The following is a 62,290-nucleotide window of genomic DNA, read 5'->3' as shown; positions in this document are numbered from 1 at the left end:
CCACTTGCAAACACACAGCTTCACTCGGTTTCCTGTAATCATTACTCCCTCCCAGAAAAAAATATCAAATTATTTTCTTCTGTATCTGTAAAACCTATCATCTGGGTAGAAATAAAGAAGATTGTATCACAAAATAATATTATTGCCTGACGTCACGGCGTCAGGCTGTATAAGGGTTGATAATTGCTTGATCCGAAACTAATAGATCATACACCTAGAGCTAGATTTTGTGCAAGCTGATTTACATTGGAAATCTTTTACCTGCATTTTAAAAGAAACATTTTTCAGGGAAACAATGATTTTACTGATGCAAAATAATGCAGTGTTTACTTTGATTACTCTGTTTGAATGAAACAGATTATCCCATGTGATTTACCGTTTCAGCGTGTCCGTGTATCTTTTTTTCTGCATTTCTATACTACTGGATCAGTCCATTTATATTCTACGAAAGGGGTGAATCGCTCTTTTTGCGCCAAATGTCACGAGTAAGCGATCTTCGCGCCTTTTCTTGGATTGTTCTATTGTATGAATGGGGGTGCTAACTTCCATGGAATTAGATAAAGTTTGTTATTGTAACTTCCATCTTCTTATGATTCAGAAATTCTGTCTACAAATTTTATCTTACTCCTTAAAACAACATATAAATCGTATGTATCAGAATATGGACATGCAAAACAAAAGAAATGATTTCTCTAATTTGTTTCCCCTCTGTTGGTTTATTCCATATTTTTATGGACTAGTCCAATTACCACAAACGATCGTCGCAGTTCAACCTGATTCCAGACGATTTGACGAAAGAAATTACCTGTGCGAAATCTTGGATTTCTTTTCCACAAAGACCTAAATGTTGGTTTTACCTATTTCGTTCTCAAAAAATTATAGTACCCACCTTTCAGAAAAAAGATCAATGAACACAAACTACTACTGTTTACTTCATTGGAGAAAATGCTTTCTTACAACATTTATTTATTATGTATTTAGTTATATCCATTCTCTAAAATGTTCACAATGAATGATTTGACAACAGATTTCAGAATAGGTGTAGCTTTAAATTTAGATCCAGGGGTAGATCAATCTACGTGCAGAAAAGTCAATCACATCATCTCGGGTCTTTTCGTCAGAGGTCGAAAAACAAACTCGAATGTATCGACATCATCAGATGTTAAAAATTTATACATTTCCTGTTCATAGTAAAAACGGAGTTAGAAGTCCCTTCTAAAGCATATTTTAGATAATACCATTACATTTAATAGAGTTAACTCCATATTCCACAGATAATAGGTCTATATACACCATCCATGCTTTTATTTTAAAGTTTGTGAAAAGGGGGGGGTGTCTTGGTGTATAAATTAACGATACATTTGTAGTCTTCATCCCTAGATAAGACACGAGGAGTGGAACCGATGAGTTGCGATTGGCAGGAAACCCACATTCATTAACCATTCTGTTAACAACTCCTCAGAATGCAGCAAAGGCATCGTTCTTCTTCATTTAACTAATTATTTTTTTTTACAAGGTTCTCAAATAAAAAAGACAAATTTCAAACACAGAAAGTATTGTTTATCAATTCTCTTACAGATAGTGATTGATTAAGTCAGGCAAGCTTTTTTGAAAAGCTGTTACTTGTCATCTTTATACTACTTTACCTGCTGGGTTATCACTGATAAATAGCAAACGAAGTTCCGAATAACATCCAAGTAAATGATGAGGAAATGAACTTGTTTCCAGTCCTTTCTTTTCAGTAAAGAATAATTTTATTCCAAAAAATAGACAAATTATTTTGACAGTGTTCACAGTGACTATTATTTTCTGATAAAAATTGTGTATTGAATATTTTTGTTATGTCATATTTCATTGTTATTGGTGACTGCCTTTGTACATATATTTTCAATTTCTGAGACATTAGATAGGTAATAGAGTGGCTATTACACTAGAATTTTTAAAAAAAAAAAAAATCTCCAAACATTTATTGTTACATTGTTTATTTGACTGTTTAGAAGACAATCAATTGTAAATACATGTATATCTGTTATGTAAATTTGTTGATTATTTACTATTGTGTTACATATTATACAAAACTGTTATTATGTACAAAATGTTGTTTGTAAATAAAATTAAGTGCAATATTCAATGAAATGGAGTATAAGTCTGATTGAGACAAAAATATTAATTCCAGAAAATAAAATTTTCAAAGTCCACATTTCATTGAATAAACATATGAATATAACGAACAGTTTTCAAGCTTAAAAGTCCATTAAACAATACAAAATTTGGAGCAGAACAAATAACACGGACCTCTAATACACCATGCAGATGTGGGATCAGGTGTCATGGAGGAGTGAGCGTCTCCTGTCGATCGGTCACGCCCGCCGTGTGCTCCTTGTCATGATCGGGGAGTAACGGGGAAATTTGTCGACCATTCAGTGTGTATATAATGACCTAGCAATTTTAATAACAGATAGTATTTGCTGACAAGATCATTATATGGACCATAGAACGTACGAAATGATGACTTTAAACGGGACTGCTGATATTCTTGTTTCAGCAACTTCTTTTTCAATAATTTACCTAGTTTTAAAAATTGTTCATACGTGTAGCATGCTCTTGCGTATCGAATCAACAGATAGATATAAACCCTGTATGCGGGTGATGAAGGTGCATTGCTGCATAAGTAAAGGAAGTTGGCGATAGTTGTTAGATTACTATAAGCGTCTTTTTCTAGTAAAATATACAAATATAAAACAAGTGTCAGACTCTGAGGTATCTTTTATTTCAAACTCAACAGGATATCTTCGAAATAAGAATGGAAATAACCAATGCTTATTTACAATTCATCGTCGATAATCTCAATGTCGAGTTGAAGGCCACGGCAATTTAAGAGTTTTCTTCAGTTCACGTATAAAATTTTGAACAAATATTGGTTCATATTTTAAAATACAAAAATTGGTCTGCTTAAAACGGGGCGCAATTGATACCCATAGGAATTCCAATAGATTGTTGGAAGACCTGATCTCCAAAAACCGTATCGATAAATGTCAATCAGATCATGATGTTTGAAGTAAGAACGCAAATGAGACAACGAGATGACATCGGAATTATACGCCCTTCACACTCTCCATACGCATCCATGTGCTGTGAGCTCATTATAGACAACTAAACCAGTTGACCAAGAAGGGCAGTTAAGCACTTTCGAGACTCGAGGATCTTTCAGACTGTGTGGAAAGCGCAGCATTGTTTTGTAGGACATATTAGGATATATTATACTATTATGTATATTGGTTGACTCTGATTCGTCGAGAAACATTTGTTAAAAACACCATTACCCGCTGAATATTGCAACCTCGCCCTCCAGCGTGGCAACATTCAACACTGCTTGACGACGGGCGATATTCAAAAAATTGTTTACTGCGCAGAATTTTTGCGCACAAGGTTCCTTGTAATATGTATTTGTATAAAACATTCAGTATAATGCAATAAATATTGCATGAAGTTGAGTGTAAGATTGAACTTTTTCAACCCAAGAAAACCAGTGTCAACCAATGCAATATTTATATAATGCTGATAGCACCTTACGAGTTGCATTTTGCTACAAATCTGGACAATATTGCACTGGTAATCAATTCAAATCGAATGTTATCTCACGAGTGTAACATTCTCTGGGTAAGGAATCACTATACACCAAAAAAAAAAAAAAAAGAAAAAAAAAAAAAGAGAGAGGATTTATGGACTTTGCAAAAATGGTATCATACCGGTAATAAGTTGATACAACTGCGCGGTTATCTTTTACATGTAGGACTGCTAGATGTTGGCCGTAAAGATAGTGTTTGAATTTATCTCAAACTATACTCACTTCAATGCAAAAATTCTCTCTTATGTATGGTTTGTTGAGGCCACGGTTGGTATAGCTGATAACACACTTTCCGTTTTGCCCCTGATGTAAGACTGCTCCCAGGGAATCACCTGATGCATCTTCAGAGGGGTTCTTACTTAACGCTGTGACAGCGTCGCTGTCTCTTACTCCATTGGTATCTTATAGAACAGTATGAGAACTTCTGGCTTTGAGGCAACACCTTTTACAATTTTTAAGATATCTTCTCTCATCATCTTAACCATGCACCTTACTTACCCACTTAATGTACAAAGAGAGAAAAGATTTTGAAAAAAATGATGGATTATTACTTCATGTCCATAAAAGCGCCCCGCCATAACAACAGCACCCCTAATCCAGGGGCCATGGATTTCAAATTTTTGGTAGGAGGTATTGTGCCTCTTTGATGTAAAAAAAAAATGAAATGAATCCTCATGGGTTTAGCCCTCCTCCCTTTCTTGTCCACATGGACAAGAACTATGAAATTCACAAAATTTGTTTCTTATCATCCAATGATGCGAAAAGTCAAAAGGATGAAAATGTTCAAAATGTTGATAATTGACAAACAAAGAAAGAGCAATCGTGACTCAGGTGACCTGATAAAAAAAACTAAAGACCTGAAGTCAAGTCCTCATGCAAATTCAAGAAATGTATCTTCCACATTGGAGGGAGTTTTTGCATTGAAGTGAACAGTTTGTGACTAGCTATATGGCCATTTTTGCTCTAATTAAATGAAACAGTTATTGGTATACAAATGTACCTTGAATTTTAGGCATATTTTTACATTTCTATTTGTTTTCTAGGTACTGATAACTCTTTTTATGTTAAGTGAGTTGATTTCTTGATAATTCAACTGGAATGTAAATTTCGCCAAGCGAAAAGTCCGGAGCCTAGGAGACATGCGGCTGATATTGTGTCTGACGTCAGTGGGCAGGGACTATTGAAATTAAATGGCCTCGTGTATTTAAAACCTCTTCGGCAACATTATTTTTTTTTAATCTACTGTTAAATCACCGATATTCGTGTGTGTGTGTGTGTGTGTGTGTGTGTGGAGGGGGGGGGGTTAATTTGCGTCGTTTTCGTGGTATGATGAGACCCACGAATTCATGTCTACTACGAAATGAAAAATGTTACATACATAACTACCGTATATACTCGCCTATAAGTCGGTCCGCCTATAAGTCGGTTCTATTTAATAACTAATATATTAGAGGGACTGATCTCATATAATACTATTCATTTTATAGCTCGCCTATAAGTCGGACATGTAGTTTTGGACCAGAGATTAACTCCAAAAAATCCGACTTATAGGCGAGTATATACGGTACTAAAAAGATCCACGAAATCAAATCCCCATGAACCAAGAGTTTTTCCTCAAACCACGAAAATTTGATCCCACGAAAATATGTGATTTTACAGTATATTACAATTTTTTTCACAATGAAATATAAATAGAAGGAATCACTGTCTAGTTTGTTGGGTATGCCAAGTTTGCAACGATAGTTTGAAACATCGGATAATTTTCATAACGGGCGTAATTGCGAACCTCAACAATGTGACTGCGTAAAATTATTGCTCGCAAAAATGAAATAAAAGTTGAATTAACTCTTTCAAGTTTGTTACGTCTTTTACGTCTGTTTGCCATCAGACATATCTGAATATAGAATTTACTACTATGTTCTATATATATATATATATCAAACATACACAGGCACTATTTAAACATACATTTAATTATTTTAAAAATAAATAAAAATTAATAACCTCATAATATTATTTCACATGTAAGTTAAGGGTTATTTTTGTTTTTAAAGAAAAATATGTAACGTCAAGTACCCGTGTATATATTATATTATAATTTGAGAATAAGCATAATAAATATTTTATATATAACAACTCAGGTAATTGTAAGCATAATAAAGATATAAATAGTAACCTGTCAACATGAAACACTTATGATTTACAAATACAATCTTCTTGGAGTATTGATGAGATCATGAACAAAGTTCGTTTAAATTTTATACGCTTTGAAGTAAATATGTACCTTCTTGAATACTTCAATTATTGTTCTTAATAAAAGGACATTGATGTATAAAATAAAATTCATTTTTAATCAGATTCAATGAACACTATTATACACTCTGTAGTTTTCTTAGCTCATTTTCATGCCTACCAACATTTCAATTATATATGATGATGGAAAGTTTGAAGATATCAGAATATAAGAATTAGTTCTTGCTAAAATAATGATGTGTCCAAATGGGAGAACTTCGTACCATCTCAACATTATGAATACTGCCATGGTTATTTCCCTTTCGCTATATTTTTCTTTTATCTTGACAAACTTATCAATGAATAAATGATGAAGTATCTGGAGAGTTATTTTTGAAAAATTGAACAAAATTATCTACCAGGAAAGTAAAATATTTAATAAATCTTTGCGTATTTTTTTTTTATAAATAGAAAACTGTCCATTGAATAATCTGTCAACGGAGCAGATAATTTCTGATCGGTCCTCGCCAGGCAATGAATTCTTATATCGTAAAAATCTGTCGTCTTGAAATTGTCCCTCAAAAATATCTATTTTATTGTAAAACGATAAGGAGAAAATACAGGCAAGTACTATAAAAAAAAAAACAACAACTCTGCGATACACTGTAGTTACAAAAACGGTTTGAAGCTGCTTTTAAAAAACAGATATTTGATTCTTGTAAAAATTCACATACTAGCATTCTAAATACAAGTTATGTCGATTCAAACAAATGTAAGACGCTTTATTATACAGAAGAAATCTAATGGATTTGTACAATATGAGAGAGAGAGAGAGAGAGAGGGGGGGGGAGAGAATAACAATATACATGTACATGACTGTATATTGTTGAATACATATAAAAGAATTAAGAAATAAACATCATTAGGAGTAATTCAGTAGTAAAAATATCAATAAAGGTTGAGGATAACAAATGAAGCTTGCTACATACACTACAGAGAAGGTCATAGTACATATGTAAATCATCTGTTTTCCAAGGTCAAAAGCAACCTTTGAGTCGATTGTAATCATACACATCTTAACATTATATTTCATTTGACAATGACAATCTCTAAGACATTGTTTAGATGAATTTGATTCATGATACGCTCAATGATTCTATTATTCCTTGAGCGATTACATTTCTAGTACAAGGACACTTGCAATTCTATGCACCTACACCTTACATGTAGGTCAGTGGGCTTGTCTAATGATACAAAGGTCAGGATAAGCTAGGATCATTGCTTTTCGCGGACATGAATTTCGGTAAATTGGTAAACTTAAAAAATGGAATTGGAAATTTAAAAAGAAAAAAACGTCACAATAACCTGGTTTACGTCATAAAATTGATGATAATGTGTTGATCAAAGAGTTTTAGTAACGTTTTGTTAAAAATGAAAGTGAATTAGAGAGCGGTGCCGAATTTGAAAGTTTATGTTAATTTCAAAGGTTTTGCTTGTTTCGGTATAATAAACAATTCATTGCATGAATGTTCGGGAAACATGAAGACTTATTCAGCCAAGAAATATCATATTCCCCTCGGGCGAAGCCCTCGGGGAATATGATTTTTCTTGGCTGAATAAGTCTTCATATTTCCCTCACTATCATGCAATAAATGTATAATGCCATTGAATTATTGTTCATATTACACGTTAGTCTAATGTTGTTAAATAGGAGGCCGAAAATGTCAACAACTACGTCATCACTACGTCATACTTTTGGCAGACTTTTCAAAGTAACGTTGATGAAGCTTTGTTTGAGGAATGAAGAAGTAATCTGCAGGTAAGTCTCAGGAATAGTTAAAGTAATGTAAGATAGCTTAAACTTGTTATTTACTCACCAATTAGGCAAAGTACGTGCATCAGTGATTGATCAAGAGTGGGATTACGGGGGTTGCGCAATCCTATGAGGCGCCGTTTTGGTATTTACTGGCAAAAAGTGATATCACTTATTCGAATAGGTGATACCACCTATTCATTTTCAGTAGGTGATATCACCTATTCGAAAAGGTGATATCACTTTTTTGAATATGTGATATCACCTATTCGAATTGGTGATATCACCTATTGGAAATGAATCTAGGTGATATCACCTATTGGAAACGAATAGGTGATATCACTTATTCGTGCTGAATAGGTGATATCACCTATTCGTGCTGAATAGGTGATATCACCTATTCGAATTAGTGATATCACCTATTCGAATAAGTGATATCACCTTTTCGAATAGGTGATATCACCAATTCAAATCAAATAGGTGATATCACCTTTTCGAATAGGTAATATCACCTAGGCTACAGTATTCAAAATCTGAATAGGTGATATCACTTATTCCATGCGCGGATCTAGAGGGGGGTCGGGGGGGGGGGAGAGAGGACCCCCCCCCCCTGGAATTTAAGAGATTAAAAAATGTATATACTAAAACAAGAAAATAGTTACCATGGACCCCCTTGGAAAACGCAGACCCCCCTGGTAAACGCGAAGATGTGTGAAATGGGTATGAGAAGTGAAAGATTTGAGTCATCACTACCCCCCCCCCCCCCCCCCCCCCCACCCACGAAATAGGTTTTTGACGTTTGGGCGAGTTTACGTTTTTTTTTTTTTTGCTTGTCAAGAAATGTCTGGGATTGGATTTTTTTTTTTGACTGAGGTGGACCCTCCCTGGAAAAAAATCCTGGATCCGCGCCTGTATTCGAATAGGTGATATCACCAATTGAATAGGTGATATCACTTTCTGGCAGTAAAAACCAAAACGGCGCCCCATAGCATCCCCCTTTTTAGATTTGCAAAAAAGAGAGAAAGAGAAAGAAGAGAGTTCCAAATTTTTACTCAAGTCCTAGAGGGGCTTGAGTTATCTAAAACGATGCTACATGTAGGTCATCGATTTACTCAGTTTAAAAACACAAAAATATATTATTTTTGTAGACAAAAATATTTCTAGAAACAAAAATGAAGCTTATCTTGAAAACGTCTGTATATTCAAAGATATTCAGTTTTAAATATCGGATTCTGTTCTATGGCGAATGAACAATGAGTGAAGCTCCGCAGTCGCAACCAATTGGAGTTCCTCGGATGACTCGTACCTCGCACATAACCTCGGACGTCAACGGTGATCTTCCATCTTGCTGATTCAGTCATGTGATCTTATTTGAATTTCATTCAAATATTATACTTTTTAAATCCGAGTTACTTTGATGCACGCCCAACACTGTGTTCTTGCTTTCAAAGAATACTAACATTTGGTTGTAATTAACACGAGGAATTACACAAATAAAGAAACCTTTTCTAAGAACTTTAGGCAGAGCGAAATATGAAATGAGTGACAAGGCAGTTTCCGGCGGAGAAATGTAGCGATCTGATGCGTATTCCTCCACCTATCACATCCGAGGTTTGAATGGAGCGTAGCGGAGTCAGCCGAGGATGTTTGAATGGAGCGTAGCGGAGTCAGCCGAGGATTGCCGATTGAGTCGCAACAGTTTCTATACAGAGATTTCGCGCTTTTCCTTTGCGTAGGAATCTCAGGTAACTGTTTACAGTCGCCGACAAAGCATCCTTGGACGAGTCCACTGCAGACTCTGAAAGGTGACGCAGGTTAACCCATCGTTAACAAATTCTACAAAGCGTGGCCATAAAATGTATGGCTGTACCCCCCAACTGAAATTGCTTTTCACGGGCCTGCAAATGATGTGTACTTTGAGTGACAGTAAAATAATAGCACAAAATCAATGTTTAAAAATTCTCGTATTATCTTAAGCTTTGGTAACGGAACCTATATTAAAATAAGAACTTCTTTATGTTTCGTACAAGCCACGGTCCGGCCGGAGTGGAGAGGATCGTACATTTTGGCCGTGGTTTGCAACGATGGATGAACCCGTAGTCACGTGGATTTTTTTGGAGCCCGGAGCCCCCCTCCACTTCTTCCACTTTGAAAAACTTTTCTACTGGCTATAGCAAGCTATTTAGATTGATGTGTATATTGAATGTGATATTAAGTAAAAAATACAAACAAAACGTATATAGTTTGAAGTATACTAAATGTCTACATAAAAATTATTTCATTAAATTAAGAAACGGCAACGTTACTATGCTTTATAAAATATTCCTGGAAGTGTGTCACGTACATTCATCTGAAAAAGTTGTACGATTAATTATATTACTTCTAATTAAATTCAATATATGAATGTTGTTTCATGTACATGTAGTTTATTCAACAGAAGATTGAACTCAATAGCCCTCATCTTATACCATTTTAGGATACCGGACCGGCGGTATTAATGACACTTCTTATTTGACTTTCTACAGCTTGAGTTTTTCTGACGTTTTGTCAGTATATATACTTGTTGTTGTATTTTTACCCTAGAAAATGTTCAGTAAAAGGATAATGTTAATTATAGGCCTAATATATAAGAAAGAAGATGGGCGTATTTGGCGTGTAATCTGCAGGAATCATTTATACGAAACATTTATGGTTTAAATGTCCATGATTTGGTTGGCTGAACATAGCTGGTCAGATTTTACAAACACGTCCATAGGTTTTTTTTTCATTTGGTTTGAACGTGTGAGATTGTAACATTTTTGTCCGTTTTTCCTAGGGAGTACTATTACATAGTAATGTTTCACAAAAAATAAACACCTAAAATATTTAATGCATATAGATGCATGATATGTGTAAATGTACATTATATAGAATAAAATATTAGAATTGATTTCGCTTGAGATCCAAACTGAACCAAAATTCATCTAATTCAAAATTTTAATACATCAGTACATAAAACGAAACTGACAAAATATATTATTGTTTGCATGAAAAAAAAATAATGCCCCATGCCAGGCTCGAGCCAAAATCTTTTCGATTTCAGTGCACCGAACAGGTATCCCAACTTACTGAGCTATCACCGCTACACAAACTCCAGTGATTTTAAAAGAACAAAGAAGCACCACATTCACACATTTGGATTTTTTGGGGGAAAGTTCGTTTTTCGTGGTCTCTGGGTCTTCTCTCCATTTTTTTAAAAAAGTGTATTCTTTTCTTTGAATCAAAATACATACAAATAACGTTTCAAAATCATGGAGAGAAGATCCAGAGATAGAAAAAATAAAAAAAAAATTTTAAAAACGTGTTTAAAAATGTACCATTTTGTACCAAATGTCTGATCTGGCCAATTTTCAAGTTATTTTTTAGCAAATCAAACCTCAATTTCGGGAAAATATTTTCTATTCCTGTTGCACAGGAACCCAATAAATATAAAAAATGTTAAAATTTCATGTGACATGTCGATAAAATTTTCACTTTTCAAGTACGCCCAGATTCCTGCCGAATGCCAATCAAAAGCGCCCTCGTTCTTTGGTTGTGAAAACAAAATGAAACCCCACCTTCTTACAAAATAGGATTTTCGGGTTCGAAGATATATTTTTCTTCCCTTTTCAAAAAGTTTCAGGTTATTCACACACGTATTTTTTCCCAGATTGATCAACCTCCCTAAAAAACCACACTCCTTCCTGCATCCTATTGAGTTATTAATTGATGCATATATGTAAAACGTACGTTAGGCCAAAGTTTTTTTTTCTCTTGGTTTACGATTCCGCCGACCCTATTTTTCCCTATTTACAAAAATAAAAATAATGTGTCTGACTCTTGAAACTGGACTCAATCCGAAATTTTCTTGACCGATTGACTGTTTTTATAATTTACAACACATCTTAAACATTCAAATGATCTCCACAAATACAGATTGTCAAACCACATGGTGGTAGAGTCCAAGGAGCAACTTAGGGGGCGACTCACATACAGACAAATGACCAATGCATCGAATACTCCGTCGGAACTCCTCTAGATTTTACACTTCCGGGTATGAAAAAAGTCCATCGTTACAAGTAATACACCAAGACGCAAAACAGCGGACAGCTATCGATGTCATGCCAAAGGTGTTGGAGAAGATTTCAGATCTTTTTATTGTCAAATAATTAATTCATGCCGTGAATACAGACATATTTTTATTGTCAAATTCTGAAGTTGTTAACCTCCTAAGAAGTCACACATCGGATCCGATAAACATAAGTAGTTCAATCAGCATGCAGATGTGCGTCAAAACTTTTATTAGAAAAAAGAATTTTATATTGAAAACAAAGTTTGAAGAGAAATTAACAAAATTATGACTATGCCAAAAGCCTGGAAATCTAATGAGAAGAGACAATTTAGAAGTTTAAGATTGGCAGCTACTATGTAAGAAATTAAAAAAAAAAGTTTGATAAACAATTAATCTGACAATATAAGAAACTTCTACATTTTAAAAGTAGTAGTAGTAAGTTTTATTTAATGCCAATGTTGTTTTATTATTTTTTCTAGATATTTATATACCTTGTAATTGGGGGAAATATCTTAGATTCTTTCTCTCTTGTTTAATCATTTTAAATACAATGTTTATACAGAAAAATTATTGAAATGTATATGTAAGTTATAAACAACAAAATAGTTTTATAATGATTAATGTGTGCCACATACACGCACCAAGAAGTCTCCCTAAATTTCAAACTTCTCCCTGAATTTCTTTAAGGGAGAAATGTCTCCCTAAATTTTGGGTCTAGGTTGGTCCCTGGACACAAATATCTTAAGGTAAAAGTTTGTTGTGAAGTACTCGAGAAAAAAGTATGTCAAGGTTCCAAATTATTTTTATTTTTATTTTTCGACCGCCCAATGCATATTTTTGTGTCAAAAAATCGTAAACCAAAAAAAATAAAAACTTTGGCCTTATATACTCGTAATAACTTTTCCTCTTCACCCCCTAATTTTTTTTTAGATCCGCGCCTCTGTGATCTTCGCTAGCCAAGGGGAATCTGATACGGTACTCGCCTCATAATCATGAGTAGAGTAGCGTTTCAGAAACCCTTGGCTAGCGAAGATGCGCCCGTGCATTATTTCACTTGATATGACTGCCATCTTATTTGAGATATCAATCAATATTTTTACATTTTCAAACAAATTTAAAGTTTTTTTTTAAATTCTAGCATAAGTTATAAGTAAAGAAATCAAATATACACAGAAAAGTTATGTTTATTTTACAAAAATAGAATGAGATATTCTGGAGGAGACATTTAAGTTTAAGTTTTCCTTCACAGTGAATTAAGTTTTATTTTTTGAATGATGGAATGTTGGCAATGTTCTCAGGGTGTGTGTAAAACACGAAACGAGAAGCCAAAAAAAAAAAAATTGACATAGTACTTACAAAAGAGAAAAAAACGTATTTCCATGAGAGGTTTTTTGATCAATATACTCGAGTAGACGGGGCACACATTCATTGTTACAGGTTTCTGTTCTTTTGATTTTCTAGTCGGCTTAATGCAACATTAGTACATGAAGGTATAAGGGCGATTGTTGGTTAATTAATGAACTAAGAAATATAGACCTACATGTATATAATGCAATTCTACAGAAAAAGTTTAAACTCACTTCTCCATGCATACTTCCTTAACCCAAGAAAAGGAGTGAATTATACAATGAGAGAGAGAGAGAGAGAGAGAGAGAGAGAGAGAGAGAGAGAGAGAGAGAGAGATTATTAGGCATTAAAATTATGTACATATAGATAAATACCATGTGCGAAATATCTTGAAAAAAATGAATATACAAAACATAATTCGATGATTAATTGACAATATTGCTGGAAACCTAAAGCTTTACTACCTAATTAACTTTCCGTGATCAGGAAAACTGAGATCTTCGTCATAAAACCATTTTACTCTGTGATTTATACAGTTCTAAGCAAATTATCGATATCTGACACACTTCTGGCCGACCTCAACACGATGTCTGAACTGGCTTCAGTGGAGGTGAGTTAACCTCTGATAGCTATTTTTCGGTAGATATTAATTGTGATCGTATTGGTTTCTACCAATGTCTGTAACTCACTGAACACAAAATAGTTTCTGCACAGTGTAAGATCCATCCGAAGAATGGTCCATTCATGTTCACAAAGAAGATTGCTGAATCATGAACTGTGGGAGAAAGTGTGTGTAGCTGAACTGGGCTGTACTGAATGAATATGAGTATAGGAGAAATTGCTTGATTGAATGTGAGTATAGCCTATAGAAGAAATTACATGTGTTAAAGAAACTAAGAGTGTGATGCTGACACCGTTCTATTGAATTGGTCAGACATTAACAAATACTCATGCTAAAACGAGAATCTGCTTTGGACGGATAAGAATCAGTGTAACGTGTGTCAATCTGAATCCAATGGTAGCTTCACCCCACCCCACCCCGTCCATTTGCCGTTCATACAAAGTTGTCCTCTCAGCTTTCTGTTATAGATAATTGTACTTACTGAGTTGTTTCCTTTGTGTTCAGAAATTGATAATTTATTGAGAAATACATTTTTCGTTCATCATTACATCATATCAACATATTGACCATCAGTGTAATTTTCTACACGAAAAGAAATTTTATTTTTTTTATTAACGTAGCTCATGAATTGTGTATTATAGCTGTTTAGAAAAACCTGATTTTCAAAAGAAAACTAATTTAATAAATGATAAAAGCATTACGCTGTGTGTGACCATGCCAGGCTGTGTATTGATCTATCGGTCACTTCTACAAAAAACTCCCTCCGCCTATAGAATGGAGGCAATAACGTAACACGTGTGTGTGTGTTTAGAACTGATTGTTATAACCGGCAAAGGGTTCAGCTCAGTGCATTGTTTATGCCAAGCTCTTGAAAATGTTGTATAGAAAAAGTCTGGAATAAAAGAAATCCTTGTTAAAAAATTAAACTGGTTGAATTGTTTAGTTTTACGTCTTGATAAATCCTGCTGGGTAAGCTATGGGTTCCATATGCTGCAAGGAAATGACATAATAATTACATGCTATGGTGTAGTTTGTGTACGTGCTTTAAGAAGAGGAGAGGGTTTAATTTCTCATATACTTCTGTTTTGTATGATAATGTATATAAAATGATCTGTACTTAAAATTGCTTGAAAAACATCATGGGATGGGGGTGGGGGGTTATTTTGGGGCATTGCCTATAATAATAGAAACACCTTGGTATCGGTACATATTATACTTTATGTTTGTGACTCCTCAGTACTACCGTCCGATGACCTTTTTGTGTGTTTGTTTGATCGTTACCCCACTGGAAAGTTTTGTACCCCAACTGACAGTCCTTTCTAACAGCCTGAATTTAATTATATGCGCTCTAATGTTTGCATTACTACGGAGGTCAAAAGAACACAACTTCCCTTGTATGGTGAGAACCTCTGTGTAAAACTCACCTCTAATGTTATAAAAATATTGCTTTTTTATTTTAAAAAAATCTTGTATTACATTTTATGCTTCGAAGTTCAATACACTGTTCAAATAAAAAATGTAACTGCAAGACACATACATGTACACTTAAAAAGCTAAATTTAATGACGGATCTTAACTAATTTTCTAAAAAATTACACTGAAAGAAAAACCTAGTGAATTTAACTAGTGTGTTTCGTAAAGCGTTGGTCGTGTTGGTCGTGGTTAAGATAGTGAGTTGTGGAGCGGGGGTCGTATAGATACTTATACCCCATTCATACGACGGAAATTTACTTATGTGTGCAAAATTACATACAAGTAAATCTACACACGTAAGTAAAAGTTAATTTGCTATGCGTTCAGACGAGACTTATGTGCTGTAAGTAAATCCTCATATTTTCATATAAACTAAGGAGATGGACAGATTCACATTTGTGATTTTTAGAGAAAAGGGGTATTTCCTTATTGTTTGGGTATAAGACTGATTTCTTGGTACAACTTAATTAATGATTTTAAGGAAAAATAATGGTATAAGAATACAAACACGAAGAAGGAAAACTTACTAAAATTATCAATATGAGCTGCAAGATTGAAATGGCAAAATTTTGTTGCAAATTTGTAGTCACCTTTTTCAATGATAGAAAAATAGAACATTTAACATTTATAAACTACAGTTGTTCATATTTGCGATGGAAGAACTTTTTATAAGCTTTAATTGAAGCAAAATGACATGATTGTCGTCCTGTGCATTATTGATTTCTTATATAATGCTATATATTCGACTGTACAGAAACATTTCTTCTGAAATATTTTAAAACTTTTAATTTGGTTTTATCATAAGGGTTTAAATTATATACAAATTAATCATAATAACACATTTTAATAGCAAAATAATTTTCTCAAAAACACAGCTCATATATTGCTTTATTGTTGGAAAATGTTTTGGCTTCCGTCCCAAAGATTGGAGAAGAGCCATTGGGTGTAAAGAAAACGGAACTTGCCATCTACTAGTTGACGCTTTCGGCAGAAATATGACCATTTAAAAATTTGTTTGCTGTTGGGAAATCTACAGTACATCAAGTGTGTGAGGCCATTATAAAACATCTGCTTGAATATTATATAATAATAATTTTTTTTCATTATAATGAAAAGGATGAAAAAAATCTAACAATGATCGATCTCAAAAATCTTTGAACAATACAAATATGTTCAAAGGAAATTAACATGAGCCCCTGGACATTCATGATGAGATCAGGTGCCAAGGAGGTTACTTACGAATGCTTATTTTTACTAGTTAATTGAAATTCCTGAAACATTAACTTTTAAATGAGTAGCTTGCCTGAATTAAATACAGAGAAAGATAGAAGAAAGTCATCAAGAGCTACACGATAATGGGGCACGAGCGATTAATGGAATGCATGTTCCTATCATTGCTCCGGAACATTCCCAAGAAGAGAACTGGAATAGTAATGACACAACTCATTGATCCTACAGGGCACTTGTTTGCGACCACAGCTATATCTTTAGAGACATAAACATGGATTTGCCAGTAAAGGGTGCAAGATGCCCTCGTTTTTGCAAATTCGAAAATTTATCTCAGAGGGGATAATGGCTCCTTGCTTAATAGTTTTGCTTTCTAGCCACCAAGTCACCCACGTGGCGCAGTGGTTAAAGCGTCTGCTATAGTGTCGCGAAGTAAGGAGTTGATCCTTACGTCGTGGGTTCGAATCCCATTGTTGGACGTGGAGACCGGTCCTTCGGATGAGACCGTATATAAACCGAGGTCCCGTGTCGCAGTAAGTGCTGGCATGAAAAAGACCTCTCCCTGCTCAATGGCCCTGAGTGCCGAGTATAGGACAAAATTTGCAGCTCTCCACCGGCAAGTGATGAGTGAAAAATTCTCGAGAGGGACGTTAAACAATATACAATCAATCTAGCCACCATGTTTACAGACTGGTATTTTACACGCCAATGCATACACAATCGAAACAACACTTGAAATGGAAATTTATAAAATAAACAAAACAAAATACATACATAAATAAATTTGCGTGTTCATACGACACAATTTACACACATGAACTAATAATTTGCTACAAAGTGTATGCAAAAGTTAATTTGCACCTAGTCCTGACCAGGTGTAAATTTACTCAACTGTGCAGAATTTGCATATGAGTATATCAGTTCATACGACAAAAATTGCACATGTGAGTAAATTTGCTCATGTGTAAAATATACTGAGGTATGCAAATCATGTCGTATGAATGGGGTATTAGATACCTAGTGAAAGTTACTCATCAATTCTAAATTTACTAATCTTATCTAGTAAATATACCAATATCTGGTAAAACTACTATTAAGGTAGTAATTGTATGGACAGTGAATCTACTAGTTTTCTTCGTGACATTAACTTGTTATTTTTTTTTATAGTGTACTAGTACACATGTAAGGAGATGGGTGAACATGACGAGAGATACGCCCATAGCGCAACAAACATGAAGGTGAAAAATTAAATCTCAACTATACTGAAAGGAAAAAGAAACGCAGGGTAGCATAATGTTTGAAAACACTTTGACCACATGACCGAAAATTACGAAAATTGGTCAGAAGAGAAATTTAGTTACTGTGCACCAAAATCAGTATTCAGATTTACTCAACCGTAAAATTTATGACGTCACGTAGGGAAAACGCTAAAAAGCCTAAAACACGTGCAATTTTATAACGACGAGTTTGTCAGCAAATCTTGTTGCATTATTTGATGCATATGAGGTATGCACATCGTTTTTCAATATAAAGAGACATTATGAATTTCTTGCAATCTTGGCACAGTTTATGGAAGTTCAATGGGGTCTTTTTTTCGAATTGCCTAATTAATGAAAAAGGCAACAACGGTTTATTAAGCAGTTTCTTGCAAATTTTCCCCCATAAAATTTGTAACCCGTTGTCAAAGAGGGTCTGCAATGGTCTTCAATCAACCGTGACAATGACGTTAACGCGAAATAGAGCCATGTTACGAGCTGGTTATTCGTCCTGCCATCTCTTAAATCGCCACCTTACTACCACAAAAACAGCCATTTATACAGTAGACGATTATAATCATTACATTCATACGAAATTTGAAAGAAAACAATTCCGCAATTTAATTTTTTGAGCCAGTCAACTTACTGTTTTATTCCTCTCACTGGTGCATGCGCGCGCCGTTTTACTTATGTTTTTACATTGTTACCCATGCCAAATATAGCCAGGGTCTGAAAAATAAACACTCTAATGAAATTCCAAGCAAAGGAGAAATAAGGCTCTGACAGATGCACGGGAGAGACATTGAAGATAATGAGAGTTTTCGATTTTCACGTTTTGGGGGTATCGTCATTTGAGCTTCAGTAACTCATGAATTATTAGACAAAATCAAATGGGAATTTGGTTATATCTTTTTGAAAGATGATTTTAAAAGTTAGATATAAAAACTAAAACATATTTAAAGAAAAACATATCTAATTCACCTCAGAAGTTTACCCTGCGTTTCTTTTTCCTTTCAGTATATATCAAAATTTTCCTTAATATTTCATCTAACAATATTTACATTTCCAATGTCTTTGTCCGAGATAAAATTACCAATTGTAAATGTAATTGATTTCCTCATGAATGTTTTGGCACGGTTCCAAAAAAAACCACGTGCAGGGCGGGACAACACCTAAAGAGAAGCAGGCTTGGAGCCCGTGGATTGGCGGAATCAAAGCATGTAAATATAAGGAATAACTGTCAGATTTTTCGAATTCATGAAGATGATCAATGGATTGGCTTGTGTGATAATTTTATGCATAAACGCCTTCGGCGTTTATGCAAATTATCACACAAGCCAATCCATTGATCACTTCATGAATTCGAAAAATAAGACAGTTATTCCTTAACTAAAGTATACTTTATGTAAAATCTCTACAACTTGCACAAATCTCATGAAGATTGAAGTTATTTGCCTATGAAATATTATACACACACGAAAGAGGAAAAAACGAGTCATTTTTCACACAAAAACACTATTTTTCGATATGAGTGGGTCTTCTCTCCATTTTTTTGAAAGTTTATCCTCAAAGTTTTCATACAAACATACATATTTTGGTTTCCAAAATTATGGAGCAAAGACCCACTATACCTTTAAAATATAATTTTATGACATAACTTTCGTATATTTTCAAGAAATACTTGAAGTCCCTTAAGTCAATCGTCATATCACACATATGATTTAAATGCCACTCCTCATCAGGACTTGTGTTGCGTAGTGGTTAGCGTGCTAGTCTCAGTAGAGAATGCAACTCAGGATTTTTATTACCAGGGTTCGAACCCAATGGATACCATATTATTTTTTTCTTTTATAAAAGAATAAATTTAACGAAAAATTTTCCTCAAAACTTTTTGTTTATCATGATTTCATAAAAATCAATGATGAGAACTTTACTCTAAATACTTAATTCACAATTTGAATATAATTTTTATATATCTGAAGCTAGTGGGCTTTCTGCACGCTAAGTTCATCCATCTCCTTTTAAGAACTAGTAATGCAGACGTACGGAAGAAGTCCTTAAAGAAATAAGGAAGGTCAATTGAAATGCCCTTTATAATGACATTAAATTAAACCCATACAGTTTAACAATGATAAGTTTGAAGCAGATACACGGTCCAATTCCGGATTGATTTCCTGAGTCTGCGGCCTTCTATCTGGGCGGCGCTAACACTGAGTCGATAAGGCTCCCGTTATATAAGATGCTCAAGTCAGTGTGAGTACGCGGCTTCTTAAGCGAAAATTCCAACCAGCAGACGAAACAACCCGAAAATCAAAATGTGAGTATATTTGTTGATCTGCCGAAGGTTTATAAGTATCTAATTTTAATTTAGGAAGTATGATAGGCGTATAAATTTATACAGAGCTATACAGATTTAGCCGAGCGATACAGCCCTCTTCCAAGATCAGCCCAAGGAGTCTGCGACATTTCTTTGATAATCCTGGTGTGATAGTTTCTTTTAATATAAGTCATTTATATGATCGATTTTTTTCTCTTGCATTCATGAATGAAGTAAACTTTACCAGAAAATAGCTGGAGGAAGCTGCATGATATTGGAGATGATATATAGAATAGGATAAATTTTTAGTTTCGATAAGAGATTTTTACAGCAGTAGATTTTTTTTTTCAATTTCACAGGGAGGTGTATTAGGGATTTTTTAAGAGGGAGAGGCTGGCTTGAATCAAATTCCGATAAGAAAACCAATATGATGAAGTGTATATTCGTCTGTTGAAAGAGCATTTTTCTGCTACATCGCGGGTTGTGTCAACGAAAAAGAATGTCACTATGAATTACTTTTTGAATTTTATGGCAAATCATTTTTTAAACACTACTTAGGGTCACCAGATCTAAATTTTTCAAGCACTTTTAGCTTAGAGGTTTCTTAGGAATTGGAGTGTAATTCAAAGTATATCAAAAAGTCTTTGTTAAAAATCACTCTGATTCTTCACACAAATATTCTGAAGATGATATTAAAGGGATGCTGGAGTTCCTCTTGGGAACCAGGCCCCGGGATCCAAAACATCTTAAGCTTAAGTAAAAATAAAATATCTTGTATTTAAATGTTGTAGAAGTCATACACCCCTAAATCAAAACATTTCTTCACATTGTTTTCCGAAAGTCTTTTATCTGCAAATTTAGATATAAATTCAATAATCAATGAGCATATTACATGCAATTGAAAATTTGACTTAAGTCTAAGTCTGTTTCATGATCCTTGGGGTAAGGCTTTCTAAAAAACTCTAAATTCCGATGGGCACTAATTGTGCTCTTTTACTATCCCACCTGTTTTTATATTCTTATTCAGCAGAATGTGTTCAAAAACTTCTACACGCTTGCTGTGGCCTTTAATTCGACATTCAGATATCAACGTTTTAAGCGATGAATTTATTTTTTGAGAAATTCACGAGGACATGTGAACTGCGACGCTTCACGCCTGCATATTTCATGAAGCGCGTTAAAGCTTAGCACTTCCATATAGATATGCAGGTGTGAAGCGTTGTAGTTCACGTACCTCATGAATTCTCAAAAATTAAATTCATGCCTCATATTCATATCATTTTTCTGAAGACATGCCACATATATTTGTCATTCAACGATCATTTTTGAAAAAAAAAAAAAACTTGAAAAAAATTTCCTCATTCATGTAGAAATAGGAATATTCCACTGTCACCTACTTTTGGTGTTTATATCTCCCAACCTTTTCGCTACCCAAGAGATTGCTCTGAAAACGATCAATTTTAAGAGATGCATGCTACTCACTGATAAGTTGATTTTACAGGGCATGCTACTCACTGATAAGTTGATTTTACAGGGATTTCAAAACCTCGTTTAAAGTCGGCATTTCTAAAATTCTATGATGATTATTATAGCCTTGTTAGCAACTATGACCTATCACTGGGTCGTAATTGGATGACTTGTTTTATACCAATTTTTAGGCTTTTGGTATATACTGAACTGAACTGAATTTATTGATCTCTTCACAATTTTATAGCTAGATATAAATGTAAACAACAATGATGACAAATAAAAACACATATATATAGCATATACTGAATATGACTATGGAATGTCCCATCTATTTGTTCAATACTATGACTGACGGCGGGTGTGACTGGTTTATAGGGACTGCTTACTTGATCCCATCTCTTGAATTTCCAGAATCCGTGTTAATGCCTTCTTCATAGATTTGTAATGTTAGTAGATTTTTTGCTTATAGATTAAGGCTTGTGAAAATGTAATAGTTCTTTGAAAATCTTCTCCTGTGCTCAAATATTAAGGTGATAAACTAAATGCTTAGTTATGAAGAGCACGGGTGCCTCTTCCAAAATTGGGAATCTCATAGTCCCTTAGTCAGGGGCTTTGGTGTTAGGGCGTGGCTTCATTGATTATAAAGTGAAAATGTATAATTCTTTGAAAGTCTTCTTTTCTCCTCCTTAATATCATTAAAATAAACATCTAGTAAGTGCTTGGTTATGATGAAGCAAGGGTGCTTCATTCAAATTTATAAATTTCATGGCCCCAGGGTCAGAGGTTCTGGTGTAAGGGTGTGATTCTATTCCTCTGATGAGAAAAAACTGCCTTTTACGACATTGTGAAATGTTTGGCCCCAGTGTCAGGGGTCCTCTAGCGCGACATGCAAAAGCAAGGAAAAAAATCAAAAAACGATTCAAAATGAAAAATATAAGTCAGGTAATAACAACAGTATAAGAATATCTGGTGTGCATGCTGTCCTGTACAAAAATTTGAATTTTTCAATTAAAATTTATATATGACAATAATAGTCATAAACAAATTTTAATTGAAAAATTCAAATTTTTGTAGAGGACGATGCATCAAATAATGTCTTTTTCTGCAAAAAAAAAAAACAAAAAAAAAAACTGTGTATGCTATTTAGAAACAATGTGCATAATCGTGCACTAAGTTAAAATCGTACCAGCCAAAAAGTGAAAGAATATAGCAAAATACGAATGAATTATTCAGTTGACTTATTAAAAAATACTACCCCCTCCTTTCTTTCGGATTTGCCTAGACAAGCAAATAATGTGACAAATAGCTATTGACAAATATTTATCGATGGGTCTGGTACTATGCTTTGCGAAATTTGTTTTTTTTTTTTAATTTAATTTTAAAAGTCTGAGACTTAAGAATAATCTTTTTTACTTCATTGTATTCTGTATTTTAGGATTAAGTTGCAAATTGGCAAAAAAGAATGCATTCATTGTTCATCTAAGTTGTCAAATCAAAGAAAGAGTTTTGAGATAAAGATTCCCTGCCTTTGACATGATGTAAATCATTACATCCACCAGGGGGCAGTATTTTTCTCCCGTAGAGGCACTGTGCGCCCTCAGTCACTCAATGGTATTGCACCTATTTACATAACACATTGCACTGATTACAATAATAAAAAAAAACTGAAACTGTTTCCCTTCATGAGAGAATGAACCTATAATTGTTAGAGAAGCTGTGTTCTGTACTCCCTGCACTGTTTTAACGCACTGTGTTGTTGCAGTTTTTGTCAATTTAGTTTTTTTAAAGAAATAATTTTGGCGTCAATGTTGAAGTGCTAAATGCCCTCTCGTTTCGTTTTATATTGCTTCTTGGGGGAATATTGGTAAGGTAGAATCCATAGTAGAGACAAAACTATGTCTGTGACTGAAAACCCCATCGAACCAAACTAATAAACACATCGGGAAAAAATAGAATTTTATCTGAACCAAGACAATGTACATAACATTCTGCAGAACAGCGTTATAAATTTACAACACTTTAAGGATTTCCATCCCTAATAGACCAAATTCTCTACCCTTAATTGTCCATTAAGTACATAATACTCTGATTTTAAATTAAAGCATTTTATAGTAGAAATAATACGAATATCATAAAATACTGTTGTGGAAAGATGCATTTAAACATTAAAAATAGAATGACAATTAAAAAGATTTTTTTTACCAGATAAAATTCTTAAAATTGATTTTTTATTAATGAAAAATAAAGGGATATAACTCTTACCAAAACTCAAGTGCATAAATAAGGACACATTCTACATTTACATGCTAATAGTAATAAATCGGAAGTAAGTCTAAACAAGCAAATTCAAAGAATTGTGGTCCCCCGCTTTCGGTGTCTTTGTGTGTGAGATATCATTTCTTTAAATGACATATTATGTCAGATATGACACGCTATCAAATGTCATTTAAAAATTATCACTGGAGTTAATTAAAAAAAAAAAAGGTCAGTCGTCAAGGTCAAGGGGTCAAAGCATCCTTGGAAATATTTTGTCACAAATGAAGCTTTTTCAAATATAAAAGCCTTATCTCTTATAATATAACTTGGAACAGTTGTACGTTTATAAACCGCGAAGCGGTTTATAAAACAAAGCAAAGATTAAACTTTTCTTTTGTTATATCGGATAACATGAGTTGAAATAAGCTTCATTCCTTATAATTTAATTTCAATGTACAGACAATGAGACAATATTTCCATTTTTTCCTTCGGAAAAAGACTTCAAATATAGCATATTTTAAAAGTTAACGTCAAGCGGATTAATACGTTTTTGACGTAACTCATTGTGACGTAGGCAAGTTATGTTATACAAAATGGATAAAACCGTTTAACCAATCAAATGACGAGTTACAACTAAAATTAAATTATTTTGTCACAAGTAATGCACATGTCAAATATAAAAGCCTTATCTATTCTCAGTATAAGGAACAAGATGTGTTTGTGAAACACTGATGACCCGTATGGCAACAAAGCAAAAATTGAACTTTTCTTAAATGCAAATTAAATACATTATAACCCAAAGTAGCGTCTTCTCATAAACCACCTGTTCAAAAGTTACTGAAAGGGATAAGTTCTTACTCCAAGGTCAAAGTTGTTGGTTTATTAAGAAAGTTCTTCTCACATGTATTACATACTAGTAAGTTAAGTATCAAAACTCTAGCCCCAACAGTACAAAAGTTATGACCAAGGTTAAAGTTTTTAAAGAGTAGGTAAAACTCCAAGGTCAAGGTCAAAGTTCTTGATATCTAATGAAAGGTTCTGTCACAAGGATTAAGGTATGAAGTATGAAAGCCTTTGATGACGTCACAATAGGATTCGACGTTAAAAGCTTTACGTTTACAGTATCAAACCACAAACAAGCAAAACGTATTTCCATCAGTATGCATCATAAAATAAAACAAACATTATATATTTTGTCTGTAAAAATATTTATTTATATGTTATAAAAAATAAAGGATTAATCAATAACTAATCAATACTAAATTAAATTAAGAGTTAACATAAAGTTAAAATATGAAAGGTCAAAATTGATTCAAATAACATGACTCTGTTTCATTGAAAAAAGTGTGACAATTTAGGTAAATTATGACAATGTTTACATGAACATTTATTGTCAATCAATTAAAAATTGAAAATGCGGATAAAACATGTTTTTTTTAGTGAAGTATTGATTACATTGTGATTCCGAGACGTACGAAAATAATGACGTCGCACTAACGTTATATAACGTCTTAATGAAATTATATACCTTTGTTACAAATTAGTAAAACTTTGAAGTTTTTTTGCGAGAAAATGAGCGAGAACACATATTAATTTTTTTTGATAGATCGATTCTAAATTTATCTCACATTCATTGTGTTGAGTTATATAAAATTCGTCTGCGTCGTTTTCATATTATGAGCATGATTTTGAAATGCGTTTACTGGTGAGAAAGGGGCATTTACTATATATTTCATTGTTATAGCGTCACCAGTTCTCATCAACATTAGTGCCTTTGAAATACGATAACAATATAACCACGCATACGAATCTCACAAAAATTTCAGAAAGTAAAATTTGAAACGGGAGGATTCAGTTGACAAATTTTCAGACTATGTTTTCAGGCAGACAGTAAACCCGCGATCTACCTTAAATATGTCAAGTATGAAAGCCCTAACCCTTATCGTTCAAAAGTTATGGCCAAGGTTAAAGTTTTTTCATAAGTACGGAAATCTCAAAGGTCAAGGTCAAGAGTTCAAAGCTGTTTGTATCAATTGAAAGTTCTTGCCACAAAAAATACATATGTGGAATATGAAAGTCCTATAATCTACTGTTCAAAAGTTATGGCCAAGGTCATAGTTTTTAAAAAGTAAGTAAAACTCCAAGGTCAAAGTCAAAGGGTCGATGTTCTTGATATCCAATGAAAGGTCTTGTCACAAGGATTATAGATGTGAAGTATGACAGTCCTAGCTCTTACTCTTCAAAAGTTATGGTCAAGGTTTGTTTTAAAAAGTAGATCAAACTCCAAGGTCAAGGTCAAAGGGTCAAAGTTCTTAGTATCCAATGAAAGGTCTTCTCACACGGATTATATGTATGAAGTATGAAAGCCCTAGCCCTAACTGTTCAAAGATTAAGGCCAAGCTTAACGTTTTTTCATAAGTACGAAAATCTCCTAGGTCAAGGTCAAAAGTTCAAACGTTGGTATCCAATGAAAGGCATTGCTACAAACAATATATATATAAATATGAAAGTCCTAGTCCTTACTGATCAAAAGTTATGGCTAAAGTAAGTTAAGAATTTCAGTGTAAAAGTAGGTCAAACTCCAAGGTCAAGGTCAAAAGGTCAGATTTGGTGGTACCCAAAGAAAGGTCTTGTCACATGGAATACACATGTGAAATATGAAAGCCATAGCTCCTCTCAATCAAAAGTTATTGGCAAGGTTAAAGTTTTTGTGACGGACAGACTGACGGACAGAAGAATGAGATTTAATGTCCCCTCGCTTTCGCGAAAGCGGGTGACATATATACTGAGTATTCAGCACCTTCATATCTGTTATTATGTATTCAATTTTATTGAATATGTTGCTACTAGGGATTGAATACCTTAACAAAATGATCATGAATATGCGTGTCAATAACACAATTGACAGCGTTTTTTGCAGTTTACAGGCAGGACAGATTAGCAGTGTTCATTTGTCATTACATGTATATATCATGAAAAATAACGTCATTCGATATTTGTTCTAATTTTAATAATCAATTATCATTGAAAGGGTCCTTTCATATATTTTTTTTCATTCCGTATTGAAACATTTGGGTGTAAAAAAAATGTCGAGGGGAAAAAAAAACATTATGGTAGAAAAATCTATACAAACAGATCAAAGTACAGGTAATTTATCAACCAAAAAATAAACTTGTATATCGTATATATTGTGATAATTAACGAAGTGATTAAGGCGAGGAATGAAGCATCTTTACGTAGGATGTTCTCTTATATCAGGTCCTGTTTATTACAACGGTAAATGGCATTCAATTTGTAAGTACAAATGTAGATACAGGAAATGAAATTTTGAGGCTACTTGTAATGAAGGATTGACAAACCTAATTCGTGTTTTGATCCCCTTTTTGACATTGTGGTCGCCAAGATCGTGTTCAAAAGGTGCTCACTGCCAGGAGGTCATGTGTCAACAAGACCCCACAATGACCCAGGGCATCGAGATAGAGGCAGCGCACAAAAGAATATTAAGCTAAGACACATGTCAATGAAAATTAAACAAATATGCATATCATCTATCCTTAACTTTTTTACAGAAATTAATGTTTTTATCCATTGAACCCCTCTTTCGTCAACTCAGTCTCTGTCTGGAGACTATAACGTATTATCTTATTAAGTAGGTATCATATTGGAAATCTATATTGGTGAATAAAAATCTATTAGATTTCCTTATTTGGCTATGAGATACAGGGTGTTACGTAACAGTTTTATTCTAATTTAGAGTGGAAAACCACAGGCACCTGACGTTACTTATTTTTCTTTTAATAAAAAAAAATATATACACATACCTAATAGGTATGTGTATATTTTTTTTTATTAAAAGAAAAATAAGTAACGTCAGGTGCCTGTGTGGAAAACGTACGTTTTTAATAATAAGCTTTCTGCACCAGTCAATTAATTAAGCTGAAAAGTGCATATTTATGTTGAGCAAGCTAGGGTGCTTCTTCCAATATGTGCTAAACATTGTTAAAAAATTGTGGCTTCAAGGTCAGAGGTGCTAGGGTGGGCTCTATTAAATGTATTATTTAAAAAAACAACTCTGGAAATCTCTGCTTCTGGGTTCTTAACAAAAAAAGTAACTGCACATATAGACCTTTATGATTTTTCCGAAATGATGAATTTTATTGTCCCTGGTTAGGTGATTCTGGTGTAAGAGCGGGGTTATATAGATAAATGCTTACATTCATTGAATATTTTTTTTTCTCTGTCCCTGGGTATTTCGAAAGAAAAAAATTACATGGAATATGATAAGTAAGGATATCTTATCAAAAACTATAAAATACATAGTGCCTGGGCCAGAGGCTTTGATGTTATGGCGTTTTTTTTGTTTTTTTTTGTAAAAATATACCGTAAAATGCTGTACTTATTTAGCTCAAATGCTTTTACTCAATGAATGGTAACGTCAGCATTTCGTATGTTCTTCATGGCCGATTCAATGAACTTATCAGGAAATTCTATCTATCATGAGAAGGAACAAACAGCGGATGTGACCGGTCAGCAGGAGATGCCAACTCCGCCGTGGCACCTGATCCCACCTCTGATGTGTAAGAGGTTCGTCCTCTGCTCCTGACTTGTATTATGAGCTTGAATACTGTTTGTTACCTATATATATTTCATATTTGTAAATTCTGACGAGGATGTGCAGTGTTCATATGATTATAGCAGTATTTACTTTAATTTTTAAGTTTAGAAGTGTACACAAAGGTAGTTTAATGAACACTCAGTTTAGAAGTGCACTCAAAGGTAGTTTAATGAACACTCAGTAAATTAAAATTCTGGTAACCTGATATAAATTTTGGAATAAAATACTGGTAACTTAATATCTGGGGTCAAAAAACGATAAATGATGAACAGAACTCACTTGACCTAAGGAACGGCAGTACGTTCAAGGTTAAATTGTTAATCATGTTTATCGCACATAAAAGAAATCATTTGCATTTTTGCAGGGTATCTGAACTTTGAGTAATTGGTTATTATAATGTTTTTTTTATGATGCACCAACTGAGAAATTCTAATTCAATGTATAAACAAGTTAAATTGATGCAAAGCATCAAATCGGCTGCAAACAAAATTAAGCATTTAAAAAAATTCTTTCACAATCAAGGAAAGCACGTCAAGATATTCAAAGGTGAAATAGTTGTTCAAATCATTTTTATTTCAGTCATGCAGTCTTCAAAGCACAATAAATATTTTTAAAGAATTAAATAAATAGACATTACCACATTAGCTAATAAACAGATTTATCGATGTAAAAAAAAATATGTTCATTGATGAATTATAAGAATTTATTGTCATCAAAACAAAGATGTAGGCTTCTGAAGATGAACCACGTGCTGATACCCTGGATATTGGTCACGTGATAATGCCCATGGTTTCTGCAGGCCGCGGTGCAAAATGTCAAAAAAAAGGTCTCCTTTGTAGATGTAGACCAAATGCATTCAAAACAATTTTTATTATTAGCTGAAAAACTTTTCAATTTTTCATTCACGATACACTTGAACCACATCATTATTATGCGGAAAATCTTGACGATTTCTTTTCATATCTTACACACTCCCAGGCTGGGGAGTAGCTAATGTAAACTCTTTTTATATTTACCATAAATTATCGATGATCTGATGAGAAATGATGAGAAATGATAATGAAACTGAAATATAATAACAACATTTAATACTAAGTTTAAGCAAGTTTTTAAAATATTTTACTCATGATTTTTACTTGTTATCATTTATGAATTATTTTATTGAAGTAATATAAAAATAACGTCTCATTTCCCCATGTGCACTTTCTAACCGCTTTCTATCAAATGCTGTGGCCGATAATGAAGCTTATATCCTGAAAATAAGTATATTTTATTTAAGTGGGATTTAGAAACCGTTGTCAGAAGATATGAAATATACGTTTCCTATGCTTTTAATTAAATGTGTGATAGGTTATTTCCATTATATACTTTAATAGATACGGAACATAAAACGCTTTGTACCTTTTCATTGAAAAATGCGCACACCGTTTTGTAATTCTGATAAAAGGTTCCCCTATATTCAACATGAAAAAAAAAATTAAATAAAATTTATGTATAAGCAACAACTTCTACAATGAAACAGGCACTGAGGTCTGACAGAGAATCATGTAGTTCAACGGCTAATTAAAACAATTATTATTTTTCTAAATTTTATTTATGTATATGTTGAATTGGCCCTTTTCTAGAATGATTTACAAATACTTGAAATGATTTTCCACAATTTCTCATTCTGCCGATTTGTAATATTGGAGACACCCATCTCAAGTTTACGATAATGTACAGATAGGTTGTATCATATTGGAGTTAAAAACTTTGTACAGTAAAATATACTTTCGTGAAATATATAGAGATTGTTTAAGCTCCAAAGTCCCTTTAATAATACAAAATTGGAGCTGAGCAAACACGGACCTCCAAAGAATCAAAGATGGGATAAAGTGCCATGGAGGAGTGAACATCCTCTGCCGACGGTCATACCCGTTGTGTGCTCCTTGTCGTGTTCGGGAAAAACCGTCGACAACTCAGTGTGTAAATAATGGCCTAACAATTAGTATGAAAAAGTCAGTCAGCGTTTGACTTACATGTAATGATAGATTGTATTTGCTGAAAAGGTTATTGTATCGACTATAGAACTTACAAAATAATGAATTTAAAAAAAAAACTGCTGATATTCTACTTCATCAACTTTTTTTCAATAACTTATCTCGTTTTAGAAATTGTTCATACGCAGAACATGCTTTTTCGTTTCGAATCAACCGAGATATAAAAACTCCCTACGCAGGTGACAAGGGTATAATGCTGTATATAAGTAAGAGAAATTGACGATTGAAAAGTTAAAATCATTGCGTTTACCATTAAGCTTTCTTGTTAAATAACCATTAACGTCTTTTTCTAGTAAAATAGCCAAATAAACAGATGTGTCAGGCGTGTTTATCTCCTGTAATACAAAGCATTATACACGTGATGGTAAAAGGAAATTACTGGGGTCTTGTTACTACGTATTTTGGAAGCTCAGAATTTCATCCTAATTCAGTTTGTCCCTGTGGTTTGTAATTCTGATGAATCTATTTTTGAATGTCATCGACTACCACTAATCTGCAAACTAGCAAACAATTTTTTAGCTGAATTGAGAGATTTAGTAGAAATCATACTGCAATATGAATGTTCAGCTGAACACAAACAGTCCCTTTGCATAAAAGACTGTCTGGAAATTAAAACTATTCCCATAATGCATTGAACATTGAATATATTTACAATTTTGCCAAAGTGTCATTTCGTCATATTGTGTCAAAGTATAGAACGACAACCCACCAGAGTTATGCAATTTAATTATAAATAAACAAAAATCGTGCAGTTGCATTTCATTGAAATTATGTGGAAACGCTGTGTAGAATGTGTGTCCGTGATGGACTTTGTCGGAGTCTGTTTTGGGGTTCCCGCACGACGGTGTTACACGGGGGGCGGATCATGGTGTAATGTTTGGAGAACACGATGTAGTGAAAGCAATGTGTCGTGTGGATGGGCCTTTCAAAATAATGCCAAACATCATAGTTTATTTCGTCATGGTAATGACTCTTTATTTTTCAGTTTTGAATAAAATCATACGTCTTATTGTTGTAGATTACCAAAGTAACTGTGAGACTATATACAAGATATATTTAACGTGGTTGGTATGAAAAGGGTTGTGATGAACGTGTTTCCAATCTATTTAAAAAAAGTTGCGAAGATTTTGGAATGATGGCCTCCTAATTATTATGAGGCGAATATTACAAATTCTTGTATTAAAAACATATTTAAGAGTTTGAAGTGGGTTCCTAGCAAACTAGCATTATATACTATAGGCAAGTACAAGGGTCTTATACAAGACTCTGGGAGGGGTAACGCGTTTGAACATTGTGTTTTGTCTCATATCATATAACCTTTTCGTACCCATTGCGATCCTTCACTTCAGCTTTATCTAGCTAGCTTGAACGGAGATTTTTAATTGGTAAAAATGTATTTGGAGTCCAACCACTTATGTTTACCAAAGTGACCCTTGTAAGATGTGTAATTATTAACTTAACCGAAAGTAAATCAAAAAAATTATTGATCTCAAAGGATTCAATGTAATTTAATATTTACTATTTCTTTTCACTAAGAGCATAAAGTATCATGAGACAATTATCCGATAAGGGCCAGTTTTATCTTGCTGTTTATAGAGTCAATACCACGGGGAGGAAGTGAAGTAAGGTCAAGGTTAAGGTTGTAAATTTTATCAATGAACAGTCCGAGACAGCGTTTGCCTCGCTCTGAGTAAATACCCAAATCCCCCACTGAATACACTAACGGCAACAGTTGCCGCAGGAAACTTGCTGAGGTAAGGCAAGAACTTTATCCCCATAATAAAACATAATGACTCCACTTGCTTAAAAAATTTTATTGAGTAAAAATTAAATTTTGAGAATTATTTATATATATATAACACAATATTTTTATTTTCAAACGTTTTTTAAATTATATTTTAATTTTTTTAAGGTATGTGAAATCAAATTTGCTAAGAGAGATGTTCGTTAAATGTTTATTCTGTGGTCAAGTTTTTGGTATTCGATTTTTGATAATTAAATTATTTATTTTTTATTTATTTATTTTTTTTTTTGATTTTTCAAAAATTGATTTCCAATTTATTTTATTGGTTATAAAAATTTTTATCACAAGAAAACATTTCATTTTAACTTTTTTGTGTACATAGCGTGTTGTTATAAGCTGATAAGGGTAATAAATTGAGATTTAGTCGCGGGTTTTGGTCCGTTTTTGTCCCTGTCCTTCAATTGTCCTACCATACGCCTCCCTGTCTATAATAATCCTACACGTCGATCACGCTTGTCCAGCAATCGATGCCTTGCTGAGGAAGCTGGAGTGTTCCTTTTTAGTACCTAGAAATATCTTCTCTCAATATTAATTTGTCGGGTCGGAGATGTTTGCCAAACTATTTCATAGAAGAAATTTTAACTTAAAAAATATGTCCTTTTACATTGAAAATCAAATAAAGAGCCTTTTATATTGAAAATTAAAATCAGCATTTTTACTTGCAAAATTTATCAGACGTTCGGCATGTCTATATGCAAAAGTCCTGTCTACAGAACATGCAAAATGATTGTTTCGATACATTACTTTGAAATGCTGATATTCACACAAATTGCTAAAAAGTATTAAGTGTAATAATTAACAATCTAAAGCATTTTCTGCTCGTTAGCTGTAATGGCACAAAATGACAGAATTTGCGCAACAAAAGCACGCGACACAGATTTATAGAGCAGGGGTAACCGGATACAGGCGTAAGACATCTTCGTTTTAATTTAATACAAAGCACGGCTATCAAAGGTTGACTATGTGTTCGGAAATAGAAACTACTGACTACATACCCTTCAGAAGGTTAAAATGACTTTAAATTTTGTCTTTTTTTAAATAGTAATTTGGGGGTAATTGTTCATTTCTGATGATTCATATGTATGGTGTAATATAACATCAACAGACGATACCCGCCTCGCGCGGTCTCTATTTCTGATGGTACAGATTTACTGATTTAGTGCAGTAGGGCCAATAGTCCTTCTCCTTGTGGTGTTGGAAGTCAAAAGTTGGTTGACTCTCCGTCATTCATGCGGGTAACAATAATATGTTCTGCTTAATTTTCTCTGATTGCCCTTCTCTGAATGTCCTTTAAATTGTAAAATGCACCTTCAAATGACACTTTATGCAAATCGTTTCTGAACGGGCGTCTTAAACAAAACGTGTGTGATCCCCCCCCCCCCCCCCCCCCCATTTTTGCCCTCTCAAATTTCCTTATAATTTTCAATGTAAAGTGACGCTGTTTTCCCTGATTGGTTGATTCTGTCAAAGTCAGCATTTTTTGAAAGGGTTTAAAACACCCCTCTTAGCAGCTACTTGCATGCCATTCTCACTGACATCAATATACCACAGCGGGTAAGACGAAGTGTTCTTCTAATAGATTTTTTTCTTCCCAAATTTCCAAATAATTTGAAAAATGAGGGAGATGTATGCTGGTTTTTTATTTTAATTTTGGCTTATTCTTACTTTATTTTCAATTTTGGCTTATACTCCGAGAAAGAAAAAATATGAAACCATTTTTAAGGAATACTTCTTTTTCTTTTTTATGTGTTTAAATATAAATAATAATCCAATTGCATCAACTGAGTGTGTAAAATAAATAAATAAGATATATAAATAATAAATTAAAAAATAATAAAATAAAATAAGAATAATGCATTTTTTCATCCTGAGAATTTTTAAATACACGGTATATGTAACGTTCATTGCAAAAAGTAGTTCGCTCATTTCTATCCTCTTTCCTATTGGTTGGTTACATTTTAAAGAGCAGTATGGGATTACACATCATAAGAAAACCTGCATGGAAACTGATCTATAGCAAGATAATATGCAATCTTTTTATCTTAAAATTTTCAACTCCAATTTACTCAGACAGAAAGTAAAAGTTTTTTTTAAAGTTTTGATTCATTTTAAAATGAATTTTAGATTAGGATTTGTTTTGTTTTATTTCATTATCTATAGATTTACGCCATTTATTTTTTGTTTGATTTTCAATTATGCTGTTGAAAGGCATTGCAGTTTCTTTAATATTGGTGAAAGTTTCCCCATAAATTATGTCTATTTATGTTTTCAAAAATTGTTTTCCTAAAAAATCCATCGTAGAAAAGATTGGATTATTTCAGTTTGACATTTTCCAAGACCAAGACGAACATTACAAATTAATTTTTGTCATCCATGAAATAAAGATATAGAAAAAGAAAAAAAAATATCCCACCAAAATTTAATAAATTTTTGCCCCCCCCCACCAAAATTTGATAAAGTTTTGCCCCCCCCCCATGAAACATGAGTATAGTAAAAATTCCCCACTATTATATGGCTTGAAGATGTTTACAAATATATCTTAGTATTTGTGAAATCCGAGCACTCGTTCTCCATGATACACTTGTGTCCTTAATTTTTATTTTTCTACTTACCAGCACATTTTATTAAAAAGTTATTTGAAAAAAAATTCCTCAAAATTTATATTTGATAAATGCCCTGCTTGCCGTATATTCCGTATACATATTTCTATTTAGAATATTCTTAACATTGCCTCTAAAACTGCATGTGCCTGATTGGAAACATTTCCAAAGAAAACTCTGATATCATAACTCAACGCGAACATCCGTCTGCGCATGCCAAACGAGTCATAAAAATATCCAATGATAAACTTTATATAACGGAAAAAAAAAAAATTATGTTCCCAGCAGATAAGACCGCGGAACATTAACTGGCAAAATTGGAAATATACAGCTTACGTCATTTCTATCTGATACAATCAAAACATTCATGATAGAAATGAAATGGGCGGGTAAAAATTGTATTTGGATTGAAAGTTTATCATGTTTTCAAAGCAAAGAGTGATGTATATGAAAAATCAGCAAATTTCAACTCCCAAATACATATTGTTTGAAGTTCACATTATTATGAGTTTTAGCTTATAATTTTAAAAACGCAAAAGATCATAGAAGACAAAAGATTTTTTTTCAGGAGATATTTGATTTTAGAAGGGGAGGGGGGGGGGGGGGTAAAAAATTGTCGAGTCAGGTCATGGCTTAACATGGCAATATATTTTATTTCTAGGATTATAAGAGTGCATGAGTTTTATACTTATTCTCACTGAAAACTGTTGGACAACTTTATTTAACAAGAGGCCCATGGGCCACATCGCTAACTTGGGCATTGTGGCTAGGAAAAAGTAGAAATTGGTTTATTATTGAAAAGTTGAAAACCAAAAGTAAACCTTTGAACTGTTATGGTTTTGCTATTCTTGAGAAGATGATTTTTAAGAATTTTCCTATATATTTCTATGTAAAACTTTGGTCGGCCATTGTGGCCCCGTCCTACTCCCGGGGGCCATGATTTGAACAAACTTGAATCACAACTACCTGAGGATGATTCCATATAAATATGATCAATTATGGCTTTGTTATTCTTGAGAAAAAGATTTTTAAGAATTTTCCTATATATTTCTATGTAAAACTTTGGTCGGCCATTGTGGCCCCGCCCTACCCCCCCGGGGGGGGGGTCATGATTTGAACAAACTTGAATCTACACTACCTGAGGATGCTTCCATATAAATATGATCAATTATGGCTTTGTGATTCTTGAGAAGAAGATTTTTAAAGAATTTTCCTATATATTTCTATGTAAAACTTTGGTCAGCCATTGTGGCCCCACCCTACCCCCAGGGGTCATGATTTGAAAAAAACTTGAATCTACACTACCTGAGGATGCTTCCATATAAAAATGATCAATTATGACTTTGTTATTCTTGAGAAGAAGACTTTTAAGAATTTTCCTATATATTTCTATGTAAAACTTTGGAATTGTGGCCCTGCCCTACCCCAGGGGGCCATGATTTGAACAAACTTGAATCTACACTACCTGAGGATGCTTCCATATAAATATGATCAATTATGGCTTTGTTATTCTTGAGAAGAAGATTTTTAAGAATTTTCCTATATATTTCTATGTAAAACTTTGGTCGGCCATTGTGGCCCCGCCCTATTCCCAGGGGTCATGCTTTGAACAAACTTGAATTGACACTACCTGAGGATGCTTCCATATAAATATGATCAATCATGGCTTTGTTATTCTTGAGAAGAAGATTTTTAAAGAATTTTCCTATATATTTCTATGTAAAACTTTGGTCGGCCATTGTGGCCCTGCCCTACCCCCGGGGTCATGATTTGAACAAATCTGAATCTACACTTCCTGAGGATGCTTCCCCATAAGTTTCATCTTTCCTGGCACAGTGGTTCTTGAGAAGAAGATTTTTAAAACATACCACCAAATTTTCATTAATTCCCACAATTTGCCCTACAATTTTCACCTAAGGATGCTTTGTGGCAAGTTTGTAATGCGTTAAGTATAAAAGTTTACAGGCAGACAAATTTGCAGACGGACGCCTCAAAATGTGATCAAAAAGCTCAAGCCTATATTTGCATCTTGCGCCAACACAAAGATATAAATATGTTTACCAAACGGAAATGAAATATTTGTCCCTTAAATATTAATTTATTTAAAACACCGGACAAAAAAAATTCAAATTTCAAACTGTACCAAAATTAAAATTATTTGTCTTCTGTGTCAATCAGTAATAACGTGCCTTCTAGCGTAGCCTAGGTGGATTGAAAATGAATTTCAATCTGCAATTTCAATCCGATGTTTTCCCCACGTCCGCGTCCAATTGTACCCGCCCATTTCATTGTCTATCAGTGAATGTTTTGATTGTAACAGCTAGAAATGACGTATGCTGTATATTTCCAATTTTGCCAGTTAATGTTCCTCGGTCTTAAAGAAAATCAAATCCCTGCCTGACCTTCTTCCCTTATATCAAAAGTTTTAAAAATTGTATTTCGATAATTTTATCATTTATCATCAAATTCATCTATGAATTTATCATAAAGCAGAGGTATTGTGTTCTAATTTTCATATATTACCAAAAAGGTTATTAACCATTTTTTGCACTTTATATGGAGTACATATTGTAGTTTTGCAACAGTACATCGTCATAAATGCATAGCTATGTTTAACCTTTATATGTCATGCATAATGCTCATAACGTTCAAATTGTTAGAAAATTATCCGATTCATTGAAAAATTTGACATCTAGTTTCTGATCTACTACTATTAAGCAGCCAAACCTGTGGTAAACTATATCAAGGATAGGTTTAACGTAAACTTTTTAAAATATCTATACTAGTAAATAAATGGACGTAAATAAAAAAAAAAAGACTACATGACATAACATTTCATTTCGAATTCCAATTTCTATTTACATGAAAGATCCCGCAGTTTTTTTTTTTCACAAAAGGAATGGATAAGGCAAATAGATAGTGCTGTATAGACAGGGCTAAAGGAAGCTGTGTATCTTACACAATCCTTTTTTTTTAATAAATAAAATTAATATCAAAAATATAAGTCGCGATAAAAAAGTATAACCACTGATTGATTAACAGTGCGAACCCCCACTTCCCATTTACTGAATGATGGAAGTGTAAAAAATAAAAAAATCATTACAATTTGCATACAATTTTCACTGAGCATGCGTGTAATGCGTTAATATAGATATTGGCATAACAAATTTGCAGAGGGCCTCTGTTAAGAATTATATTTGCATCTTGAAATATTGCATACACTACGCATTTCCTTTGACAGTTCTCATTTATTTACATAAAAAATCTAATATCTATATTTCTTTTGTCAGATTTTGATTATTTTAACTTATCAAACAGAGGTCGCGTCAGTCATTTCATAAAAAATAATGCAGTTAAAGAGTCCTTTATGTGGCTCTATTCCCGTCTGTGCATACAAATGACTCAAATAATACATTCAGTAATTAATACTGCATAGTGTACTTAGTTACCAATAATTTCATGTCCCTGTGCAGTAATTAGACAGGGTCGTCATTTCTTTAATATATATATATATATATATATATATATATATATATATATATATATATATATATATATATATATATATATATATATATATATATATATATATATATATATATATATATATATATATATATATATATATATATATATATATTAATTTATTTATTTAAATTTAGTTTAAACCATATTTTAAACATGACGGTCAAGAAATACAGGCAAGATTTGAAAAGAGAGGAAAGAGATGGGTGTTTATGTAAAATAATGGTTCAAACACATTATTCATTCAGATATGCGTACAGAAGTTGGTTTAAAACAAAATGTGTTTGGGAAACACTGATGCTTCGGTATGGCAACATAGCGAAGATTAAATACTTTTCTGTAATGCAAATGATTAAATATGTTGGTACCCAAAGTAAGGTCTTCTCACAAAAAATACATTTATGAAATATGAAAGCCTTAGCTCCACCTGTTCAAAAGTTATGGCCAAGGATAAGGTTTGAAAGGTCAAACTCCAAGGTCAAGGGGTCAAAGTTGTTGGTTTCCAAAGAAAGGTCTTTTCACTGCGAAGGGTTACATATGGGAAGTTTGAAAGCCCTGGCACTAATCGTTCAAAAGTTATGACAAAGGTTAAAGTTTTGAAATAATAGGTCAAGCCATAAGTTCTTTCAAAATAACAAGAGTTACATATGTGAAGTATGAAAGCCCTAGCCCTTACCGCTCAAAAGTTATATCCGAGGTACGTAAATTTTCAAGGTCAAGGTCAAAAGATCAAAGTTGTTGGTATCCAATGAAAGGTCTTGTCACAAAAAATACATATGTGAATTGTGAAAGTCCTAGTATCTGTCGTTGAAAAGTTATGGGCAAAGTAAATTAAGTTTGTAATTTTTGAGTTAAAGTGTGTCAAACTCCAAGGTCAATGTCAAAAGGTCAAATTTGGTGGTACTCAAAGAAAGGTCTTGTCTTAAGGAATACACATGTGAAATATGAAAATCATAAGTCCAATGAATCGAAAGTTATGGACATGATGAATGTTTTTGCGGACATACAAACAGACGGACGCACACGACAAAAACTATGTACCACCGAATCTTCAATTACGGGGGCAAGAAAATCAAAGCTGTTTTGTTCTAAATTTTGTGTTAACTTTTAAATAAGTCGTATTAAGTTTTTATCTGAACTGTCGCAAAATACAGGAAGACTATTTAAACATCAAGATGTTCTATTTTGTTAAATGTAAGAGATTTATAATAATACGGGGAATATGCAAAATCTGCATGACGAATATTTATTTTTTCTTTATAAAATAACGATCTATGTGATTTGCATTGACCTTGTACAGCTGTTGTAACTGCCTAAAAAACCACGGGGTCGAAAAATACGCATCTCCGTTGTATTTTACCACGAAATGGTCCATTTTTTGTTGAAATAAAGAATAAAGAAAAAGATGGTCGTTTTTGTTGCATTCACTTAAAGAGAACAAAAATTTTATTGTTTATATTATGGAGAAAAACTCCCATGTTTTCAGTGCAATGGAAATGAATGAATCACTCCCCCTTTCATAAGTTAGGTTTTTGAATTTTGGTAGTTTTCAGTTTCCTTCTTGTTTGTTTATCTTATTTATCACTTTTTATTTGCATTTCAACGTTTCTGATTTAAAAAAAAAATACAAAAAAAAAGCTTCAAGTCTTCTTTGTGGAATATTTGAATAATTGATGCCGTAATCAACGCTGCATCTTCAGCAGATTTCAGACTGCTCTCAGATTGGTCTCTGTTTTGTTCCGATTATTAGCAGGTCTTCTTGTCCCTTGCTTTTGCAAAAGCGAGGTAAAATTTAATCTAATTCGTTTGTCCGTCTGTCACAAAAAACTTTAACCTTGAAAATAACGTTTGAAAGAGAAGAGATAGGGTTTTCATATTTCACATGTTCATTACACGTACCCGTGTCAAGACCTTTTTAAATATACTATGAATTTTGACCCCATGACCTTGAACTTAAAGTTTGCCTACTTTTCAAATATATGTTAAGAACGATAATTTGGGTGTACACAAAGTAGATTCCTTTCGGTCATAATAAAAAAAAAATAGTGCTTGTTTTTTAAAGGCTAGGTCTTTTGTTCGATTGCATCTGTGCAAATTTCTGGCATCATTTGTTCGGCATCCGTCTCAGCATGTTAAAAAATTCACTCCTTAATTAAAGTTATGAGGAGGGTGGTAACAAAATATTTTCAATGTTGTAAAAATAAAAACGATATAATGCCTTCTAACAATCGAGAAATTTATGAAAAAAATCTCTTTATATGAATCCTTAAGTTTTTATTTATGTTTACAGAAAATATTTTTGACTGCAGTGTGCAGAGAATGACAAATGTATATTACATAATGAAATTTTAGAACGTAGAATGTTGTATATGTATCTGAATATTTGATAAGAAAATGTATCTATATATTGCTTAGAATAAACCTAGTCTTGATGTATGTGCACTTTTGAATGAAATCTAGACTGATATGGTTATCTATTTGAATTTTTTTTCTGTCCATCTACCCCCCCCCCTCCTCCGAAACATACACGAACTTTCCAAACGACATATTTCATGTATTCATCGTCTTTAAAAAGCTATTTATATATACATGACAGTTTCACCGCTCTCTGTCCTTAGTCTGCTAAGTATAACGACGATGGAATACTCATGAATAAGCCACCACGCTTTAATGTTGTATTAAAGCAGGAAAGCATTTTTTTTTTAAAATTTAACACATCTGAAACAAAACATTACATCATGAAGAAAACCACCCAATTAACGGAATAAAAGCAGAAAGCTCCATTTAATCGCCTTAATCCCTAACATGATACGGATACATCCAAAATATCAGTTTTATAGCCAATGTAGATATGACACCGCCCATTTCTTATCAAACTACAAAGTCTTGATATGCAAATATAAATAGAATTGCAAAAATAAAATTCACATGTAAAATGATGTAATTTCATAATTTAAAATAAGAATATTCCAAAAGAATGTAGAACATGCGTCATGACGCAAAACACGAATGTAGCGAGCCATCAATTAACATAAAGTGACCTCTGACAATATTTACCAAGAAAAATTTTTTTTTAATAAAAAAATCTTGTTGATCAACAATAGCTTTAGGACTGGTTAGTGGTTACCATATCGCCGTGGTGCATGTGTCAAGTACGGATAGACCTTGGTATTAATTAGTATTCTTGTTAGTTGATTAAAATGGTAAAATGTTTGGTAAGATTTTAATTCCTAGATCTGGAATTCATTAATCTTTAGAACTGTTTTTGATATGCATGATTTCTAAATTCCTGAGATCGTTTATTCAAAGCAGTCGGTGAATTAGTTATTTTTTTTTTCCTTTCTTTATGATTTTTTTTATTAGGATTTAATATATTAAATACGTGTATAAGAATAGTTCTTTATGCTCTTCAATCTATTTTTCTAATTTTTTACTTTATTACATACATGTATTTATTAAATTATGCATTGAAAATGTTTCATAAATTTTGGAATAACAGTAAATCCTAAGAACAATATTACAATTTCTGAATTAAGTATAAAACTTCCAAGTAAAAAAGTTTCATTCAGAAATTGCGTCCACAACATTAGAGTATGATAGTACATGTACAATGAAATTTTAACAAAGCTGAAAGTAATGAACAACAAAAAATTATATGATATATAATACCGACAGGTGTATGAAAATGCTATTGTTTTATCCGAAGTTTGATATCAAATGATTAATAAATACTGAAACTCATCACAAAGTTCACTGCAGCAATGGGTCAAGGTGATGCAATGAATGTTTCACAGTTTCGCAGGAATTTGTTTTTATTTCTTTTTACGACTTGAAATTAGAAAAAAAGAATGAATTATAGAAGGGAGAATGTGATTTATATTTATCTTTACAGTGACATGTTTAGGGCATCAAATATTCTTAGATTTTAATTTCCGCATGCCCTTAGCGTGTAATCAATTGACAAGTGATGTTTATGTGCAGTGCATAATGTGTATTTGACAAAAACAAAACATACAGTGCAGGTAACCTTCAAGTTAATTAGAGCAATGCCTATGAAATATTTTATGCAGCAAAATCATGAATTTCTCAAATTTTTCTTTTTCATTTATCTTCATATAACCTGCCAAAAATTGTCAAGAGTGGCACCATCTTTAATCAACATCCTTGTTTTTTCAAGAAGGATTTGATTCACACTTGAGCGGTTTTTTGACTTACGTTCTCGCTCCCTTGATGTCGATCAAATGTCACACCTGTCATGGATATGCTTAGTAGCTCATCAGAAGGGGGAAGTTACGGAATTAATAAGTAGATCACTTAACATCCCTTATAGATAGCTACGGCATTACAGCAGTTTGAATTGCAATTTTACAATTCAAAAAATCCATTGCTAATTTGTCATGGAAATTTAATCAAAAATGGTTGCAAATTTTAATTGTTCTAGAGCAATGTGTGCCTTGTCTCGATTTTCTTGATGTTATCTTTATACGTTGACGATATGAAAAATGTAAATCTATTGATCATTCTACATCTGTAATGTTTATACTTCATCATTAATTAAGTGACTTTTCTGGACACCTTACTGATGTGGTAACTGTCCGGTTATTTCCTTTTTACGCTATTGTCCACAATGACGAATAGTACTGCCCTACAAAATGTTTTGAAGTCCAGTCGTTTGGACATGTTGATGAAGAGACAGAAGAGATGGATTGGGGGTTTGGTTTGACAAATTAAAAATAGAACCAAAAAAAGGTCGAACAATAAAGAAACCTATTAAAAGCTCACAAATCACAAACGGTGAGAAAATGGTTCATATTTCATATTTGATGATTAATTTTATTGGAGGGAAAATAAAAACAAATGAAATGCATCTGGAAAAGGATTTCTAACTTCTAACTAGAAATAAACAGAACTTTTTTAATATGCATGTCTTAATAACGAATTTATATAATCTTGATCTTTACAAATACAGTTTTATTTTCGTTCCCTTTTTATAAGACAGCCACATAGACATTATTACCAGGAAGGCGGTCCACGCGTACGACATTTAATCTGACACTATTAGTGTTACAACTGTAAGTGATGAACATAATATGTTAATCTCTTTCAAGGCGTATTTTAAATAGTGCTAGATTATTCGTGTCATTAGAAAAATAATTAAAATACAGTTAATTATGCATTGATACTCTCAATACAATAATATATAGGTAACACATTAATGTTAGAAAAGGGAAATCCTTGTTTTCGCCTAATGGCTTTGTTACAGGGCTTGGAAAATGAGTTCACTTAGAAGGAAACAATAACTAGAAAATTGTAATTTCATATTCTCATACATGTATTCTCGGGATCGTTTTAATAATCTATCTGTTATTTTCAAGTAAATCTTGACAAGCGCATGGAAAACCATTTCATTTATAAAGAATACAGAGAAAGTTAAAACATCAAATAGTTATTAAAAAAAATAGATGTACTAGTATGTAAAATACTGATACTCTGATACTAATGGGATTAAAGTATCTCAAATGCAAGACAAACTAAAAAGAAGTCAAGGTCAAGAAATAAAGATTATTGGTTCCTAAAGAAAAATTCTTGTCCCAAGAAATACGCTCTTGTCAAAGAAATACGTCTGTGAAATATTTTAAAAAGCCCTTCCGCCAACCGTTCAATAGTTATGGGCTATGGCCATAGTTCAAAATTTTTCCAAAAATAGGTCAATCTGCCAGGTCAAAATATATGGACCACAAGAGAAGTACTTATAAAAAAAAATATGTTACAAGTCATTGCACCGAGATTTGAAAAAATATATACAAGATATTTTTTCAAATCTCGGTGCATTAACTTTGGCCATATTGTTCTTCATAAGATTTTCACCCTTGTAATACCTTGGACCCGCCCTACGACAGAAGGTCATCATATGAGCAATTTAGAAACTACACTACCCCAGGATTTTTTTCAATAAAATCTAGAATTTACTCTGCTCTATGATGTTTCCACATAAGATTCAGCTTTACTAGTCCAGTGGTTCTTTGGAAGAAGAGATTTAAAGACTTTTCTTATATATTTCAATGTAAAGCTTGGATTTCCTATGTGGCCCGACCCTACCCGTAGGGGGTCATGATTTGAACAATTTAGAATCTTCACTACCCTAGGATGCTTCCATGTAAGTTACAGCTTTTCTGGCCCAATGGTTCTTGAGAAGAATATTTTTATTGACCCCCAACTATTTTTGTCTTTTCTTGATTATCTCCTCTTGTAACAAGGCTTGTTCCTTAAATTTTGCAATTTAAACTTCTCTTTACCCAAGAATACTTTGTACCAAGTTTGCTTAAAATTGATACAGTGGTTCTTGAGAGGAAGTTGAAAATGAGAAAAGTTTACAGACAGATGGGCGGACGAATAATGGGTGACCAGAAAAGTTCACTGAACTTTCAGGTCAGGTGAGCTAAAAATCCTAGCACCAAGTCACCAACTATACAGAAGTAATGGCCAGTTGTAAAGTTTTTCAGAAGGAGGTCAAACTCAAAGGATAAGATCTAACAGTCAAAATTGTTACAACCAAGAGAACATCTTTTCACAAGAAAAACACATGTGAAGTACCAAATATTTTGCACCAACTGTTCTGATGTTATAGTCTAAGAAAAAAGTTAATTAAATTTTGTAAAATGGTTCTGACTCTAAGGTCAAGGTTAGTAGGTCAAAATATTAGTACACATACCTAAGGAAAGGGATTTCCAAAGGGAAACCACTTTTAAAATATAAAATGACATTACTTCATCCAATCAAAATTTCAAAGCAAGGTTAAAAATTTTGGGACAACAGTCAAACAGCCAGACAGACGGACAGGATGAAAACTATACAGCTCCCGAATATTTGATCAGGAGGCATAATATGTATGACGAATAGTTTAGTTGATTCAACGAAATAATTATTTTTTCTTAAAAGTCCCTTTACACAAAATATAATTCATCTTCTTTGAATCAGTAATTATTTGAATTTAACATTTGCTTTCTTTGTAAATTCTTAGGTAGATTTTTCTCACAGCCTGTACTAAATCATTTTTATTTCTCTTCTGTTTTTTTCTTCTATATGTACTCAATCGTTTGATTTATTTTTTTTTCCAATCTTTAAATTTCAATGGGAAATTTAAAGTCGGCAGCTCCAATTGCACATATAGCAGGCCATTTTCAAAACCAGCATATGTAAATAAATCTTTATTTGCGAACACAGTGCAATTTTTTTCACGGCGAACTTGGCCATATAATTAAAACACAGGGCCCACTGCGATTGGCCGAAAATTCCTTCGCACCTGTCGATCAAAACGGGGCGCTTTGAATGTCGAAGTTAATGAGTACTCACCTTTAAATACGAGTAGATTTACCTGCTAACCACTCACTTCCCGAGATTTGTCGGACACTTACTACAGTACATTGTAGCTGAAAGCACTCTATTCCAAAAATCTGCCAACATGGGACTTACGAGAAAAACCCAAAAATACAAATTGGTCCAGGATGGAAAAGGTTAGAGTTTAGAACTATTGGATTAATTCTTCCTAACAATCCGACTATCTAAAAATGCCGTTAAATACTTGAAATATAATGTTTTGTACCATTAATGAATTTTTTTCTATTTTCCTGTGTTCCTTATAAGTATATACATGTCATATTTTCGACATGATTGAACAGTGTAATGAAAAATAATTTTAAACATTTTAAATAACAGATTGTAAAGAATTCACAAGCATTCGCTATTCTAGGAGGCAAACTAAAAAAGACATTTGATTGAAATTCATAATGGGGTCTTTTTTTTACCGATATTATTTCACGATGTCGTTATTGTTATTGTTTATATTAAAGGTAAATCAGAGAAAATCTCTAATTTGGCCCCTATAGAGCTTTAAACATTTAGACGAAATAATAGGGATAATCTTACTGGATTAGGGGTGAATTATTATTGAAGAAGAATTGATATGGCAAAAATTGTGTAAGATTGTTTATTACATGGCGATTAATATTCATCAAAAAAATTATTAGCTGGTATTGAAGTCTGCTCACTTATCCATTCTATAGACAATGACAATAGTTATATCCACGGAAGAATCTCGTATTATCTTGCATAAGAATTTTTTCTGATAAATATTTAAACCTAAAACAATTCAATATGAATTAAAGAAATACAGTCGTTTTAATCAAAATTTCAAAATAATGATAAAACAAACATGTATATAATCCACGTGTATGTGCTTAAATTAATCAAAGAAAGGTAAAACATGTGACATCTAATCAAGGATTTGTCAAGCACCAACCGAATTGTCACTAATGTAATATTTGAAGGATGGATGAATATTGAAATAGAAGTCGCTTTAGTCTTTCTGTTAATCAAAGCATCACCACTGCTACTGATTTAAATACTTTGAAAATGAAACCATTAAATCAAGACTCAGTTTTAAATCGCAATGCCGTATTTATTTCGACAAACAAAATATGTCCAGTTTAACAAACTTACTTTTGAAGTGACCAACATTTATAAATATCTACAAAATTCAATCCGCAGATCATGTTTCACACGTTATTAATTTAGGAAAAAATGATTGAAGTTTTCAATTTAAAATACTTATTCTAAACGTCAGGCAAAACGCCTTAGTGGAAATGTAATTTAATTAATCAGACATATTTATTGCCAGAACAAGTAGTTGTTTCACTTCGGACCGCCAGAATATGTTTCAATCCGTCAGATCGACTTGTCTGCGGATGTAATGTCCCGAAGCAATACAAACAATACTTACCTCTTAATTTAACCGACAGCGCGATGTAAAACTGCAGTTGCACAATGAATTGAAGAGCTTTTTTGACCCAACTTGTTGTTTACATGTATGTTCTTTTAAAAATGCAATATAACGAGACCACAGGCTTTTAAGAAGTGCATAAAAAGGCTTATTGAGATTGTGTCAATAGTCAACATTGCATATTTTTATTCATATGCTCTTTAAAGATTCGAGTGAAAAATGAAAACCAAATCATCCACGAAATGTTGCTTAAATGTAAAAAAAAAATAAATTATAATTTAAAACGTGTTGACATTTTTACATAATAAAAATCGTATACATTTTAATCAGGATGGCTTTACAAATGGCAAATGCATAATTACCTAAATTGTTTTATTTCGTCCACTTTGTAAAAATACATTAAAAAGGTCAGCGTTAGATATATTTTTACCTATGCCCCTCCCCTACCCACCTACTAAAAACGTGATTTGGAATTGTATTGCTAATTTCATAAATAAAACTCGTAAATGTTTGTGTTACTAAGGCCTTTATACAGCTCTACTGGTCAGAGACGTTATGAGAAAGTAATGTGCTTCGTCCGTATGTCTGTCTACCTAGCTGTCTGTCTGTCTATCTATAGCTGTCTGTCTGTAAATATTTCTTCAATCTGCTACTTCTTCAGTTTTTATCTGATTTTAATTTAACTTAAATAGACTAAAACACATAATTCTTTATATCGGTTTTGATTTCGATGAAAAATGTCCGCATGGTAGCTTAAAATTAAATTTTGTGTTAAAAAAAACATTTAAAATGCCCCCCCCTTTTACAGTTTTGTTCGGAGCCCAATACATCTCTGCACACAAGTAGACTACACTAAGAAACAAATTCTATTTACCAATTTTGATTTTGATGAACGGGACTTGCGATTGTTACTTGAATTAAATAGAAATTTCTTTGGCTACTCCTTTTACAATTTCGATCTTATTGCAATAAACCTTGTCACAAAAAGAGACCAACCCACGGGCAATTATTCTGTATATTGCCGTTGCATAGTTTTTAGTTCAAGTGCTACATTTCTCCCCGTTTTGTTATAAGAAAAAAAAAAGCAGTAGAGCTAAAGTCTCGTCCTAGACTTTTGCTTATAGGTAGCTGTCTTACTTCGAGAATCAGTTTTATCCGGTTAAAATTTGACACAATGACAAAAGGATATGCACTAAAACAGTGTAATGCAACACTGAATCTTTACATACGTATATTTGAATGGCGAGATATCACCCATTACCCAGGTATTTAACTGTCAAAACCCCTACAGTTTTTAAAGTTTATAAAAAAAAACTACCCTTGACTTTTTAGAACGTAATATTCTTCCTTTGTACCACTGTACTTGTAAGTTCACCACTTGGATCTATTTCGTTGTAGATCCTGTGCCTTTCGGAAGCATCCGAAAGCTTATCGACCAGTTCCAGAGAAACACTGTGTCGGAGACGCCGAAGGAGACCATGAGCTGGGGATACGACAAACATGACGGTAGGCTGTGTGTCCTCAATCGACCTAACTACTGTACAGGCCGAATCATGCTACCCGTATCACATAGGGTATCATAACTAATCTACCTAGTATCTACTGTGCAGACTAATTCATACAAACTGTATCTACTTCACTGATATTACATGTATATAGTTTTTGATATCGAAACTACTGGACATTTTTTAACTGATAAAAAGTTTGAAATCACTTTATGATCATACAATCATGTAGTATCACCCCCAACCGTATCGTAATAACGGCAAGGAAATTTTTATTTCAAAGCCAAGTTCATATAAAATTTAATAATGTGCAATAGTGAAAATAAACGTTTTAAATGGCCGAATGAGGTTAAATATTTCCTTATGTTTGTGTTGGCAATAACGGGTATTTAAATCAGTCCATTGACCTCCTCATTATTGATCCTTCCCTTTACGATAATTCTTCAACATTAATGAGCATGAAAACAGATCCTACAAATAATTTTAAATGCCGTGAAAGAAACACATCAAGTTCAACTACCATCTAAAATATTTATATCGAGGATATATTGGCAGGCTGAAATATGGAATAACGTTTTTTATATGAAAATAGTGCATTCTAGGCCTAAAACGCAAAATTATAAACTGTGTGGATATTTAATTTTACCATGTTTTCATTGGAAATTTAGTACTACTTGTATAAAAAATGTTACTGAAAATGATAATACAGTCCGGATTCTAATGATCAATAAATTTTAAATCTAGCATCACTCAATAAGGAATCTCCTTTATCGCTGGTATTCCCCTATCGTTGGAGAGAACATATAACATTTTATTAAAATTACTGGTATCTAGCTTGCTTTTCGTTATTAAATGCAATTAATATTGTCATTTATCAAGTAAATACATTCGGATTTTCATCAGATCAAACTATATGTTTGTCCTATATTTGACATTATATAATTTTCCCTATTCTCTCCCCACAGGACCTGATACCTGGTACAATAGCTATCCCATAGCTAAGGGTGAACGCCAGTCCCCTATCGACATCTCCACAAAGTCATGTGAAGTGGACAACAAGCTCTGCTCCAGACCTTTCCAGGTGAACTACGCCACCGAGAAAAACGCCGAGGTCTCCAACACTGGCAGCTCCATCAAATTCCAAGTCAAGGAAACCTCAGGTAAGGACCTGTAGTAGGAATTATGTAGTAATGACGGGAAAACCGTATAAAACATCGAGGAAAAACTCTTTCTAATGATAGATGACGAATTTCTTTTTATTATTCTGCAGTTTTGAGAGGTGGTCCTTTGGAGGGTGAGTGGCGCCTGGAACAGTTCCATCTCCACTGGGGTTCCAGCAATGACCGTGGATCGGAACACACTATTGACGGCAAGACGTACGCCGCAGAGGTAAGAATAACAGACCGATCGAGCCACAGCTATTCTCTATGATTATTTGAATAATATTAATAAACACTGTGAAGGAATTTTTAGTTTTGAAACATTATTTTAACCTCGTTTTAGCTCCACTTGGTCCACTGGAACGCCAACAAGTACTCCAGTTTTGGTGAGGCTGCCGACAAACCAGACGGGCTTGCTGTCATTGGCTTCATGGTTAACGTACGTATCAACAAATCCTCAACGAAACTAGAACAATTAATGTCATCGTGTTGGTGTCTTATTGATGTGATCTCTGCTTTTATTGCATTTTTTTATGTTAATTCACAGGTAGGAAAGGAACATGGAGGATTCAAAACATTAACCGATGTCTGCAGGAAAATTCAGGAGCCAGGAGCAACAGTCCGTCTTGACAAGGATTTCAATCCATCGTGTATGCTCGGAAGTATGTACAGCAAATAACAGACAACAGTCAAATTTATTCTGTTGATTATTTAATAATTCTGTTTAATTTTAATATTTGAGGTCATTTAGTCTAAATAATCACCTTTATTTTTAAAGAAACTGAGCACTACTGGACGTACCCCGGCTCTCTAACCACGCCCCCTTTGTATGAAAGTGTCACGTGGATACTCTGCAGTGACGTCTTAGAAATCTCACAAGCACAGGTAAGATAAAACTGTTACAACTGTCAACAAACATGGAAAAAAGTCTTGAATATAATAACCCTGTCTAAAAATGATACTTTTCTCTAACTCTTACTTCATGGAAATTATTGTTTCCTATTTTTCAATTGTAGATGGATGCCCTTAGATCATTAAAGTTCAAGAACGGTAAAGCTATGGTGGACAACTACCGGCCCCCTTGTCAGCTGTGCGGCCGCTGCGTCAGATCCTCCAAGTAAACAGCAGCCATACTTGTCATCAGCTGTCAAAGGCATATCCATCCATTTCAAATCCTAGTTCTTTTTTTTCGATTTAATAACGCTAGTATTTAAGATTTGGGGAAAATTCGAATGTACCATTATTATGATACTTTTTTATTATTTTCTTGAGTTTTAAGCCAATTTTCTATATGAAGGACTTGATATTAATGGATAGAAGCGTTTCTTACATTAGTGTGTGTGAGAGAGATTAATTTATTCAGATATATTCTCGGAAAAAAGGCGTTCAATATTCGCTTAAACAGTTCACTTCTACAGTGCTTTTATGCAGATAATGCGGGTCATTATTTTTAAATTATTATTATGTTACTCTAAAGATTTGTATCATACAGTGAATTTTCTTTTACTTTTAAACAAATTGTCTTGGATGTCGGTTCTTTTCTATTGTCTGACCACTTTGTTCTTTAGGAGTGGGTTAAAGGCAGATGTTAAACAATCATGCTTTGGATTCTTACCAAAAGCTTTACCGTACGACGAAATATGCTTTCTTTCATTTTTACCTATAAAGGCCATTTTATCAAGTCGTGAGATAGTCATTTTCCTTCAGGTATTATAGTGATCTAGAAAACCAAATTTTTACGAATTATATTGATGTAATTTTATTGTAAACTTGTAATTTTTTATGTTTTCTCTTGTGTTCTTGCAAGTCGTTTATGATAAACATACATATATGTTTATGATAAACATACATGTATGTTTATGTTTAGTGTTTGATGTAAATCTCTTATTCTGTAGCAACCTTTGAACGTAGAAATATCTTTCACTTTCCCTCCAAGCTTAAGGTAGTGCTACTTCAAGCCAGCCTCCCTCTTGTGGATTGCCTGGTATTATAAACACATGCGTTTGCTGTGCAAAATCAAAAGACCGAGAATGAAAGCTCCGGTTATAGATGATCACAGATTTTATTTATTTATGAATTTTTATGGATTTTATGTACAATATACCATATTTTTTTGTTGACAATCTTTTTTTAGCCCTGGCAATAAAATGATTTTAGATACGACTTCCTGTTATAGTGTATTATGATACTAGCAGAGTGGAGCAACAACCGATAAAGATAAAAAGACAATTTTATTTCTGTGTCAATGCCATAAATTACTGGTTAACATTAATAGTTGGCATTCTCAACTCCTGAATAAAAATACTGTAGTAAACTAAAGTGAATTTTTTTTGACTTTTAAATAAATTGTAGTTACAATAGTTAACTGTAGTAAATCAGAGTTCCAAAATTTTCACTCTAGTTAATCAAAGTTCCAAAGTTTTTAAAATAGATGATCAAAGTTTTAAAGGTTTTTGCGCAAGTTTAACAATTAATGTATTTTTATTTTCCGATCCATAATAGCCTCAGATTCAATGAATTTGTATGCATTACAGATATATTGAGAAGTAACGTCTTAGTGAGAAGGTTATTGTATCGACCAAAGAAATTACTAAGTACAAAATAATCACTTTAAACGAAACTGCCGATATTCTAGCTTCATCAACTTGTTTGTCAATTACTAACCTCGTTTTAGAAAGTTTTAGAAACATTTTTTTGTATCAAATCAACTGATAGATATATACTCCGTATGCAGGTGACAAAGGTACCGAGTATGTTGCTGCATATAAGTGAGGGAAGTTGACGATTGAAAAGTTAGTCATCATATTCATTATAAAGCTTTGTTGTTTACTGATATCTTTTATTTCAAGCTCACCGGGATGTACCCGGTATCATGTTCGACAGAATAGCCATTGTTAATTGACAATACGTCGTCGATATACTAGTATCTAAATGTCGAGTTGAAGGCCACAACAAGTAATTTCTTCTTTTCAACATTTTTTGAAAATTCTGCTTCATATGACTATAAAAATAGACCTGCTTATAACGATGCGCAATTGCTACCCATGAGAACTCCAATAGAAAGTTGGAAGATTTTGTCTCCAAAACCCATAAAGATATTGTCCGTCTTTTTAATATGAACTTTATGGACTAAATGAATTTTTAACAAAATAATTTTGCAAATAACCAATGACAAGGCAAATAAATTTACGAGTTCAAAATAATTTTGTAAATAACCAATGACAAGGCAAATAAAGAACAAAGTACGGTATTGGCCAAAAAATGCCGGCTGTCAGACATGCTCCGTTCAAAACATTTTTAAAAGCTTAGAATTTTTAGAATCAAATGATATATAATTTATATACCTGACTTAAATGTATGCATTGGAAAAATAACGCTGAATACAGTACATTTTATAGCAGAACGTCGAGATTTTACGAAGAATTGTGACGCGACGTCATGAACACGTTCAACGTTACACGTAAGCGTAATCTGAAAATTCTAATTTACTCGCTAGGACACAGTTTATATTACACTGTAAATATAAATTTAAGAAATTAAGTTGTTGATTTATTAATACGTCATTATTGTTTTGGTTTGTTAAATTTATTTCTTATCATTATTACTTACAATGTAATCATCCACGAAGGTGTCTCCGCTTTAGTTGATTAGAATTAATCCAACAGAAGAATGGGGAGAAAAAGAAATAAACCGTCTTTTCTCTTTTGAGAGTTTCTTTCTTTTATTGCATTGATAATGCGAATTCAATATTTTTTTTAGCTATTTCTCTTAAATAAATTGATAAAAAATTCTTAACATCCGATCTAGTGAAAAAATGCCCTGATGGAAAAAAAAATTCGATGCCCCCCCCCCCCCCCCCCCCCCCCCCGCACCAAAAAAAAAAAAAAAAATCAGTTCTTTAGAATATGGTATGTTAGGTGCACGAACATTTAAAAAAAAACTCGAATGTCAAGATAATTATTATTTACATTATTATCATAATTATTGGAACAGTAGTTTAGAATACTATGATTATATAATGTAGAGGAGAGACCCCCCTCCAAAGGTCAATTTTGCCAATAAAGATACTACATCATATAAATAAGAATGCGAGGGATTTCGATCCCGATTCAAAAAAATATTAAATTAGTTAATGGGTACATTAAAACTGATTGATTTTTGTAATATATTCATTTATATCCTGCTTGATGACAGAGGAATACTTGAAATTTAAATGTAACCCCCCCCCCCCTTTCTGAGTTTAATGAGTTCATATTATTTATAATGCCTTTCACAATTTTTTGGGGTTCTAATAAGACATGTAAAATGATATTTTATAAGACTGAAAATGAATAATCAGTACAAGTTTTGGTGAAAAGTTTTGTTTGGAGGGGGATAAGGGGGGTGTATAAATCGTACTCAGTTCTGACTGAATAATATAACAGGCATTCTTTCAATTCGCTTAAAACGTTTTAAACACCTGTTCCGAAATTATTATTGTTTTAGTATTCAGTTGATTACTCTACTCTTTTCTCACTTGAAAGGCTTTCTACATTTTAATTTTTAAGTCCGTGTAAATACTTACACACGTATAAGAGTCATTTTTAGCCGGGCTTATTGCTCAAAGAGCAATTGCCGGCTTATGTGATCCTGTTCAAGGCAGGATGTTGACCCCATAGTCGCCATTTTAAAGTTACGTGCAAAAATATAGTTCTTACTCTCAACCGCTTTTGAGATAATACAAACGCTAAATAAAGCAACAAAAATGAAAAAAAGGTTTTATCTGTATAAAATAAACATTAGTAGTAATGACTTTGAAAACTTCATAAGTTAAAGAACATACATTAGTTCATTAGCGTAAGGATTTTTGATAATCAGTGTTACCGTAGTTCTCTACACATACGAGGTAAAGCAGAAGAGGGAACCAGACTGGCCTGTTTGTTTACATTCTGCTGCGGTACCAGATTAATTCTGATTCTGACAAAATCGGACCGTGGTATTAGGATTGAAAAACTCACTGTCAGTGTCTTATCATTTATATTGAAAGTTTTAAAATAATTTTTTTTATCAGAATATAAACGTGATTCATGTAAGAAATCCATTCTACTCTGTAAATGAGCCCGGCTCTCTGTACTTCTGAGTACTTTGATTATATACCCGGTATGTTTACATATTCAATACATGTTGACAATGATGTCGGATAAGTATAATCGCTCGTGGATTTTTTTTTCAGAATCTCCACCTCCTATAGCAGCCGATGACAAATATTTATCCCAAATTCCAAATACGTGTCTTTATTTCGTTTTCGCCTTTTCTTTTATTAGGATCAAAATATTTAAGTTGGTAGTAACACTTTCCGGTTGTTGTTTTTCATTTCTCGCAAAATTTCTTTGCTTGGTATGTAGCAATTTAAAAATAAAAATTCAAAACTTGGTTAATTTACAATACAATACAGACAGGTATTTCCTATGTGTAAAGTATATACTAAACATGTTAAATGAATTGGTCCATGAAAAATAATTTTAGTCATTTTCCACAGGAATGAATGTTAATAAATGAAAATGAGCAACAACAAAAAAAAATCAATTGCAAAGAACAAGAACAACCTGCAAGCCCCTACCGGGAAACACGGGTATTTCATAAGTTGGCCCATGACACCACCCTCCCCCATAAATAGGTACATGTGTATTTCCTTTTCTGAAAATGTTGCAGTGACATAGCATTTTTTTAAGTGGGGGGGGGGGGGCAGCCAAAGATGAAAAAAATAACTTACCTGAAAAAAGTTGACAAGCAAAAAACAAAATATTAATGAAAATAAAAAACATAAAAAAGGGGAGGATTTCCCAAACTCGAAAGACATGTTTCAAGGGGGAAGGGGGGTGTTTAGAGGCCAACTTCTTTAGTACCATTTTTTTAATACTATATATACTATATGTACATTACCCTTAATTCACTGTACTGTATCAGAAAGTGGAGGGGGGGGGGGGCAATCGGCCTATCAAAGAACATTTCCAATAGTAAAATTTATGTTTGGAAAAAATCCACCCTCCCCTGTTGCTACGTGCCTATGTTTATTTTTTTTGACAGAAAAAATTGAGTTGTAAGCTTCTTTAGCAGTGGTAAATTGGCTTTTCTAATTCTACATGTAATTCCTTGTATGTCCCAATATATATACGACATACCGTTTCTATAGTGCAAAATGAATAATGATATGAAGTGGTGGGATTTTATCATACATGAACATGTATTAATACGTGGTTACTAAAGATAGTGCAAATATCATTCAAAAATAGATGCGAGTTTTTCTAAATGAAGTTCATGATCACAAATTAAGAAATTCAATTGTGATTGTCTATATGCAATCGGAAATTACGGATTTACTTAGATTTAGGTGTGAAATACATTTTCATGTATCTGTGTATATAAAAGACGTACTGTTTACGGATATCACTATAATTTCTTGGCTTAACTGCAGCACACTCAGATTTTTTTCACAGGGAAAAACAAAACAAAACGTGTTGTCCAAACACTTATTTCATTGCTGACAACTTTCGAAGACGATCTGCTTACCTTCGTTAAATCTCTAAAAAATCTTAAAATCCAAGGATGAGGGGTAGGGGAGTCCTTAGCTTGATCACAAGTCAGAAGCTGCTGAATGTCGCTAACCAATGTCAGATAAATTTTCAAAGATCCACTATAACATGCGCATCATTGTAAGTCTTTTTTTTAACCAAATAACCACTGGTTTCTAAATATATATTACTATATTTCTGTAAACATGTAATTTATGACTCTGCATCGGCGTCGGAAGCAAATTAAAAGTGGGGGGGGGGGGGGGGCAGGGGGAAAGTGTATAAAAAAAAAATTTAACCCCCCCTCCCCCCAAAAAAACTGACAATCAAGAAAAAAGGTTATATCCAATGTCCAAACACGAGAAAACCTATTTCGTTGGGGGTGCGGGGTATAGATTCGAACTACAGTACCAAGATTTTTTTTTTCCCAAACAGCACCACTTTCCCAATTATAAACCTATACTGTAACGTGTCTGTGGAAAGTGTGTGTGTGTGTGGGGGGGGGGGATAAACCTACACAGTAATGTTCAATGTCTATTAATACTAAATCTATCTTTCAAAACAAATTCTGCAGGAAATGTTTGCAAAAAAATATGATAAATAAACATTTGAATTTGTATGCGCTATTTTGTACTATTAATGTGCATACTATCTAGTATTCGGGAACTTATTTTCTTGGATTGGTTGTGTGTGTGTGTGTGTTTCTTTTTTTTTTTTTTTTTTTTTTTTGATCTGCTATCAGCTACACACTGTCAAGATTTACAGCACGTATATAATATTTATATTTCACAATTAAAGGCTATATATAAAACAATACTTGATCTAACAAATTAAATTTTGAACCATACTTTAATGCTAGATTTAAATGTTATCGTAAAGTTTATTCAATGTATGTACATTTTATTGTATTTTTAATGGCTGTCATGATTGTTCGGAGGTCACACTATTTATGACTAGTATTAAAGACTACATACACATTGAGGAAGGCTCGTAAAGGAAAATATAATTATACTGAGGTACATGTATCACAAATCTTTTAATTACTCTTGGTATAATTAGATTAAAAAATATCGTGCTACTTTTGTGAATGATATTTTTGTGCTGTTATTCAATGCTACATGTACAGCCGACGGACACTATACGAGTATACAAGTGCATAAGATGTACAAACAGCATAAGCGGTATCTTTAATTACAATTTATACTTTGTTTTCAAAATATTTTTTTTATTTTAGGAGAATTTATAGTTTACTTTGTCCAGTGATGCGACTTGAAATTTAAAAAAATCTCTTTCTGTGTAAATTAAGCGTCATTAACATCGATATCAGGAAAACTGCGTCGGTAGAATATCTTTTTCCGTATGTTAACTTTTGCAAATTTCATATTGATCACAGGTGACAACCAACACTATTTTAATGGTGTGTCTGAGATATGTAATGATGAACTTATATGCGGAGTATAACAGTGGTTGTTGCATGTGAAAGGGTCTAATTTCAACAAAGATTACTCATTTTTCAGCATAATTTAACGATTTTGCACGACCATTCGATGTTTAGCGCGTATCAGTGACGTCATAGTTAAAAATTACGTCATTTTTGTACCTGTAGAATTTACTTCGCATCTTCCTTACTTCAATGCATAACATCAAACAATGATACAAAGATGATTAAAATATCGTATTATTTGCGGCAAATTATTGCTAATACCGTATTTTGTTCTTTACGAGTTCCATTTTTATTAAAAAAGCAGCTGTAAATGAAGTCAGAAAGCCTTGACTTTTATTTATCGTTGGGAATAGTTGTATATAAAGTTGAAAAGTCGTACCATTTTATGTTGTTGATTTGTGTAAAATTTTGTGATTTCAAATGTTCCAAAAGGAGATGGGCGAACATGACGAGAGATAAGCCCATAGCGCAACAAACATGAAGGCGAAAAATTAAATCTCAATTATATCAAAATTTTCCTTAATATTTCATCTAACATTAAAGTGTTCTTTATGTAAAATCTCTACAACTCGCACAAATCTCATAAAGATTGAAGTTATCTGCCTTTGAAATATTATACACACACGAAAGAGGACAAAACGAGTCATTTTTTCACACTATAACACTATTTTTCGATATGAGTGGGTCTTCTCTCCATTTTTTTTTAAAGTTAATCCTCAAAGTTTGCATACAAACATACATATTTTAGTTTCCAAAATTATGGAGCAAAGACCCATTATACCTTAAAAATATAATTTTATGACATAACTTCGTATCTTTTCGAGAAATACTTGAAGTCCCTTAAGTCAACGGTCATATCACAAACATGATTTAAATGTCCAAATTCATCAGGACTTGTGTAGCGTAGTGGTTAGAGTGCTAGTCTCAATTAAGGATGCAATTCAGGATTTTTATTGCCAGGGTTCGAACCCAGTGGATATCACATAATTATTTTTTCATACAAGAACAAATTTTAACCAAAAAATTTCCTCAAAACTTTTTGTTTATTATGATTTCATAAAAATCAACGATGAGAACTTTACTCTAAATACTAAATTCACACATTGAATATGAGTTTTATATATCTGAAGCTAGTGGGCTTTCTGCACGCTAAGTTCACCCATCTCCTTTCCTTGGAATTTTTTTTTTTAGTATCCACATCAGATCCGACGTTACGCGTGATGTTGGTGACGTTTAATATACGGGTTCAACGCTAGGAAGCATTGACATAACGCTTCTACGGTGCTGCTAGCATGACTGGTGCCCTATCACTATCTCGGTATAGATACTTAAAATATCAGTTAAAATATTTATAAATTACTACCGTCTACAAAACTTGTTATTAAACAAATGAAGAAAACGGGCGCTTTGGCCTCTTTTTTTACGCCACCTTCTTGTTACACAAACTTGGTAATCATTATAACAATAGCTGGGATAAGCACTAAGTCGCAGTATATCATATCTAAGTTGGAACTATTCATTATTTGGCCTTATCCCAGCTATAGAGTTGTGTATGGTAAAGTTTGTTAATTACTCAAACCCCTCTTAAACGCATTTTCGTGAATAACGTTTATCATTGCTCGACAGTGAAAGGGACAAAATAACTTTCAAAGCTCTACTCTTAATATACTCCAATTTCTTTAAGATCTGGTACACAAGTAGACGATTCTAAAATGCAATGTACAAAATTTTCTATATCGTTTTTTATTTCGATAATAGATGCTTTTGAATTTTTTTGAAATTCTTTCAAAATCCTACTTATAACTTATAGGAGGAAATTTTTAAAATCAAATTTTAGATTTGAATATTTTTGATATGCCAAACAACCAAAATGAATTTGAATTACCATATCTACATTGGATATACGTGTATAGTGAGAATGCATTATTTCTTTGAAAATCTTCTCCTGGGAATTAAGCCAATGAACTACTTACATGGCTATGATGAGCAAGGTTTTTTTTTCAGAATTCTGAATTTCAAGGCCCTGGGTCAGGAGTACCGTAGATGGGGAGGGGGGGGGGGGGCTAATGATTATATATATATATACTAAAAAAATCATGAATGTTTTGAAATCTGCTCCTTGGTATTAATCAAACATTCTTGATGAGCAAGGGTGCCATTTCCAAATTGTGAAATGTGTGGCCCCGCGGGATCAGGGGTTCCTGTGGGGTGGGGGTATTGCTGATTATTACTGATTAGTTGAAATACTTTTTTGCTCCCCTTCTCTGTGAATGGGTATTAGGCAATCAAACTGAGCATGCTAGATGTATTTTTATGATGAGCAATAGTGCATGCTTCTTTCAAAATTGTGCCTCTGTATGGCACGCCAAATTCACAAAAATGAACTAAACATAGTTTCACAAATGATAAACTAGGTTTATCGACTGTAAACTATAGTTTACAAACCGTAAAGTGTAGTTAAAGATTCGTTAAGTATAGTTTTCATCTGTAAAACTATATTTAACGGTTGTTAACTATAGTTTACGAATGTCAGTCTGTAATAAAACGTTAACAATAGATTTTGTTGTTAAACGTAGATTCACGTCTGTAAACTATAGTTTACGATCGTTAAATATAGTTAAGAGTTGTAAACCATAGTTTACAAATCGTGAAACTGCATTTATCAGATAATCTATGTTTTGCAATCGCAAATGATTGTGTAGCCAGTGGTAGAATATCAAAAAACGACTATGTCTGGTACAGGTTCAATAATTTATTAAACGTAGAAATAAAACCTGCAATAACACACAACATGTAGACGACACATAGACAGACATTTAGACAGATAATTAAAACATAAAAGACTTTACTTTAGAATAGATTTCTTACCGGGACACACACAAGAATTCACAAATATTACTGTATAGAATAAATGGATCAAGTTATAGAGTGGACATCTAACCAATTCAACGGCTAGGCTCAGAGTGCCCGATGTTAGTTCGTGCAAACGGGAATTCGGTGAATAGAATAAAGTCATGTGACCGTCTGTCCTGTGTCTAAAAATAACAACTACCTCATTCACACAAAGTCTTTCATACCACATTCTTACATATACGCAGCGCAAATATAGTATGGCATTAAATAATACATAACCCTGGTTACATACTCCCCCTCTTCGTTGAAATGGCTCCTGACATTTCCAAAGAAGTATATATAATAAAGTAACCATGAAATATAAATAAAAACCAATTTACCTGATACAACTCATCACACTGACATCAAGTTAATCAATTAAAACCTCATCAATGACCATCAAACTTCAAACACCAACAAATCACATAATACCAATCAATGTAGGAATATCTGATCAATGAATTCCTCCATATGACACAAGTCATGAAACTGTTTACACCTTAATACACCTCCATACGGTATTAAGTATAGTTTACGGTTGTGAAACATATATTATCGCGTTAACTATGGTTTACAGATGTAAAATATAGATTAACGTTGTTAATTAAGGGGGGACCTATGTTCGAAAAGTCTTTGTGTGAAATTTTCTAAATTTTGAGATTTCTTTCCTGACCACTCGCTCTTAATTTTTAGGTATTAAAAACAATACCTTTATATGCTTGTTTTTACACAGGAGCACGTGCTAAAACAGTGTGAAATGCTAAAAATAGATCATTTTCAGACATTATTGTTCTACTCCAAATATGCGCTAAAAAGAACCAAAAATGTCAAATCACATTCGAAATCAATATGTATTTAATTTATATGACTTGTATATTTAAAATGAAGGCAAATTCATTGAAATTTATCTCGCATGAAAAATTATAAAGGAGCACAAGGTAAGTATCACCCCGTTTTTCTTGTCGTATTCTTTACAATTCCGACATGCATAACAGTTAATATCTTAAAAAGTCTTTGTGTGAAAATGTCGTAATTCATATTTTTTGAAAGAAACGATTCATCTCTTTATTTTAACAAAGAAAAAAGCATACCTTTATGATATAATAAAGAAGAAATATGACGTTTTCTTTTATTTTCGTACTCTTATGTCATAAATATTGACTTTTCTGCACTAAACAAAAGGTAAGAAAGCACTGACAAATATCAGAATATAAAACTGTTTTGCGAGAAACGATTATTTTGTTTTGATTAGAAACAATTAAAACAGATTAATTCTTTTCTTCTTCATTTTTAGCTCTACTGGTCAGAGACCAGAAGAGCTTATGCAATAGTAATGCGTCCGGCGTCCGTCCGTCTGTCTGTCTGTCTGTCCGTCTGTCTGTCCGTCTGTCTGTAAACAATTTTTCAAAACGCTACTCCTCCTACAATTTTAGTCTGATTTCAATATAACTTGGCACACAAGTAGACTACACTAAGATACATAGAATAGTGCATCGGTTTTAGATTTCGATGAACTGTGTTGCCATGGTTACTAAAAATAGAATTTTCTGTGAAATTCATTTAAAACGCTACTCCTTCTACATTTTTGGTCTGATTTCAGTATAACTTGGCACATAAGTAGACTACACTAAGATACATAGAATAG

At 33.1% G+C, this 62,290-nt stretch overlaps 1 protein-coding gene across 6 annotated transcripts; it reads left to right on the top strand.

Moving 5' to 3' along the window:
• The first annotated feature begins 19,812 nt into the window (after window positions 1–19,812).
• On the top strand, window positions 19,813–51,921 carry LOC134278047 (carbonic anhydrase 7-like). 6 transcript variants are annotated; one of them, XM_062760366.1, is made up of 8 exons: window positions 19,813–20,005; window positions 48,492–48,599; window positions 49,564–49,758; window positions 49,869–49,987; window positions 50,102–50,197; window positions 50,306–50,420; window positions 50,537–50,643; window positions 50,775–51,921. In XM_062760366.1, exons 2-8 carry the CDS (start codon window positions 48,572–48,574, stop codon window positions 50,877–50,879), a joined length of 765 nt encoding a protein of 254 aa, XP_062616350.1. In that variant the 5' UTR covers window positions 19,813–20,005; window positions 48,492–48,571; the 3' UTR covers window positions 50,880–51,921. The 6 variants fall into 6 exon arrangements, with proteins under 6 accessions (XP_062616350.1, XP_062616346.1, XP_062616352.1 ...); XM_062760362.1 differs by lacking the exon at window positions 19,813–20,005 and adding an exon at window positions 31,174–31,348; XM_062760368.1 differs by lacking the exon at window positions 19,813–20,005 and adding an exon at window positions 32,117–32,139.
• The last annotated feature ends 10,369 nt before the right edge of the window (window positions 51,922–62,290 follow it).

The sequence above is a fragment of the Saccostrea cucullata genome, unplaced genomic scaffold, assembly GCF_032062105.1.
Source record: "Saccostrea cucullata isolate Sc308-1 unplaced genomic scaffold, CSIRO_AGI_Scuc_v1 ctg390, whole genome shotgun sequence".
Taxonomy (NCBI): Eukaryota; Metazoa; Mollusca; class Bivalvia; order Ostreida; family Ostreidae; genus Saccostrea; species Saccostrea cuccullata.
Note: the sequence above shows the minus strand (reverse complement) of the source record. Positions and strands in the feature narration are given on the sequence as shown.

What these genes read in the sequence shown, in the direction of transcription:
- LOC134278047 (XM_062760362.1), top strand. Translation starts at nt 31,189, where the DNA reads ATGGACTTTGTCGGAGTCTGTTTTGGGGTTCCCGCACGACGGTGTTAC. An exon ending in GGGATACGACAAACATGACG is followed by an intron (nt 48,600 to 49,563) that starts GTAGGCTGTGTG and finishes CTCTCCCCACAG; the next exon opens with GACCTGATACCTGGTACAAT. An exon ending in TCCATCGTGTATGCTCGGAA is followed by an intron (nt 50,421 to 50,536) that starts GTATGTACAGCA and finishes TTATTTTTAAAG; the next exon opens with AAACTGAGCACTACTGGACG.